The sequence below is a fragment of the Siphateles boraxobius genome, unplaced genomic scaffold (genome assembly GCF_051911475.1).
Source record: "Siphateles boraxobius isolate OS27281-9 unplaced genomic scaffold, OSU_SipBor_1 24, whole genome shotgun sequence".
Taxonomy (NCBI): domain Eukaryota; kingdom Metazoa; phylum Chordata; class Actinopteri; order Cypriniformes; family Leuciscidae; genus Siphateles; species Siphateles boraxobius.
The window spans coordinates 10,016,406-10,088,494 of record NW_027508855.1 but is presented as its reverse complement, the minus strand read 5'-3'; the positions used below and the strand labels follow the sequence as shown (position 1 = coordinate 10,088,494).

Below are 72,089 nucleotides of genomic sequence, written 5' to 3'. Positions count from 1 at the left end.
GATTGTACATCCACGATAGCTTTTACCTTTGATGGTGCTTTGTGAAGACCAGTGCTGTCGATCACGTGTCCTAGGTACTCGATGGTGGGCTGGAAGAAGTCATATTTGTCTTTCTTTACCCGAAGGCCATACTCTTTTAGCCTTTGTAGTGTTGCATTCAGGTTCCCGAGATGGTCCTCATCATCTTTTCCTGTAATTAACAGATAATCGAGATAACACTGTACTCCATTCAATCCACTCAGAATCTGGTCCATGGCCCACTTGAACAACGCTGGAGCCGAAGTTAGGCCAAAAGGAAGCCTCTGATACATGTACAGGCCCTTGTGTGTAACGATGGTCAGCAGCTCTTGGGAAACAGGATCTACCTGCATTTGGAGGTAAGCTTGACATAAGTCTATCTTGCTGAATTTCTGGCCGCCTGCTAATCCAGCAAACAGATCTTCAATTAGCGGCAAGGGGTATTGTTCAACGGTTAACACCGGGTTGACAGTAACCTTGAAATCGCCACAAATTCTGACTGATCCATCCTTTTTCAGAACAGGAACAATTGGCGTGGCCCACTCGCTTACACTCACTTTCTTCAGTACGCCGGTTTCCTTCACCCGATCTAGTTCAGTTTCTACCTTAGGCTTTATGGCGTAAGGAACTGGGCGAGCTTTTAAGCACTTAGGTTTACTATCAGACTTAATGGTCAGCTTTACAGTGATGTCTTTCATGTTTCCCAATTCATCTCCAAACACCTGTGCATGCTTCCTCAGAATGTGTTGTAGGCTGGTAGACTCTTTCGCCACAAAATGTACTTCCTGCCAATTTAGCTTTATTTTCTCTAGCCATGATCGACCGATCAAAGCTGTGAAACTACCGCCTTTCACAATGTACAGTAGTAAGTTTACCTTCTGTCTGTTTAGCTCTATAGTCACATCCATGAATCCCGAAAAGGGTACAAGCTCACCTGTGTATGTTTTCAAGGTCAGCTTCGCTTCCTTGAGACAGAGGTATGGCCACTTCTCTCGGTAAAGCCCCTTTCACACAGAGATTCCGGAAAATACACGGATAAATAAAGGTTTTCCGGAATCAGACAGTGTGTTTACACACAACCCGTAAAAATCCCATAAAGACACGTGACATTGATGTGACGTAATGTCTCAGGAGCGTCTAGTTTGCTTATGAGCTGCGATTTCTCTCGAGAAACCACGATTGTGCATTTTTTTCTCTGATTCGATCATAAACTAGCGCATTACGTACCGTTTCACTTGCCTGCTTTCATTTCACTTCAGCGTCATCATTACGACACGGCATTAATTACGGCTTTTGTTCACACAGCGCGCGTTCCGTGACTGATCCCGGCAATGTTACTTGGTCCCCAACCCAGCATCGATCCCGGCATCAAACCCGGGTCGTGTTTGCGTTCACACAGAAGGCGTTCTGTCAATTTCCCGGTAATTTCCCGGGATCAACGCGCTGTGTGAAAGGGGCTTAAGTTGACTCTGCCATGAGCGATACAGCAGCTCCTGTGTCGACTTGCATTGGAACAGCTTTTCCATCTAGTAGTGGTGTCACCCAGTAGCCATCAGAATTTGAAGACACAGACATTACATGTCAGTATTCAGTTTCCTCAGATTCATCCTCTTGATTTGCTTTCTCATTTTGCTTTTTGTTTTGCCACACACGTTCAAAATGCCCTTTTCCCCACGGTTTCTGCAATCTTTGTCTTTGTACCAGCATTCCTGTAGCAGATGACCACTCTTTCCACAGCGGTAACATGCTCTCTTACCATCCTGTTTCATTCTTTTACTGTACACATTGTGGACCTGACAGGATGTGCTTAACTCTTGTGCTTCTTTTGCAGCCATTTCCATGGATACACCGATTTCCATCACTCGCTCTAGCGTTAGATTTACTTTCAGAGTCGCTTTTGAATGGTCTCACTACGCAACCCGCACACAAATCTGTCTCTTATGGTGTCACTCAGTGTTGTGCCGAACTCACAGTGTTCCGACAGACGCTTCAGTATAGCAACAAATTGTGCGATCGATTCTCCTTCTAGTTGATTGCGTTTATGAAAGCGGAATCTTTCAGCAATGATGAGGGGTTTTGGAGCATTGTCACAATGTCCTTGAATGAGCTATCACCAGGCTTATTAGGCAGGACCAGGCTACGCAGTAGATTATATGTCTTACTGCCCATTACACTGAGAAAAGGTGGTACTAGTACCTCATCTTTTATCCCGTTAGCTTTGACAAAATTATCAAACTGCTCTGTATACAAGCTCCACTGCTGGACAGTTTCATCATATGGTCCGATTTGCCCCAATAGACCCGCCATTTTGGTCTGTTTGTCAGTGTACTTTACCACTCACTCTTCTTTTGTACACGTCTCTTTTCCCTGCCGTGTCATTTTGCGTCGCCATCGGGGTGTGCAGCTGCCATTTATTTTTCTGTTTGCACTATTTCCCCAGCGCAACGAGAACGGTGCTGATCCACTTGTCCGTGCGACACTTCTGTCGCGCCGCACTCCACTTTATTCCAATGGGTGACGTCAAGCGACTTTGTCGCGCCCGCAAAGCATTCTGGGAAGGCAGCCCTTCATTTTGAAAATTGTTGCGCGTCAAAATGCTGGCCGATGCCCATCTTTATGCAAATGAATTCCGTTGAATGCGAATCCGACTATCCAATAGAAGTAGAGCATATGGAGACGGGGGAAAGTCTCTCGCCGGTCCTCTGTTCTGATACGCAACATTTCCCGCTCGGTCAAAACCACGCCCATAGCGGTAAACAGAGGCCTGTTTTGCCTGTTACGGTGCTGATCCACTTGTCCGACACGTCGTGTGGTGTCGCGACGCCTCCACCCACATTTGTACGTTGATGGGCGTTCTTCTGTTTACCGCTATGAGCGTGGTTTTGCCCGAGCGGGAAATGTTGCCTATTAGAACAGAGGACCTGCGAGAGACTTCTCCCTGTCTCCATATGATGTACTTCTATTGGATAGTCGCGCCGCGTTCAACGGAATTAATTTGCATAAAGATGGGCATCGGCCAGCTTTTTGACGCGCGACAATATTCAAAATGAAGTGCCGCCTTCGCGGAATGCTTTGCGGGCGCGACCAAGTCGCGTGACGTCATACATTGGAATAAAGCGGAATAAAACAGAAGTGTCGCACGGACAAGTGGATCAGTAATGTTAGCTTCCACTGCTCGACGCCGTCATGGTTAACGAGCCGCCGTCAGCTGAATAGCACATACTTTTTACAAGTATCTCGGAAAGAGAGAGTGGCCAGTTTTGTTACATCGTGCAGTGCTGTTTATGCACGGCTTTTGAGTGATGACACTGACACGAGCATTTCACATAGCAGCCTTTACTGACTCGTTCACTGTCAGAATATACACTCAGTTGTTCAATATCCCCGATGTACAATATCACAGGGGACAAGTACGGAGTCACCGTAAGGACAAAACCTGAAACGTTAAGAATACAATACACAACAAGCAAATTATTTTAACAAGATAGCAAAACTTTTTGTGTAATTTCTTTATAAAGAAATGAGGCTAGTTAGTATTGTTTGAAAGTTTGACCAGATTTCAAAATACTTTTCCCATTAACTAAAATGCATTGTTGAGAAAGGGACTAAATATCTTTCTGAAAATCTACATTTTAGGCTTTTATTTAATCTGATTCCTATGGCAAAATGGGCAGCTTATATAGTCAGCAGCCACGGCTATTCCGGTGCGCTTCGGCCGGATAGGTTTGCTCGTCCTCGTTGCTTCGCCATAGGTTAGATTAGCCTTAGATAGCCTGCACTGTGCTTGGTGTGCAGCTCCATTGTGTTTTAAATAAAAGCTTTAATATTCTCGAGAAAGGAGTTTTCCAATAGTGTATAGCTATGCAATACTCCTTCCCTTATCTCTCAGAAACCAAGGTTACGTTAATAACCGAGTATGTTCCTCCAGCATGCGGCGATTTGTGGCCTTGTGTTCATTTTCTTGAAGCAGTTTGCTTTTTCTCAGTTTATGTATTGTATGTAATGTAATTTATTTTTGGGTTAAATTTGTTAAAAGTTTGTTGACTGAGTATTGTTTCATTTATTTTACTTTGTTTTGAAAATGGTTGATTTATTTGAGGCTGGTTGGTACCAGCTAACTAATTATGTACAGCTGGTTAGTATCAGCAAACCAGGGCTGCGTTCAGCCCCGACAAAATGTTGCACAACGTTTTTTAAACAGAAACGGCGATGCCTTGAAAACACTGTTCTGATGACGCAAGAGTTGCAACTATGGCAGCCGAGAAGGCCATTCTTTGTGTTCTTTGTGAAAAATTCTCTGAGCCTGATGAAGTCGGTACAAATATGTATTTAATACTACAAAATATGCCCGATGTTAAAGTTACTGCACTTGCCGCCCAGAAAACAAGAGAACATCCCAATCGAGTGAAGGGATTTGTGGAAACTGAAATGGAAGCACACATCTTACCTAATTCAGACTAAAACACATCTATTTAGCCTCAAATACTGACTTTATTTGTAGTTCAAACTGTTTTAATACCCTGTATTTTCTTTCTCATTTTTAGGAAAAGCACTTAATTACCATTGTTTATTTCTATACCAAATGTCATACACTTGCAATGAAGCTAAAAATATAAACAACTACATCATTATGTTGATATCCTATATTTTTACAATAAAACTTACGACAAACATGTCTTCTAATATCCTCAGTTGTTGCGTATACCGAGCTGCATCGAACACATTTGTAAATTACTTTCCTTGAACCAATTGTGCGAGTTCACTTTAATACCGCGTGCTTTATATACATGTTGCTGCTGATTGGACTGCAGTTCTGACACACCCACCAAACAAGAGAAAATGTATCTCAAACCCCGGTGCACGCTGTTTCCAGGCAGGAAACATGACGTTCAACCCGGAAACCGTAGCAAAACGTTGCGCACCGTTTTGAACTTGAACGTGTCCCTTGTATCAGCAAACACCTTGGTAACAAACCTCTGCCCGTCTGTGTAGGGCTGATATTTCCCGGTGTATTCTGGGTGGTGTAGTTCACTAGGATTCTTGTTTACTTTGTAACTATATTCCTACCTGATCACTCTTGCCACATAACAATAATAAGGGTAAATATATAGCAACATGTTAAAGAGTTTCCAAGAAAATCCTCTTACTAGATACATGCAAATACATTTTTGTAAAGCTTATAAGCAGGAAGTATTATCAAGACAGGAAGTATCCCATAATGCTTACCATAAAGAAATGAAATAAAGCTGGTGTCTTTCTGAATGTGTTGTGTATGTATTGAATTTCTTATTGGCCTATTATATCATCTAGAAATTTACCAGCACTTAAATTAAACAGAATGGTAAGAACAAGATTTTTATGTAGGCCTATATTTTAGCAAAAAATAGAGTGAGATGCGGATCATGACAAGATTTGTTGATTTTGCCCAAATGATGCTCAATGCATTCAATCATCAATAAATTTAAAACACCAAATTCTTGGTTTGGTTTTGGTTTCATTGTGTTTTGGTTCCTTTTTGACTGTGTTTCCTATAGCTGTCATTGTAAGCTGACCTAGTGTTTCTTGTGTGTGTCAGTTTGTTCCTAGTTAGGGCCTCTTTACATAACGCCCTTTTTAACTAAATGTTTTTTATTTGTTTTGGCCATTAATTTACACAACAACAGCGTTTTCAAAGTGCAAGCTTTTGATAACGATACAGTTGTTCTCTGTATAAAAAACAAAAACATGAATTTGTGAAGAGGGTGAAGTCTTGTGCATGCTTATTATGTTTGCGTTTATTCTGTGCGTTCATGTGAACTTCTAAGTCTTCTGGATAGTTATGACACATGCACAAATGATAAGATTAAAACAGTAAAGATTTAATAGTTTTCACAGAATTCTGCAAAATCATTAAGCAAAATGGCATTTTAATATACAAAACTTTTGTAGAACCTGTTTGCAGTCATTTATTTTTGACTTTCAGCTGCGTTACTTGTACATTTCTGAACTCCAATATGCAACAAACAAACAAATGTACAACTTGTTAATGTTCAGTCTTTTCTATCGGCCAGCATTTAACAGTCAGCCTTGGAAGAGAATAAAGAGAAATCTCTTTGTCCAATAATTGTTTTTTAAAATTTCAGACAGCAGTGGAAAGTCTGTTATCCACAGAATTGGTAATGGAAGTTCTTTGGAAAGCGCTTCGGGTCTCCTCATCAATGGCGCTCTCAATCTTTGACAGAAAGGAATAGCATTTCGTCTTAAAATCCTTGGCCATGAATGCATAGAGGAATGGGTTTATAAAGCTGTTTGCAGAGGCAAGAGTACCAGATAATTGATGGGCCGTGTGAAAAACGGCATCGTGTGGAACATCTTTAGATTTGCCAAACTCTATAATAGAAATAATGTGAAATGGCAACCAACAGAAAAAAAAAGTTGTAATCAGTAATGTCATGATCTTGAATGGCTTGGTGGATTTGGTCATTTGGTTTGCTCTAAGTTTACAGATCAGGATGGAGTAACAGGTGGAAATTGTCAGGAACGGAATTAAAAACCCAAAAGTAAAGCGCATGAGCACGATGGTTCTGTGGTGATGCTCATAGTTGCTATAACATGTGACTGTTGATGATTCATTTTTAATATCTCTGAATTTGGCAGATGGAATGCTAAGCAAAGCAGACACAAACCAAGCCGTCACAACAACTAAAGAAGCTTTCTTTGCAGTGCGTTGATTTTGGGCCCAGACAGGAAACTTGACTGTGATGCAGCGATCCACACTAATTAAGACCAGGATGAAAATGCTGCTGTACATATTGAGGGTCATAACAAAAGAGGTGAACTTGCACATGAAGAGCCCAAAAATCCAGCTGGCAGTAACTATATTGCTAATGAGGAAAGGGAGAGTAGCGCAGAAAATGAAGTCAGACAAAGCCAGGCTCAGGTACCAGGTGGTGTTCACAGACTTCTTCATCTTAAAACCAGCAATCCAGATCACAGCACCATTTCCAATGATGCCAAGCAGGAATATGATCACATTAAAAATAACTGGGATTACACATGCTGCTTCCCTGCATCCAGCATGTAAATCCACAGAAACTGTTTCTTCTTTTGAGTGATTCATCAACATTCCTATATGATCACTGTAGTCATATTCATCTGGTCCTGGAGTTGAACTCATTATGCCTTGTTAGAACTGAATAGGACATAGAATTATGTAATGAGAACAAAAGTGATGTAATTTAGCATATTTCTAAGAATGAATGTAGTGGCTGAGGAAAAACATCATGACACTAGTAGTCTACCACACAAGGGATACAGAAGTCTCAAAAACATTATGTTTTGCAATTAACTAGCTGCCTTTCCCATCATTTCATCAGGTTACTTGGGGGATATTACTGAAAATGAGATAAAATTCTAAATGATCATTGTAGTCATAGTAGTCACAATCTGGTTCTGGAGTTGAATGTATTATGCCTTGTTAGAACTGAACAGGAAGTTGAGTTCTGTAATGAAAACTATAGGCAATTTATTCAAACATATTGGAAGTTAAGTCATTTTGCATATTTCTAAAAATGAATGCAGTTGCTGAGCAAAAACATCATGACACTTGATTTGCAATTAACTGCCTTTCCCATAATTTCCATCAGGTTACTTGGGGGATATTGCAGAGACTGGGTTATTTTTGATCAATCCTTTTCTGACAGGCAAAACTGGCAAGGCAATAATAAGCACGTCTCCAGATACCATTACTTCCCTCTTTTTTCATGTAAACGTCTTGCATTTTTCTGTTTATCCTTCTGACTTTACCTCAGAAGGGTTATTTGTATGAAGGAAATTGCCTAATTTGTTACTTAAAAAGCTAGTTCAGTGTACCACACAGAACTACAATTTACACAAGAGGCACGCTATTCGCATTTGAATTTTAAATGCAACTGACTCACTTTGAAACTTCAACATGTAAAAAGTATGACTGACAAGTAACTTTGTTAAGCGAGGAGGATGTAATGTTTTTTGTATAATATCTGATATCTACAATCTACATTGTAAAGGTGTTTGCAATCCTGAATTTTTAAACTATCTTAGTTGATTATGTTGCAGCGTAGAATTATTCACATGCATCTTAATTCCTTTTACGGCTCTCTGTCTTCAGAATGGTACAGAAAACAAGTGTTCATCGCATGATCAAATACAGATAGTGAAGTTTATCTTATTTATCTTTGATGCACTGGCTCATATGACAAAGAACAACTTACCTCACAAAGAAAGCCTCACAATGCCGTTTGCAATGCTTTAGATATGTACTTCTGCTGCTGAGTTGTTTTCTCATCTGATAAGTGCAGACTGAGCTACTGGGCAAATATCTTAACACCTAGTTCCTCTGTAAGATGCAAAAACATTTCTGAGAACTGAGACTGTTGACGACCACACCATTACCCTATTCGAAGCGGCTGATAGGGACCTGATAGATAGGCTGGTTTGAGGTTAAAACCCGTGATTGATGATGGTTTAATTTACTTACTATAATTCACTGAAAATTAGGACTGTAAATCACTTAAAACATTAACTGCCATGCCTCAAATGAAGCTAATTCAAAGACATTACATTATTGTGGCAAACACGTAAATCATTTTATATATATATATATATATATATATATATATATATATATATATATATATATATATATATATATATATATACATATACACGTGTCAGAAGTCAGTATATTGTTTATTTCCATGTAATGTACAATAGGCATATGACTGGCCTAAAATCATGTTGGTCTGTCTTATGCTTCGTTCACTCAGGAAGGGTTATTACGTTCCGTCTATACACATGACTTTGGTCAGATATGTTTGGTTGTTGCAGCACATTTTAAGATGAAGTGTCAAGTTAAAAGCAGTTGGTAAAAACGCATCTTGAAATCCTTGTGTACTGTTTCGTTTCCCATGTTGATTTTTCACAGATGTTTTAGCTGTATTCAAAATTATGCATTGCATTATTGTTGGAATATTTTATCTCAATTAATTGTTCCTCGTGCCTCATTCTCAGTCTTGTTCCTTTTTCATGGATTGAAAATAATTACAGAGCTGGGAGAGTCAGGAACATGAAGCCAATTGGTGTTCACCGACCTTCTCTGCTTTTACTTGCAAACATCAGCATTTATACAGGGTTCAGAGGGGTGTAACAGCCAACCAATGAGAATATACATTGCATTCTTAGAATGTGAGACAAGACCATTTATGGCCACTTTCCGGCTGAAGGCAGCCCTTTCTTGGCTGCTTTCCAAGAAACACACTCACATACATAGAGTGTTCATTAAAACAGATGTGTGCAGAGAAGCAAGAACTTCTCTCCACTCCAACCCCTGTAGCCTCAAAGACCAAAATGGAAGAAAACAGGGTGAAACATAGAGAGAAAAGAAGGATGATTAGATTTATCTTGGATGATTTAGTTTTGTTTTAGGATTAAATCCTCTCTCAGGACCTGAAGTGTGACAATCACATTGACAAGTACAACTTGCTCACAGGCGCTGCTGATGCTGTTCTATTCCGCCGTCATTATGTCTGTCCGCTGCACTTCATGAGCTGTCTGGTTTAGCTCAGCTACAAAATTCGACATAAGAAGACTACAGAGGACGGTTCGGACTGCTGAGAGGATTATTGGTGCTCCCCTGCCCACCCTCCAAGAACTGCATACATGCAGAGTGAGGAAAAGGGTCCAAAAATCACCCTGGATCCCTCACATCCAAACACATTCTCTTTGAATCTTTGCCTTCTGGCCAGCGCTACAGAGCACCGAGCACCAGAACAACCAGGCAAGAGAAAAGTTTTTCCCCAGGGAAGAAAAGTTTCTTCTACCTCATGGACAGTTAAATGTTCTCCCCATGTGCAATAATAACTGTGTGCAATATCACTTATATCTATTTCTTATTCCAAGTATTTACCTCTTCTTATTCCATTCCCTGTTAATTCTATTCAATTTGTATATAGCACATACAAATCTTTATTTTTTATTTTACTATCTGTATATCTATATGTTGTTGTCTCTGTTTACTGGAAGCTTCTTCTGTCACCAAAACAAAGTCCTTTTGTGTGCAAACATACTTGGCAATAAAGCTCTTTCTGATTCTGATTAAAGGAAATATCCATAAACTTAACAGATAATGTCATGGCATAAAATTGCGATTTCTTTTTTTTTTTGTATAGTGCACAACTAAATACAGTATATCTAGGACCAGATTTACTAAACAGGGTAAATTAGCATGAGACTGGCAATTTTCGCAAATTACCTACCGCAAACCTTAGTAAATCATGTTGCATTATTCATTTAAAAAGCTCTTCTTCCATAAATTTTGCGTCTGAAAAGCAAACTCCAACAAATGCATATGCAATAAAGTCAGCAGCAAAAATAACTGTGTTCATGCCTTTTCATCGCTAAAGTAGTTAAGGGCTTGCGCTGGCACAAGCTGTTAGAAAATATGGCCCTTCGTTTTTTTTTTTTTTTTTTTTTTTTTTTACAATTAATCATACTAAATCAATGCATTAAATCAAATGTGTCAAGCTCGAAAACACCTGACTATACGTTTATGGTAATCCTAAAGACCTTGATTAGTTGGTTCAGGTGTGTTTAATTAAGGTTGGAACTAAACTCTGCAGGACAGTGGCTCTCCAGGAACTAAGTTTGAAACCCCTGCATTAAATCGACAGCTCTAATGCAAAATAAAGTACTTCCAGTTTATTCTTTAGATATGAGTAAATGCCCTGGCATCCACTGAGCTAGAGCGAGACAGGTAGCGACTGATCGTTCGGCCATCTTCTCCAATAGCATTCTCAATCTTTGATAAGATGGAGCTCCTGAACTTCTTCCTGAAGTCATTGCCCATGAAGACGTACAAAACAGGGTTTAGGAAGCTGTTAGCAGCAGCAACAGTGGTGCCAATGGTCAATCCTAGAGCAATGACCTCAGTGTTGAAGGTTTCGTTTTGTTCCATTAGCACAAATGTGTGGTACGGCAGCCAGCACAGGAAGAAGGTCAGAATGAGAGCCGTCATAATCTTAAATGGTTTGTTGGACTTTGCCATCTGGGTGGCTCTCAGTCTGAGGATGATGACAGTATAACAAAAGATAATGAGGATGAAAGGCATCACAAATCCAAAAACAAAGCGGCTTGTTGCAATGATTTTGTGGCTATACTGGCTGGACGTGTAGTTGTTCATGCATCGGTTTGTGCCTAGGTGATTCTGGACATCACGGAATACAATAGATGGGATACTTAAAGCTGCAGAGATAATCCATGCGAGTACAATTAACACAGATGCTTTTCTGATAGTGCGATGATTCTGTGCCCAAACAGGAAACATGACGGCGATGCAGCGATCCATGCTGATGATGACGAGGAGGAAGATGCTGCTGAACATGTTGAGGAACATGACAAAGGACGTGAACTTGCACATGAAGAGGCCAAATATCCAGTCCAAGGTGACACTGTAGGCAATGTTAAAAGGCAAACAGGCACAGAATATGAAGTCAGATAGAGCCAGGCTCAAGTACCAGGTAGTATTGACTGACTTCTTCATGCCAAACCCTGCAATCCAGATAACCACCGCATTTCCTCCAAGGCCCAGCAAACAGATGATCACATTGATCACCAGCAACACCAGGCAAAGAACTTGAGTGAAACATTTGGTGTGGACTGTCGTGTGGGAAGAAACTCCATCGTAAATTATATTACTGGAGTTATAATCTATGTAATTTTCATAATCAGTATAGTTAAATTGAAAATCTGTTGAATCCATTGTAATTTACGTTGATTCCCTGAAAGCAGACAACAAAAGATCTTTTGTTAGTTAAATTGTTCTTAAAGTATTAATATCTGTAATATCACAGTGACTGTTCCCATATTATTATTGATCAGCAATGCCATTTCAACCTAAAAGTTCAATGTAATGTAATGAAAATTGATTTTGTGAACATTTAAAAAATAATTATAAGTTAAATTAGCAACAAATGGTTTGAGAGAAAATTATAACTATATAAATAAAGTAAAATGTTAGTTAAAAAAAAAAGCTTGTCAGATGTAAATCAAAATAGATTCAATATTATATAATATATAAATATTATAAATACCTCTGTGGACATAAACGTTCAAATGTAACATTTCAATGTGGTTTGGAGTAAATGTTCACAAGTCTTATAAATAACCAGCATTTTCTCACCTTAGCCAAGAATCAGCGTCTCCAGCATTACCTCACCAGCACCCACTTGACATCTGACAACTGTGTCGCTTTTGCATTTATAAAGTACTCCTGTCCTATCCTTCTCTTGAGCAATATTGTGCATGGCTGCACATGCTGTACTTTCACAAAACACTTCCCAAACTGTTTTTGTTTTCCTCATCAACAAAATCCCCTACTTTAACTTTTTGATTTTGTTCTTCTAGTTTTGGAGAAACAGATTCATAAAAAAAAACAACTCAAAGCTTTGGCCATCAACAGTGATCAGAAGTAATTAAGTGATGAGTTCAGCCAGGGTAAGAGAAGGTCACAGTCAATAAAGACATAAATAATTGTTTATTTTTTAAAATAAACTTTTTTAAACTATAAATTTTAAATTTTTACTTTTGATCCGCTCCAGTTTGTATACCGCTGCAACCGCTCCACAGAGGACGCCGTCTCCTCCACACTCCACCTGAGCTTGGAACACCTGGAGAAGAACAATACCCAAGTCCGAATAGTCTGAATACTGTTTCTGGATTTCAGTTCAGCATTCAAAACAATTATCCCCCAGCACCTGGTGAGCAAACTGGCCCCCCTTGGACTTTAAATTAAAGATGGTACACAAGATATTTAATAAAAGAGCTCCTTCGTATCTTAATATGTGTATCTCTAGGGTAAGTGAGACACACTGTTATAATGAGTTTAATGGACATTACATTATGTCGCTTTAGAACAATTTATGGTCGAAGGTCTTTTGAATACTCAGGGGCCCAGGAATGGAATAAGCTGCCTCTAGATATAAAGAGTTTGTCAAATACGGTTGGTTTTAGCATGAAAGTCAGAAGTTGGTTATTGGATAAGTTGTATTAGTGACTTATTTGTATCAATGTTTGTTGGATGTCTAATTATGATGTATGATGTCTAATGATGTATAGTTTGGTAATGTGTATTTTTATTGTAGTGTTGTAAATATACCAGTATGCAGTGCCATGGTAATCTGTCTCTAGGAGTGAAGTTGTGCTTTACATCAAGGACCACAATGGAAATAAGTTTTTTTTAACTTTATTGTGTTATCCTTGACAAATTAGTGTATTTTTCACCACTAATTTGTCTAATAAATTAAATCAAATCAAATCAAATCAAACAACCCCCTGTGCAACTGGCTGCTGGATTTTCTCACAGACAGACCCCAGTCTGAGAGGGTTTGAAAAAACACCTCCAGCATCATCTCACTTAGCATCGCCTCCCCCCAGGGCTACGTACTGAGCCCACTGCTCTACACCCTGATGACCATGACTGCCGTGCCAGGTTCAGTACAAACCACATAATTAAGTATGCGGACGACACGACCGTGGTGGGTCTCATCAGGGACAATAATGAACTGGCCAACAGAGAGGAGGTAAAACACCTAGTGGACTGGTGTGACACAAACAATCTAATCCTGAATGTCAACAAAACAAGAGAGAGTGTCGTTGACTTCAGGAAAAATCACCCAAGTCACAACCCCTTTCTCATCAACAACGCCGCAGTGGAGCAGGTCAGCAGCATCAAATTCCTTGGGGTGCAGATCACAGACACTTTGACCTGGTCCCTCCACACCTCTGCTCTTGTAAATAGAGCACATCAGCGTCTACACTTTCTGCGTCGGATGAGAAGAGCAAATCTCCTTCCCCACATCCTCGCCACTTTCTACAGAGGGACAATAGAGAGCATACTGACCAGCTGCATCTCTGTCTGGTTTGGGGCCTGCAACGCCTCAGACTGGAAACGTGTAGAGAGAGTGGTAAGGACAGCACAGAAAATCATCAGGACAGCACTTCCTTCCATCCATGACACTGCTCGCAGACGCTGCCTGACCAGGGCTCAATCAATCTCAAATGACCCCTCCCACCTCAAACATGGACTGTTCACCCTGCTGCCCTCTGGCAAGAGGTTCAGCAGCTTGAAATGCAGAACATCCAGATTTCACAACAGCTTCATCCCCCACGTCATCAGTGATGGGAATAACGGCGTTATAAATAAACGGCATTACTAACGGCGTTATCTTTTTCAGTAACGAGTAATCAAATGAATTACTGTTTCCCCCCGTTACAACGCAGTTACCGTTACTGACAAAATAATGTGGCGTTACTATAATTGAACTGCAGTTTTCATCCGAGTAGTCTACCTCTCCGTCATAGGACCTGCAAAGTTTTTTCTCTGGTGTGTGTGTGTGTGTGTTTATGAGGCGCTGGAGTGGACAAAAGCGAAGCGAACGCCGCGACTCCCGCGAGTTTGGTCAACAATGCGCGAGGGAGACAGAGTGTGTCCGAGAGCGCGCTCAACAGTTGCGCAAGAGAGACCGAGGGTGTCCAAGCATTATATAGTTTGTTTATAAATAAATGACAAATTTCAGCATTAGAATAATCTCTAGCCTATTGGTATCATCTGCAACATTTCAATTAATTTACATGCTTATACAAATAAAATCTAAAAAATAACCTGCAGGGAATGTTCTGGGAAAGTTATAAAAATAAAACGTAGCCTATTCAGTTACTAACGTAACCTCGGTTCTCTCTAGAAGAGGGAACGAGTACTGCGTTATATCTTACGCTAGGGGAAAACCTCTTTTCCACGAGATATTGAAGCCAAAAATTATCCTTAATTTTGAATTAATGTAAAACGCGTTGCAGCAGCAAGGCAGACATAGGCGAGGCGACTTGCGTGCCTATTGGCTGCCCTGCAGCAACTGCAGCAGCCTATCGAGAGAGGCCCCATGTGACGTCAGATCCAATTAAATAATTAAAGGATCATTTAAAGTAATTTACATATAGAGATATTCCAGGTGTTTCACTTTTATTTTTCAAATCATTCTTCTTTTCTTTTGAGTATTGTTTAGGGGAGACCGGGGACAGTTGCAACAGGGGATGGCTGCAACATGTAATTTTTCTCCAACCAGAAACAAGCTAGAGTAATGACACTCACACTGCACATGCTCAATTGGATGCCCGCCCTTGCAGAGAAAAATCAAGGAGATTCCTGAGCTTTTCCAGGATTTATTGAAGAAAAACTGTATTTAGAGTATGAAAGTATTTATTTTCTTGAGCTTTGTTTTTGTTAAACTGTTGTCACTGTTTTTGTGATTCAGCTCAAACTTATATGGTTTAAATGAGTAATAGGTTAACTTTATGCTGGCATGGTTAGCATGTATCAAGGTGAATTGTTTAGCTAGCACATTAGGTTTTATTATGGCTGACAGGAACGGGTACAATTGCAACAACTGTTGCAACTGTCCCCTTACAATGCATAAATATAAAAACAGACCACATATCAGTATTTTTAACATTTTTTCACAAGTTTTTACTTAAATATAATATAGTTCATCAAGTTGGAGCAAGTATAAACTATAGCAAGTATAAAAGCAAGATTTTTTTTTTGTTTTTTTTAACCAGAGCTGGAAATATAAACAATTGTGCCTAGAGAACCCGGAAAAACAATTATTTAAATCCAAACAATGCACATTTCAATCAAAGCACATTTCAATCAAAACACATTAAGTGGCAAGACCACTTTACTTTGAGCTTTAAACTCAAACGTTGTCTGGCTTGCACATAGATTCATGATAACTGAATGGAATGCTGCAGTTAACTTGCTTAATTTAACATGTTTAACCTCTGAACAAAACAGATGCCCTGTATCTGACTAATCAGACTCATCTCCAGAGTCACAATTCTGGCACACATAATTGCCTGGCTGGAGGTGCAAGCATCATGGGCCCAATTGTTGTATTTTACACATTTTGCCCAGGTCTCCTTTGGATGACTGTTTGAAAATGGCTCTACACAGACGAGGCAGAAGCACTCTTCATCATCTGATGATGACTCTTGTATGATTTTTCTTCTTTTAGCTGCCTTGTTCTTTGTAGGTCCAGATTTTGGCCATTGCTTCCCTTTCTTTTGGAACAGCTTTTTGCTAGATTTAGCCTTATTCTTTTCTATTTCTATTTGCTGCTTCACTGGCGTGTCAGTAAGAACTTCTGATTTGCATCGTTTTCTTCCTTTGCTGGCTGGTTTTCTGGGGCCAGCTTTTGGATATGGCTGGATGTCTTCTGGAGTAGGTAGCCCGCTGTCAGCAATAGCATTGCTGGGTAAGGGTGAGCTGGTGATAGCAGAAGCATAACTGGGCCAGCTAGGCAGGCAAGGGTTGGTGCTGGGGCCTGGCAGACCAGAGTTTGTGCTGGGGCCTGGCAGAGCAGAGTTGGTGCTGGGGCCTGGCAGAGCAGAGTTGGTGCTGGGGCCTGGCAGAGCAGAGGTGGTGCTGAGGCCTGGCAGAACAGAGTTAGTGCTGGGGCCTGGCAGAGCAGAGTTGGTGCTGGAGCCTGGCAGAGCAGAGTTGGTGCTGGGGCCTGGCAGAGCAGAGTTGGTGCTGGGGCCTGGCAGAGCAGAGTTGGTGCTGGAGCCTGGCAGAGCAGAGTTAGTGCTGGGGCCTGGCAGAGCAGAGTTAGTGATGGGGCCTGGCAGAGCAGAGTTGGTGCTGGGGCCTGGCAGAGCAGAGTTAGTGATGGGGCCTGGCAGAGCGGAGTTGGTGCTGGGGCCTGGCAGAGCGGAGTTAGTGCTGGGGCCTAGCAGAGTTAGTGCTGGGGCCTGGCAGAGCAGAGTTGGTGCTGGGGACTGGCAGACCACAGTTAGTGCTGCGGCCTGGCAGAGCAGAGTTGGTGCTGGGGCCTGGCAGAGCAGAGTTAGTGCTGGGGCCTGGCAGAGCAGAGTTAGGGCTGGGGCCTGGCAGAGCAGAGTTAGTGCTGGGGCCTGGCATGGCAGGGTTCTGAATAGGGCGATCTGTGACGTAGGATGATGCCAACTCGTTTTCCAAAAATACATCTCTGTTGTAAGGTTGAACCCCAGCCACCCTAAAGCCAGCCTGAATGTTCAAGGGGGTTGCAGCTACGGGATAGGCAATTGCCACAATCCCAGGAATGTCATAAATTGACATTGTCATCCCGGGGTTGTTCCTCATCCAGGCATCACATGCGCTGTTGATGTGCCTCTTTAGTGGCACGTAGACAGCCCTGTCTAATGGTTGGAGCCGATGTGAGCAGTGGGGTGGGAATGACGGCATGATTATGCCATTTTGTTTGGCATAATTGAGTCCATCAATGGACAGATGAGACTCGTGGTTCTCCAAAAGAAGTAAACAGGACCTCTCCTTTGAGCACTTTCTATGTTCACTGAAATGTTTCAGGAAGTCAACAAAATGTGTGTCTTTCATCCATCCAGAGGAATTTGCCCCTCCTTTGCTGCCAGGTGGCCCGTTGATCAGGAAATGATTGCGGAAGTTGACACGGGGGAAAATAAAGTATGGAGGTATACTATTCCCTGTGGCTGAGACGGCACAGGCCAGTGTGACAAAGGTTCCCCTTTCAGCAGAGGTCAGTGACCCTACTTGTTTGAATCCACGTCTGGCCAACACTTTGTCTGGTTTATGTACAATGGTGACCCCAGTTTCATCAACATTCCAAATGTCTCCTGGCCCACAAAGGCGCAAACTTCAGCTGGTGTGCCACAGCAAACTGGTAGGCAAGCTTTCTGACCTCACTTGGCGACAGACCAAAATAAATGTCAGCTGACCTAGTAATGTACTCAACAAGCTGCTTTTCCAAAACAGGTGAAAACATATTCCGTGGCTTTGTATAACCAACCGTTGTTGTTGTTGTTGGCTGTCTGACTTTCAATTTCTTCTCTGGTAATCTTTTGACAATACCGAGTCAGAGTACAGTAATTTATGTCAAAATCCTTCCCTGTGTTCTGCAACTTTACCTGCCTGACTGCCTTTAACATTATGTCAGGTGGTGTACTGCCATGCTCTGTCTTTCGTTGATAATTTCGAACATCTTCCTTCCTCTCTTCCTTCCTTCCTTAATTCCTGCCTTTCTTCCTTCCTTCAAAAACCTTATTGCAATTACAAATAAATTAGCCTACAATTTCTGAGGATGTTCTAAGTGTTTTTTTGTACAGGGGCAAGTTGTCACACGTGATGACTTCCCCCAATGTCAGTGAGACAATGTTGAGCTAATCTCAAGATTAGCTCAACATAGCACTTTAGCTAAAGTATCAAAAGACTCGTTATGGTCTCCTCTATTTTGTGCAAAATAATTATTTTTAACATTCATACCAAACAAAGTTGTATTGCATAAAATGTAAAGTGCACATTTTTTACTTTTTAAGCAGAAAAATAAGAAAATTGTGCTAACTAAATTGAGTGATCTTGTCTCCGTTCCAGTCCAAAATTGACATGCCCTTCACTCGCTATCTTCCCTCCGTCTCGTTCACTCGGATGTGCGTCATTGCTTACGTTGCACGAGTGCCCACTTCTGGCGAAAACTGCAATGGGCTGAACTGGAACGTCCTAAGTCCTTGATCACTTGGAATCAGCTATGGAGTTGATTTATTATTTACAATTTTTTTCCCTTTAAGAATTTGTTTAATGCAGCATCCAAATGTATATAGGTTTGTTTGGGTTGTTTTATATAAAAAAATCTAATTGATATATCATAGAGTTGTTTGTGGTGATGGTGATTAGACGAGATCTGCAGTGATGTCACAATCGTGTTGCATTGTGGTATATGGAGCTGCCTGAAGTGTACATATGAAGTAGACTCGCTCCCTCGGTCAAAATCGAGGGAACGAGGGTCTGTCCATATAAACGTCCCTCGTCCACTTTACGAAGTGGAACGCACTTCAAAATGGCGGCAGGGATTCCCCCAAGGGGAAGTCCTTAGGGAAGTCTAAAAGTGGACTGGAATGCAGCACAAGACCACATGTGAACAGGAAGTTGACTATAGAAGAAGAAATCACACAAAGTGGCTGTTTGATTTTTGAGATAGAGCCTCTAGTGTTGGAGTTATGAACAGTGTGACAACTTACCCCGCTCTCCCCTACAACACCTCCAGATTTCTACTATCACTTACCTTGTTTTTTATTTATTTATGTAAACTTGCACTTTTCTGTTTATCCTTGTGACTTTAAATTACCTCAGAAGGGTTATTTGTATGAAGGAAATTGCCTAATTTCTTACATAAAAGAGCTAGTTCAGTGTTTATACCACACAGAACTACAATTTACACACAAGGCGTGCTATCGTCTTGTGGTACCATCTCAAAGAGGCACAAAATCTCTTTCTCAGACCTTTATCATGACTATCCTCCGTTGGTGAAATGATCTGCCTAACTCAACCAGAGCTACTGAGTCAGTATAGCCACTTTCAAGAAATTGCTGAAGACGTATCTTTTTCAGCAGCACTTGATCCAGTAAAGATCAGGCCTATACGCGTAGGCCCCGCAAATTTCTCAAGGCCCCGCCTCCCCCTCATTTCACAGTGTGAATTAATGTTTACAACATCAATGACAAAATGTAGCGAAACTAGTCTTCTGGTCACGAAAAGAGGAGGAAAAAAAACCTGTGAATTGCGGGAAAAACAATAAGGTACACTTGTGTTCTCTCCTCTCCAAGTTTGATGTCAGCCATAGGCGTCGATTGCGGTGGGGACGGTGGCGCGTCCCCACCAGATTTCGTCATGAGTCATTTTGTACCCACCACTTTTTGAAACATTGAGGCGCCACGGATGTACCTAATACAAATAAATAAAACATATCCAGTTAACTAGCAGATAATTAATATAATTCGCTATTAAATAAGAGATCTAGCGCTAAAATGTGTTGTTTGAACTCAAGCTGAGCGCTCGTTGCCGCGGCAATCAGTGTCATGGATACAGTGTTCTCTTGTGGTTAGCGCATTCTTCACTCAGACGCGCTTCAATCTATCGCTGTTGACTCTCTATTCATTCCGGTGAAATCACAAAATAAAATGCACACAAACGTGTCCCTGTTTGATATAGACTGTAACCACTAATGAACATATTCAGTTTTGATGAGAGAAAAAAAAACTGTAGGCCTACCTGCCAAAATATTTTTTTACTGTTTATTCTTGTGATTTATATATGTAATATTCCCAGTGCCGTGGTGGGAGCGGCGGCGCTGGTTATTCCAATTGTTTAGAGTTATGATGACAAATGTAGCAGTTACGCATAATCAAATAAAAAACAAATGGTAGAATAAGCAGTGCTTTTACTGTCTATGCCTACTAGCATTTTTCTGTTACTAGTATTTGTTTACTGTATGTTGCGCATGCGCACTTCGATCCTGTATTCTTCAACATGTACGGCAAAAAGCACAAATCTGCTGTGCCTTTGGACGTAAATATGTTATGCCAGTAATCATCTCCGTTAGGTACCAGACACGGACCAATTAAAATCGAGATATTACTGGACATTTGCAATATTAAGCGCAGCTAACGTCGACGTCGGCTACACCACAGCTAGCCTACATGCCTAATCCTCCCCGCCAAATTCAAAGTCAAAATGACAGCACCGGCCGTGATTACGGAGTTAAGAAAATTTTCCAAGCTCCATTTTAATTCAAAATCTGAGTTAATAGCAAGAGGGAGGTCTACGCCAGCCTTAGATGGACTGCGGCAAAAGGGCCAAAAAATTGTCCGATCGATTCAAACAGACTGGTATTCTCAAGGTCGGACATCCGGGACTTTTACTCCTATAATGCACTGCGCGCGCATAGCAACGCGGCGAAGGGTAAAACAAACAAGCGCCCGCCATTAAGCAACATGAAAGCGGAAGATAAACAAGCGCCGAGAATCATGCCTAAAAACTATATATTTATGCAGTTAGCCTTTATTGGCTTTTTTGAAAAAACGGTGTCCCTCACTGACATTGTGTTACAAAGTGGCTGTTATGAGCTCAGTCTGTTAGTGGCACAGCTTGTACAGTGCTTTTGAATGAACAGTTTTTTTTTTTAATGAATAAAAAATCGATTACATAGTTAATGTAATCGATGCTTGATGGGTATTTAAACATGACTGCACGTGTAGGACACATGGTATGTACACATGGTGTTCATACGAGGTGATTTGATGAGGTAATTGTATATGTCTGGATACTCGAGCCTGGACCATGCTTTTGGGTTGTTCTCACAGGACTCAGCTGGATGCCGATAGGGACAAGATTGTAATGCTAAACCTACAAGCGACAGCTTTCTGTGGTACCTGGTCAATGCAGGCGCTAGGAGACTGTCTATATATATTGATAAGACATTCTGTAATAGAAGAAGAAGATCTGTATTCATATAGCTGCTAGCGCCTTTATCAGACATGTAGCGGTAACGTTAGCTAGTCACAAAGCGCTTTACATGAGTGTTTTATTACATTCACTTCTCACCACCGACATACATTCACATACCATGCATCATTAATACAAAGTAGTCTCTTAATACCCATAACTGACATAATCCACAGCAAAACTTCTGTGAATAGATACCTTTTTGATTTGCCTCGGGCTGTGTCTTCGGTTTGTTTTACCCTTCATACACGGCGGCAGCTTGTTGCTATGCAGGTCACATGATTTGTGACGTAACGATGACCAAGAAAGAAAAGATGTGATCGACGTCACGAGGAAAGAGCGGCGGATGGATTTTATGTACAAATAATCTACCGATTGGTTAGTCAAAAACTATTTTGGGCTTAATATTGAATTGAAAAATGTGGTTGAATTAATGCTAGCCATTTGCCTTCATATTCAATTGATCAGTGTGCGATTTTACTTTTGCCTACTGACAAACATAATTGGCCGCTGTGCAACAATTAAGGATTAAGAATGGTTGCATTCTGATGCTGGAGTGGACATAACTACCGATGTGTGCCTGTGCCGTGCTTGTGTGTGTGTGCGTGTGTGGGAGAGAGAGAGAGAGAGAGAGAGAGAGAGAGAGAGAGAGAGAGAGAGAGAGAGAGAGAGCTCGATATAAATTCTGATTTGTACATTTCTTGGTATGCCGCGCTTGTGCGTAACGTTTACTGTTAATTACGTATTAGCCTAAACAATAAATCAGGTAATCTGGCTTTCAACTCAGTGCCTAACGTTAGCCTCTTTTAGACATCACCGCACGTCAAGTTTGTACCCAGCACTTCTGAAAATGCACTTCCGAATGCGTCTCTGTCCCCCCCACATTTCAAACCAAACTGACGCCAGTGATGTCAGCGAAGTAAAGTTAAGTTTATGTGCATTTCTATTGTGTTTTTTCGGTCTTGCTAACCTAGCAGGGCAGGCAGTGCATCTCTTGCATCACTTCGTGCCTGACAAAAGTGAGAGTATAATACAATTAGTTATCACGTTTGTTTTTGATAAACGACAAAGTGCAACGGTGTTTGTTTACTGCAGCTCGGAAAAAGATAACCGCGTCGCGTGTGATATCATGCATTCATATGCGCGTGCACGAAATGAAACGCGCCTTTTTCAAGCAGAAATGTGGAATTTAAAACGTTGATTAGCTAGCTGGACATAGCCTACTGGTCAATAGCCTATGGATGCACATTCCTCAGTAAATAATAACCATAAATCAAGAATTGCTTCAGCATGCATAATTAAAAAAACTTTAACATGCTATGGCAAGCCATTTTAGCTTTTATTCATTCACAGTTTATGCATTTTTGATATCAAGAATTCAATTTTTTTACTATTTGCAATGTAAGTTAGTTACATTTTTATCTACCAATGTCTATTTTGATATCAGGAATTACATGTTCACTTGTACAAAAGTTAATTCTTGATATCAATGATGTCATCACTCACAGGGATTATTGATATCTGCATCACTAGTTCACTAGTTAAATATTACAAGAGCCGAGCCATAGTATAAATAGTATTTTATATTTGAAAATGAATAAAAGGAAATTGGGAGCCAGTTTGAATGGGTCTGATGTAGCTTATATAATAAATGAGTTATCTATAATTTGCAGGTGCTATGCTTAAGTTTGTCAGTAGAGGAGATGCTGGATCATCAGCCAGTACAAGCACAGACTCAGTTGATACACATCCATCCTCAGCCAGTACTAGCACAGACCCAATACAGTCAGCTTCATCAAATACAGCACAGCCGTCTTCAGCAAGTACTAACACAGACCCTGGTGAAGTACAGGCAGTCTCAGCCAGTAGCACAAACCCAGTAGGCCTACAGCCGTCTTGAGCAAGTACTAACACAGTGACAGACCCAGGTGAAGTACAGGCAGCCTCAGTCAGTACTAGCACTACCAGAGGTGTACAGCCAGCAGCAGATACAAGCAGCTCAGACCCAAATAGAACAGTTGCCGCTCCACCAAATGACTCGGCAGATTGGCCCCCAGTCTTAACAGACTTTATGTTAAGACTTTAGGACTGAGTTGCGCAGAGGTCCATTCAAACCAGGACTAGATTTTTCTTTCCCTAAAGACAAGTCTAGAAGAGCTTTCCATTCAGGCTTGTTACAGAGACAACTGTCAAATGGGGAAAAGATTCACAGGAGCTGGCTTACACACCCAATCAAAAACAATGTTTATTGTTTTTGCTGTAAGCTATTCTCTACAAAATACAACAAAATTAGAATTTAGCAGAATTTTGCTTAGGGCCCCAGGGAGGTCAGGATCGGCACTGCTAACACTTTCTCTTCTCTTCTATTCTACCATTTAAAAAAAAACAACAAAAAAAAAAACCTGCATTTAAGTAAACTGAGAGGGGTCATAGTACTTACGTATTGTTGTCCTACTGTTAGTTTAACTGCTTCTATTGTTCTCATTTGTAAGTCGCTTTGGATAAAAGCATCTGCTAAATGAATAAATGTAAAAAATGTAAATGTATTCACATTTGAATTTTAAATGCAACTGACTCACTTTGAAACTTCAACATGTAAAAAGTATGACTGACAAGTAACTTTGTTAAGTGAGTAGGATGTAAAGTTTTTTTTTTGTATCATATCTGATATCTACAATCTGTAAAGGTGTTTGCAATCCAGAATTTTGAAAGAATCTTATTTGATTAGGCTATGTTGCAGCGTAGAATTATTCACATGCATCTAAATTCCTATTATGGCTCTCTGTCTTCAGAATGGTACAGAAAACAAGTGTTCATCGCATGATCAAATACAGATAGTGAAGTTTATCTTATTTATCTTTGATGCACTGGCTCATATGACGAAGAATAACTTACCTCACAAAGAAAGCCTCACAATGCCGTTTGCAATGCTTTAGATATGTACTTCTGCTGCTGAGTTGTTTTCTCATCTGATAAGTGCAGACTGAGCTACAGGCCAAATATCTTAACACCTAGTTCCTCTGTAAGATGCAAAAACATTTCTGGGAACTGAGACTGTTGACGACCACCTGTACCCTATTCAAAGGGGCTGATGGGAACCTGATAGATAGGCTGGTTTGAGGTTAAAACACGTGAAAATGACATCATTTCATAGATCAGGCCAACACAAGACAAACCCTGCCGCCTTAACATTGCGGGTGTGGGAGGATGCTGAATTGGGGTATGTTGTGAAGCTCACACGCAGCACAAAAATTGCAGTCAAACAAGGTTGTTTATTAGTCACAGAAAAGTTCAGTTAAGTCATTATACAAGTGGTTATAAAGATCAAATAATACTTTCTTACATCAGGAACCATTTGCATTGTGCATGATGATGGTTTGATTTAATCTATAATTCCCTGAAAATTAGGACTGTAAATCACATGTAAATTAACTGCAAAGCCTTAAAGGAGGCTAGGAAGCATTATTGTGGCAAACACGTAAAAAAAATTATAGATATAAGTGGCGTCAGAAGTCAGTATATTGTTTATTTCCATGTAATGTACAATAGGCATATGACTGGCCTAAAATCATGTTGGTCTGTCTTATGCTTCGTTCACTCAGGAAGGGTTATTACATTCCGTCTATACACATGACTTTGGTCAGATATTTTTGGTTGTTGCAGCACATTTTAAGATGAAGTGTCAAGTTAAAAGCAGTTGGTAAAAACGCATCTTGAAATCCTTGTGTACTGTTTTGTTTCCCATGTTGATTTTTCACAGATGTTTTAGCTGTATTCAAAATTATGCATTGCATTGTTAGAATATTTTATCTCTATTATTTGTTCCTCGTGCCTCATTCTCAGTCTTGTTTTCATGTCCATTTATGAGCACTTTCTGGCTGAAGGCAGCCATTTCTAGGCTGCTTTCCTAGAAACACACTCACATTTGTAGCGTCTGGACCAATCAGACAAACACACTAATTATTCATTATATTTAATGAATAGCCTAATCCAGCAAACTCGCCCTCCCAACAAAGGTCTATGAAACTTCCCCCAAAACTAACATCACAATGAGGCTAACACCACTGGTACCCCTTTTCCACCAAAAAAGAACTGGTTCGGAACTGGTGCTGGTTCAAAGTTAGTTCGGAGTTGGTTCAACTTGCGAACCTTCTCAGAACCGGTTTGTTTTCCCACTGACTAGAGCGCCCAGCGAACGACGTCGTTACGTCACTGTGTACGTCGCCATACAGAAACGCTAGCAAGTACATTATTTTGGGATTATCTCTAACTTGTGTACCATGAAGGCTTTAAAAACAATTGAAATAAGTAAGTCTTTTAATCTTTTCCTTTGATATGTAATCATTTCTGATTAGTTATGTACCTCTGTCTTGTGTCTTTTTTTCTTTCCGTTTATTTGTTCTATATTTTGACTGTTTTCTTCTTTGCTTACATAATGTTTTAAATAAAAAAATAAAATTTAAAAAAAGCTAGAAACGCTTGCGCCAACTTCAAGCATAATAATTACAATGGTGGACTACATCGTGTTTCTGCAAATGTTTCTCCTGGCTTTGCGGTCATAAAATATGTTTAGGACACATCTAAACCGGCCTCCAGCCCCGCCGTAAGCATGACACGGTGGTAAAAGAACGGTTCTCTGGTTATAGTCCAGCAAAGAGTTGGTGCCGCTTTGGAACCAGTTTTCCTGGCCGAGAACCGGTTCTTTGGCTGTCGAAACACAAAGAACCGGTTCGCGAGTAGGCACCGGCTCCGAACCGGCTCTCAAAATGCTTTGGTGGAAAAGGGGTATGGTAGAACTCGGTGTCCTAGTACAGGGCACATTAAGACTGATAAGAATTTACGACCCCAAAAGGAAATACCTGAGAGGAGAAATAAACCCAGTTAATCCTATATATTCTATATTACCACTTGAGAAATGTTTAAACGTATCTAATTTTAACATCTCATGATTTTCATTTTATGTGGTTTGGTCTATGTACTCTTGTAAACTCTTTTGGGTTAATGTTTCAGACTTGCAAACTATGGTTAACCAAAATCATATGTGTGGGATGTTTAGTCTCGATAAACTCAAATCTTCGTGCCCCATTTGTTAATTTACATTACATTTTGATAACTTTGTGACGCATGGGTATTATAAGAATCTTGAAGATTCTTTTTCTTAAACACCCAATGAAATTACAGATTAAAATGCCCTGCTAGAACACAAAGGGTCGTAAAATCTCCCTCCAAAGGGACAACTTCTTATTGGCTCACACACCTCGAGAGTGTGTGACATCTTCACCCTTTTTAAAATCACTGATCACAAGATTACGTCTCTTAGTCCCTTTCTGTAATCCTGATGTGACGATGATGCTGAACTAGAAGTTTTCTAAGGACCCCCAAGCTTGTGCCAGGCTGCGGCCTTGTCTTTCCATTCACCAAAGATCCTCTGAGTCCCACTGGTTCTCTCTCATCAAGACAACATCAGCAAAGATCAACAAGAGCCTCAACAAATTGCATCAGGACAGTTTAATTCAAATGGGCAAGACATGCAAGTATCAAAATTAGTCTCATTATTTGATACATTAAGTATTCTTACCCCTTTTAAAAGAAGGGCGTGTTAGAACTAAACTGATGGTTTGCTCAATGCTGTTGATCTGTTGAATTTCAAACAATGCTATAACTTCTTGCTTTCCTGTATTCTGCTTCAGCTCTTTTCCCCTTGGTAAACTGTATGTATGTTTGTGTATGTTAGAGTTGGTCTAGTTAATAAAGTCTTGTTCATGTCACACGTAAAGTTGTCCGTGTCTCAAGCTCATATCTGGAGTCACTAATCATATCGATTTTGACTACTTGCTCTTAATAGTACTTAGTAAGAAAGACATTTCCCATGCCCCGGAAATGTACATTTCAATTAATTAATTAATAACCAATATTGAAGGTTTACAGGATGAACTGAGTAATTGGTTGTAATGTTAATGTAGCTACATCAAGTTAATCCGATTAACTGACCCAAATATTCATAATCAATTATAACAAGTTATGATTGGTTATTAATATTTCATAGAGTTAATTTGCTACACATACCTAGAGTGTTCATTAAAACAGATGTGGGCAGAGAAGCAAGAACTTCTCTCCACTCCAACCCCTGTAGCATCAAAGACTGAAAAGGAAGAGAACCGGGTGAAACAGAGAGAGAAAATAAGGGTGATTAGATTTATCTTGCAATTATGTTTTGTTTTTAGGGTTAAATCCTCTCTCAGGACCTGAAGTGTGACAATCACATCAACTCCATAGTGAAAAAAAAGCCCAGTAGAGGTTGTACATCCTTTGCCCGCTCAAGAAGTTCCACTTGCTCACAGGCCATGCTGATGCAGTTCTACTCAGCCGTCATTGTGTCTGTCCTTTGCACTTTATTAACTGTCTGGTTTAGCTCAGCTACAAAATCCAACATAAGAAGGCTACAGAGGACGGTTCGGAGTGAGGAAAAGGGTCCAAAAATCACCCTGGATCCCTCACATCCAAACACATTCTCTTTGAATCTTTGCCTTCTGGCCAGCGCTACAGAGCGCCGAGCACCAGAACAACCAGGCAAGAGAAAAGTTTTTTCCCCAGGGAAGAAAAGTTTCTTCTCATGGACAGTTAAATGTTCTCCCCATGTGCAATAATAACTGTGTCCAATATCACATATATCTATTTCCAATTCCAAGTATTTACCTCTTCTTATTCCATTCCCTGTTAATTCTATTCAATTTGTATATAGCACATACAAATCTTTATTTTTTATTTAACTATCTGTATATCTATATGTTGTTGTCTCTGTTTACTGGAAGCTTCTTCTTTCAGCAAAACAAAGTCCTTGTGTGTGCAAACATACTTGGCAATAAAGCTCTTTCTGATTCTGATTAAATGAAATATCCATAAACTTAACGGATAATGTCATGGCATAAAATTGCGATTTCTTTTTTTGTACAGTGCACAACTAAATACAGTATATATAGGACCAGATTTACTAAACAGGGTAAATTAGCATGAGACTGGCAATTTTCACAAATTGACTAAAGCAAACCTTAGTAAATCATATTGCATTATTCATTTAAAAAACTCTCCTTCCATAAATTTTGCGTCTAGCAAAATATGCAATAAGGTCAGCAGCAAAAATAACCGTGTTCATGCCTTTTCATCTCTAAAATAGTTAAGGCCTTGCGCTGGCACAAGCTGTTAGAAAATATGGCCCTTCGTTTTTGTTTTTTTTGTTTGTTTTTGTTTTAATCATACTAAATTAATCATACTAAATCAATGCATTAAATCAAATGTGTCAAGCTCCAAACCACCTGGCTAAACGTTTATAGTAATCCTAAAGACCTTGATTAGTTGGTTCAGGTGTGTTTAATTAAGGTTGGAACTAAACTCTGCAGGACAGTGGCACTCCTTTGAAACCCCTGTATTAAATCGACAGCCCTAATGCAAAATAAAGTTCTTCCAGTTTATTCTTTAGATATGAGTAGATGCCCTGGCATCCACTGAGCTAGAGCGAGACAGGTAGCGACTGATCGTTCGGCCATCTTCTCCAATAGCATTCTCAATCTTTGATAAGATGGAGCTCCTGAACTTCTTCCTGAAGTCATTGCCCATGAAGACGTACAAAACAGGGTTTAGGAAGCTGTTAGCAGCAGCAACAGTGGTGCCAATGGTCAGTCCTAGAGCAATGACCTCAGTGTTGAAGGTTTCGTTTTGTTCGATTAGCACAAATGTGTGGTACGGCAGCCAGCACAGGAAGAAGGTCAGAATGAGAGCCGTCATAATCTTAAATGGTTTGTTGGACTTTGCCATCTGGGTGGCTCTCAGTCTGAGGATGATGACAGTATAACAAAAGATAATGAGGATGAATGGCATCACAAATCCAAAAACAAAGCGGCTTGTTGCAATGATTTTGTGGCTATACTGGCTGGACGTGTAGTTGTTCATGCATCGGTTTGTGCCTAGGTGATTCTGGACATCACGGAATACAATAGATGGGATACTTAAAGCTGCAGAGATAATCCATGCGAGTACAATTAACACAGATGCTTTTCTGATAGTGCGATGATTCTGTGCCCAAACAGGAAACATGACGGCGATGCAGCGATCCATGCTGATGATGACGAGGAGGAAGATGCTGCTGAACATGTTGAGGAACATGACAAAGGACGTGAACTTGCACATGAAGAGGCCAAATATCCAGTCCAAGGTGACACTGTAGGCAATGTTAAAAGGCAAACAGGCACAGAATATGAAGTCAGATAGAGCCAGGCTCAAGTACCAGGTAGTATTGACTGACTTCTTCATGCCAAACCCTGCAATCCAGATAACCACCGCATTTCCTCCAAGGCCCAGCAAACAGATGATCACATTGATCACCAGCAACACCAGGCAAAGAACTTGAGTGAAACATTTGGTGTGGACTGTCGTGTGGGAAGAAACTCCATCGTAAGTTATATTACTGGAGTTATAATCTATGTAATTTTCATAATCAGTTGAATCATAGTTAAATTGAAAATCTGTTGAATCCATTGTAATTTACGTTGATTCCCTGAAAGCAGACAACAAAAGATCTTTTGTTAGTTAAATTGTTCTTCAAGTATTAATATCTGTAATATCACAGTCACTGTTCCCATATTATTATTGATCAGCAATGTCATTTCAACCTAGAGTTCAATGTAATTTAATGAAAATGGATTTTGTGAACTTTTAAAAAATAAATATGTTAGATTAGCAACAAATGATTTGAGAGAAAATTATAACTATATAAATAAAGTAAAATATTAGTTAAAAAAGAAAAAAAAGCTTGTCAGATGTAAATCAAAATAGATTCAATATTATATAATATATAAATATTATAAATACCTCTGTGGACATAAACGTTCAAATGTAACATTTCAATGTGGTTTGGAGTAAATGTTCACAAGTCATATATATAACCAGCATTTGCTCACCTTAGCCAAGAATCAGCGTCTCCAGCATTACCTCACCAGCACCCACTTGACATCTGACAACTGTGTCGCTTTTGCATTTATAAAGTACTGCTGTCCTATCCTTCTCTTGAGCAATATTGTGCATGACTGCACATGCTGTACTTCCACAAAACACTTCCCAAACTGTTTTTGTTTTCCTCATCAACAAGATCCCCTACTTTCACTTCTTGATTTTGTTCTTCTGGTTTTAGAGAAACAGATTCATAATAAAAAAACTCAAAGCTTTGGTCGTCTACAGTGATCTGACGTAATTTAGTGATGAGATCAGCCTGGGTAAGAGAATGTCACAGCCCATAAAGACATAAATAATCATTTAATTTAAATAGCCTCATGCCTCCATTGTCATCATATAAGTTTTCTTTTATCTCAATAAAATAATGAAAGGATAATTTAAAGTAATTAACATAGAAAAATTTTAGGTTTCACTTTTATTTTTCAAATCATCCTTTTTTCTTTTGAGTATTGTTTAAAAGGCAATTATTTTAAAGGGTTTTCTTGAATTCAATATCCATTATAAAATGTAAAGCTTAATTGTTTTTATAAAAACTTAACCCTTTGATGCACAGGCTTTGCAAACCCCTTCTAATGCACAACATGGGTCTAAAAAGACCCGCATTCATTTAGTTATTTCATGCATGGCTTGGCATTTTTTTGTTTCATCTTTTGAAATCACTTTATTTCAGCATTTAATATTCCATGATCTATGAATTTATGATTTATGAATATTCAAAATATCTTGTTTTCAATTATCACAAATTCATGTTAAAAAATGACCCATCTATGCAAGCGTGATAAAACAAAAGAATAAAGAAAACCTTCAGTTAAAATAACCAATTTCACAGTTATTTAGATCAACACATTTACTGTAACCTCTGAAAATATGTTTATTGGCCACTTTGTCACACATATCATATATAACAGATAACACTGGAATTGAACTGTAGTGTAGTGCAACTGTAGTGAATTGTGGTGAATGTGATTGAATGAAAAAAAAACAACTAACAAAATAAAATTTCACTGTTACAGCGCCATCTCAGTGCTTGCATGCCTCACAAATGACAACTACAAGTTTGTGCGCCTTGCACATGGCCCTCCTGCTGATGTCCTCCTGTGGCCGGGTGGTGGCTGTGTTTTTTTATTTATTATTTTACTTTTAAAGTGTTAAATTTATATAGCACTTTTGTCTGAGCTCAATGGCTATACATGGAAGGAGGAATCTCAACCACCACCAATGTACAGTATCCACCTGGATGATGCAACGGCAGCCATAGTGCAGAAGAACGCCCTCCACACTGGCTTATTGGTGGAGAGGAGACAGTGATGAAACCAATCAGTATATAAGGGGATGATTAGGAGGCCATGATGATGGACAGAGGCCAATGGGCAAATTTGGCCAGGATGCCAGGGTTAAACCCCTACTTTTTTATGAACGTCATTCTGGGGGTTTTTGGAGGTGCCCTCCAAGCGCCTCTTCATATGGGGCATGACAAGCTCCTCGACCATGCAGCTCCTTGATAAATAGCCGTCGTGCATTGGTCACACCACCCATGTAATCAGGGTGTTGTGCAGTGAAGTTGGTGTAGGCATTGAGGGTGGCAACATCCAGCACATTGTAGTTTTGGATAATTTCTGGTTTCTTCACACTGGTTTCATCCACTTTTTTTCATCATGCATGGTGCTCAGGAGGACAACTGCCTTTCCCTTCTTTGACGCATAGCTTGCCATGGTCATGTTACCATTGAATCCAAATTCTAAACTATGCTTCTCCCTCAATTTGGATGGCTCCATCATGACAGGCAGTAAGTCTGGCTTGTTCTGGGGAAGAGTCAACTGACAGACGTAAAGGGTGACCGATAGCTTTGATTTATGACAACAAATAAAAATGACAGAATATGGAGATACAAGGTTTCCGCCCGACAGCGGCAATATATACTTGTATATATAATAAAGGGATAGTTCACCCAAAAATGAAAATTCTGTCAGTAATTACTCACCCTCATGTTGTTCCAACCGGAACACAAATCAAGATATTTTTGATTCAATCTGAGAGCTGGATCACTCCTCCATAAACTTCTAAGGGATTGAAACTTGCCAGCCCCGAAAAGTTATTAAAGACATTGTTAAAATAGTTCAAGTAGGCCTACTAAATTACATTTTAATTTTATTGAAACAGAAAATAGCCGGCTACATTTCACAATATCAGTGTATCATATAAAAAAAATCTGACTTGGTGAGCTTAAGAGACCTTTAAAACAAGAAAAAAGAATACACACACACCCTGTATTATAAACACAGCAAAACAGATTATGGTGCGTGTTTTTATGACAATGTTTATATTATGTTAGGCTACTAGCAAAACAACATAAAAACACTTACCTTGTAGTTTTCGTGTTACATTCCACATATCCTGCGATCCGTAGTGTCCATTAAAAGTTGAAAAAGCACAGGATAGGTAACAGAAGTGAATATTGTGATTTGGTTTGCCGTTTCGGTCTTACTTCAACTGTAGTAGATAAAAAAGGGACTGGAGAAGTCACCGTCTATAATTCAGTGTCCAATATTTTAAAACCCGATGCAGCACGAGCAAATTTCTTACCGCACAATCCAGCACAAACGAACAAGACTATTTTGGGTGAATTTGGAGCATGTGGGGGGGCTGAGTGACCTCAGAATGACCAAAAAATATTATTTTATTATCTAAACAACTGAAGCAGCTCAAACGAAACTTTTTACAGCACAAACGGAGCACAAACGATTGAGCCTATTTTGGATGAATTTGAAGCATGTGGGGGGGCTGAGTGACGTCATCGACTTAACATTTAATGCTTAATATTTTAAAACCCGGCGCAGCACAAAATTTACTTTACAGCAAAAAACAGCACAAGCGAAGCACAAACGATTGCGTCTACTTTGGGTGAATTTGGAGCATGTGGGGGGCTGGTCACATCATCGTCTATAATTCAATGTCTGATATTTTAAAAACCGACGCAGCACAAACGAGACTTTTACCGGCACAAACCAGCACAAACGAAGCACAAACGAACTACACTATTTTGGATGAAATTGGATCATGTGGGGAGGCTAAGTGACCTCAGAATGACCTAGATATATTCTTTTAATATCAAAAAAACCGAAGCAGCACAAACGAAACTTTTTACAGCACAAACCAGCACAAACGGAGCACAAACAATTGAGCCTATTTTGACGACGTTTTGCGTTGGGTGGGGGGCCAACTTCACGCAGGTTCATTACCATCATTTAATATGTAGAAGGAAAAATGTTGATTAATACTTTGATTATAAATCTGCTACTTTTACTTTCCTTTTTATGTTTATTTATTAAAGTTTGTGAAATGCTCACTGGTTGCTGCCTCCGTCCCACAAATAACCGCATTACACAGACCAGTCAGCATCTATTTGCACCTTGTATTTGCAGAGTTTAGTTCCAACCCTGCTCCAGCACACATACCTGTATTTTTCAAATAATATGAAAGGACTTGATTAGCTTGATCGCGTGAGTTTAACTATTGCAGATAAACTGCAGGGCTGTGCCCCTCCAGGAACTAAGTTTTGCACCCCTGGTCTATATATATATATATATATATGTGTGTGCTGTGGAATCTTTCATTCCACAGCATCTAAACTCCGGTTACACTCATGATGTGGAAGAATTGATGAGACTCAGGGTATATTGAAACAATTTATGCAGCACCAAAACTATTACTAACTGTAAACAAAATCAATATGTGCGACGTTGACATAATGACACGTTTAAACCCAGAACACAAAAAGCTCAAAATTAACTATTTTTCTCTTTTCACTAATAAAATGAATTTATGCTAACATACAGTAGTTTCCTCTGTTAAAATCTCTGAAATTATAGTTTAGCAATTCATGACCTTTAAGAGTAGTTTGTTCATGAATCAGACTACACAGGTCATATTGTATGTTTGTTTTGGGGTTAAGAATGGGAGGATTGCCAAAAAGCGCTGCTGGAAACACTGCTGTTCCTGTCTGCTTCAAGTAAACTCAGCAGGAAAGTGGATCTCGAGGGCCAGACTTTCCTATCCCTGATCTGATCTGATGGGTTTCTCTTCACACGCGAGTGACCACATGCTGAACAGCTACTTCATAGAATATTGTGTCTGTAATCTTGAAACATTCATGTTATATGATATAATGATATAGAGGAGGCCTATATATATCAGGCCTCCTCATATATATAGGTGAGTAAGCTATATATATATATATATATATTTAGCTTACTCACCTATGTTCCTCCACAGCTTTCTGCATCCCTCCGTCACCCCGACTCCTCACTCTTATCTGGTTTCCTATCCCAGCCAGAGAGAATGGGGAGGTACTCTGGGTTCGGGCCAAAATACAGAGCTCGGCGTCAGAGCTATATAAATACAGAGCTCCTCGGACAGCATGTCAAATACACGTCCTCTATACGCTGTCCGTTTACTTGGTGTAAACTTGTGAAATTCAATTTTATTTTATATACCATTCCAAAGCAGAGAAATTGTGTTTTAATGCTTTCTGTAAACCAGGCAAATGCAACCCCACTTAAAAAATCAGAAGCAGGAAGAAACCTTGGGTGGAACCAAGATCCTTTCCTCCTCAGGCTGCTTTATAAATAAACGTGACCGCCAGGGACGTGCGGTCAGGGTAGGCAGGGTAGGCAGTGCCTCACCAAAGGAAATGTTGACATTACATTTATTAAAGCTGCAGTAGGGTGTTTTGAGAAAATGTTGACTTAGACTGAAAACTTGAACAAGCACAACTTACAGGTCCCACCCCCTTGCTCTCTGCTGCGCTACAGCCCTCCCTCCACAGCTCCTCCCCCACAGCCCAGCCTGCCATGAACGCGCTGGCTAGTAAGCAGGGCCACCGATGACGGCCGATTATAAACATTTATGGAACATTCAGTAATAGGGACGAAACATCAACAATATGCTTTACATTGACTATGGCCTGCCCATACTTTGACTACAAACTTGGTCCTCAAATCATTATTTATTTTGCAATACATGTAACTTTATAACGTTGCACACTAACTATAAGTTAAAAATAGCTAGTAAGATAACGTTAAAGGATTAGTTCACTTTTAAAAAAAACTTTTGCTGATAATTTACTCACCCCCATGTCATCCAAGATGTCCATGTCTTTCTTTCTTCAGTCGAAAAGAAATTACGGTTTTTGATGAAAACATTCCAGCCTTTTTCTCCATATAATGGACTTCAATAGGACACAAACGTTTCAAGGACCATATGACAGTTTCAGTGCAGCTTCAAAGGGCTTTAAACGATAACAGACGATGAATAAGGGTCTTATCTAGCGAAACGATCGGTCATTTCAAAAATAAATACAAAACTTTAAGTTTTATAAGCACAAATGCTCGCCTTGCTCTGTTCTGTGATGCACGTTCGTGATCCTGTTCGAACTCGTTCATCAAAATGAACAAATCTTTTTTCGAGTCATTTCGTTCGTTGAATGAACGAAATGACTCGAAAAAAGATTCGTTCATTTGGATGACCGAGTTCGAACAGGAGAGTCACGAACGACGGTACGCGCTCGCGCTGTGCAAGGGAGGGGTGATCAGCGCGTACACGAGCATTATTGACACTGCTAAGACATCCCTCCTGGCTCTGATTGGTTGTTTCTGACCGGGAGCGGTGTATTTCTGCAAATGGCAATAGGAACACAGGGAGGAGTCAGAGGAGCTTGATTTTTTCACAGATTATCCGTCTTAAATTCTACTGTCAGGACATAATGACAGTTTTAACAAATATTTGTTTACAAAAGTTACATACTGGAGCTTTAATTCCAAGAGCTTTATTAATTCACCACATTATTAATTGCATTTATTTTATTCCAAACATACATTTTTGTAAGAAACATTTTCAGGAATACACATATAATATACTATTTTTGCCATTGTTTGCTCCTAAAAATCATTGTTTCATGCTGAAAATTCAAGGCCATGGCCATTGAGGCAGAGGTTAGCAGTGCTTCTTTGGTCCATAGAACGTAGTTTACGTCAGTTTTCATGCTGTCTTGAATTATCAACATTGAGGCAGAGTCCGGGAGCTTGCTTCTATTCATGTCACGTGATCCACTCACTCCGCGCTTCAAGCTACTTAGCAAGCATCTAGCGGCGCCTAGCGTTGGAAGCGTCCTATGAAGAAAAAGAGCTGTGGTCGTTAACGGGAAACCGTTGTAGACGAAGTCCATGCGTCTATCCCTCTGGACAAAGATGTCAATTACTTTGTTGTAAAAGTCCTCTTTGTTGGGTGTATTTCTCAATTTCATAATTGAGTATGTGTATTTCTCAATTTCATAATCTCTCCTTTTCAATGGAAATAAGAGCCAAGGAGGAAAGTCTGTTCTGCTCCATTCACGTCAGAGGCGCCCGCGCCATTGGATGTGCAGTTGCCGCAGCACAGCCTATGAGCGAGCCATACGCTCACTGTGCTAACGTTAGCTGTGCAGCTGCAATTGCGTTTTACATATAGGCTTCAGTAAATCGAGGAAAAGGAGTTTCGTCTACAAATAAAAGTAAGCACCCCCTTTAAAACGTAAATTATTTATTTATCTATTATTTTTAAAACTCTTATATTGGCTTATGTGTCTTGTCTGATGGTGGGCTATATAACGTTAGGCCTGCTGTGCGCTGACACCAAAATGATCTCTCCTCCATACCCTGGTGTGCCGTCACCTCTGCCACATTTGTACTGTAGGTCTATCTGTGCGATTATGGTGCATTTCGTAAGGGTTAAAATGCTGTTTTGTAGTTCTCTTTTTTTAATCCTGGTGCGCCGTCGCCAGACGCTCATTGCTTGTCGGTGTGTATGCCTAGCGCAGTTTGTAGGAGCGAATAAGCTGTTTTTGTACTTTAAAGCTGTACTGCTGACACAATGTTTTCTGACTGTAGCCTATTCAAATCCTGGTGCGCCGTCACCAGAGTGACCAGACCAATAGTGTGTGTGTGTGTGTGTGGCTGTCTGTACGCATTTTGAAGGAGTGACTAGGCTGCTTGTCGGTTCGCTGACAACGCACCGCCTCCCTCCCTCTCTCCCTAAAATCCACTTGATCCGTCTGCGGCGCGGAACGTCAGCGTCGCGGATGCCGGAGCTAACCGCGGCCATTATAGTCAATGCTCTTAAGTCCACCAGCTGCGGACGCAGCGCGTCTCAAAAGCGTCCCAGAAGCGTCTCTCTGCTCCACTCTGCAGAGAATAGAGAGCCTAAGTCCCTCCCCTTCCGGTGGACCACCATTGCATCTTATTTCGGAAAAATATTGTATGGTAGTCAATGGCGAGAGACAACAAATATTTGGATACCGTTTGAATTGTGCCCTGAATTACACATGATGTTTGTCAATTTAAAAGATACATTTTAAAGTCAAGCAAGTCGCAGTTTGATGTAAAACTGTTGAGGTATAAGACTGTGAAAATACGTAATTACAAAGACTACAAACCCAAAAGGCGCGCATGTGACGTCTAACCTTTTATCTCAATGAATGAAGCTAACTTTACTGAAGCTAACGTCTGTCATTTTTTTCTATAGTTTAAAGTTATAATCGTAACGTTATGCCGTCATGCCTGTGTGTTTTGTACCAGACTGCACACACACGAGCTTGGTGACGTACATAGTGCGAGACCAGAGATGTAGTTCATTGAGTGATTTTCACATAAAACTAAATGTTACTCTTCTGTTTTATGACAAAAAAACTTTGACTTTCTTGACTTTCATAATTATCTTTTAAATTGACAAACATCATATGTGTAATTCAGGGCACAGTTCAGACGGAATAAAAAGATAAGTTGTCTCTCCCCATTGACTACCATACAATTTTTTTCCGAAATAACGTCCCATGAGCCGGAAGCAGAGGGGAGCGACTTAGGCTTTCTATAGGTAGCAGGTCTATTTTCGCCGCTTGCCGTGTCAAGCAGCACAGGGTACATCGTACCGGGCAGGAAGTCAGACACAGAACCGCATAGAGGATCCGGTCGATTTTCAAAATAAAACACCCTGTGGAGACCAACGCTCCGCTGCTGAAACGCGTCTGAGACGCTTCCAGTGGACTTTGACGTTGAGCTAGGGACGCATTAAAAACGTGGCGCTGACATTCCGCGCCGTAGACGGATCCAGTGGATTTTAGGGGTGACTGTGTCCCGCACAAAACATTTGTTTGTTGTATAAGTCATAAGATAGATGTGTCCATTAATTTGATTATTAGATTTGGTTGTGCATTAGTCCCACATATGACTGACTTTGCTGTATGCAGGCAGCGATGTGATGATGCCTGATATGAACTTGGGTTGCTATATTAACTGAATGAATTATGAACATGCCACATTGATAGGTCACAGCCTACCCATGACAAGATTTCACTGCACGTTACCGCCCATTTTTCCCCTGTGACGTATATCTGAGCATGTCAAACAATAAATAAATTGGGATAGATGTTGTATTGATGTTTCATTTAACCCTAAAACAGGCGAGAGCGAAAAATTATCAGCAAAAAAAAAAAGAATTTCATGTCACTTGAATTCATCTGGACTTAAATAAAACAAATCCAAATAATTTTTTGATATATTTGATATAGTTTGCATTTTATCGGTTGTATGTCCCAGGATACGTTACCCAATTAGCATGTTTTAAAATGTTGTTAGCGAGAATTAACATCTTGCTAGCATGATTTAGCATGTTAATAGCATTTTATCACGCTGCTAGCATTAATTAGCATGTTGTATGTTTAACACATTTCTAGAGTGAATTAGCATGTTGCTATCATAAATTAACATATTTCTAGCATGTTTTAATATGAATTAGCATGTTACTAGCATGTTTTAACATGAATTAGCATGTTACTAGCATTAATTAGCACTTTGCTAACATGACTTAACATGTCACTAACATGTTTTAGCATGAATTAGCATGTTGCTAGCATGATTTAACATGTTTGCTAACATGATATAACCATTTGCTAGCATGAATTAACGTGTTAAAACATATTAATAACATGATTTAACATGTTGCTAGCATGTTTAACATTTTGTTAGCATTAATTAAAGTCGCTAGCATTATTTAATGTTTTGGAACATTGCTAAAATGAATTAACATGTTGCTAGCATGTTTAACGTGTTGTTAGTATAAATTAGCATATTGCTAGCATTATATAGCATGTTGTTAGCATGAATTAACATGCTGCTACACACCCATCACATACAGCACTATTGCATGACGCGTCACCATGGAAATTATTTTGTCTAGCCAACATAAATATCCTGGCTCTTCCAAGATTTATAATGGGAGGGAATGGTATCATAGATTTTGTAGCCCAAAAAGAGCATCCATCCATCATAAAAGTAATCCATACGGCTCCAAGAAAAATATCCATATTTATAACTGTATAATCTATAATCACTGGCTTCCAGGAACGGCTGTACGCAAGTCTAGTTCCGGCAGAGGAGTGACCTCTGACCCGACGAATGATATACTGACGAATGCAGAAGCACAGAGGATAGAGCAAAACAAAACTCGGTCACAAATTAAATAGTCCAAAACGAGAGTTTTTGAAGAGAATTGTAGGAGGATTTCGATATAAGAGAGGAGGAGCTTGAGTTTGTTGCCCAGCACTATTTATTTGTTTGAACTGTGAGAAGTGACTACTCTCATGGTCTCACCTAAGTTTATGCTGCTCCTACATTCTACATCATACGCCGGGTCAGAGGTCACTCTTCTGCCGGAACCAGACTTGCCTACGGCCGTTACCAAAAGCCGGTATTTGTAAAATTATAAATATGGATATTTTTACAAAAACGCATCGTTTTGCTTCAGAAGGCCTTTATTAACCCCCTGGAACAGAATGGATTACTTTTATGACACTTTGCACAAACCACAAGCTAATAATAGCAGTGAAAAAGTTTTGACAGGAAATGTTGTGTTCACTGCAGAACACATAAAGCACATGGTGAAACGCACTTTTTGCTATTACTTTACTCATATGCAATTATTCAGCATATGCAATTTTATTTAATGCCAGCTATAATGTAGATGTTACATATATAAGTAATAAATATATATTTTAAAGAATCTAGCACTGTGAAGTGCTCTGGTGATTGAAAGATGAATTGTCACCATCTATTGAATGCTTTGAAACACTTTTTCAATGCATGTTTAGAGCTACTGCATTTGCTCTGTCTGTATCTTGCATCATGGACCTCATTCATGTAATGCGTACAGAATGAAATCCTCTGTAAATCATATTTAAATCTACTCTTACATAAAATCAGTCTGCACATGTTTCATAAATAAGGCCCAATGCATACAGACATATTCTCATGATTACTTTGAATCACCGTATATTCTCTCTTTCTAATTTAAAAAAAAAAAAAAAAAAAAAAACATTTAATAACATATTAATTTGTATTATATTCATTACACCATAAACAGGTTTATACATGGTTTTTATAAACCATGATTTAAAGATTATTATTCACGTCGACACTAATGATGTTCGACTTCGCCAGTCGGAGATCACCAAAATTAACATTAAAGAGGTGTTTGAACTCGCAAGTACGATGTCAGGCACTGTAATTTGCTCTGGCCCCATTCCTGTCCGAAGGAGTGATGAGATAGTTAGTAGATTGTGTTCACTCAATGGCTGGCTGTCTAAGTGGTGTCCGCAAAATAATATAGAATTCGTAGACAATTGGAAAAGTTTTTGGGGCAAACCTGGCCTGTTGAAAAGAGATGGTATTCATCCCTCCTGGGATGGTGCTGCTCTTCTCTCTAGTAATTTGGCTCATAGTCTTAGAGATAAAACATGACAATCTGGGGCTCAGGTCAGGAAGCAGACAGACTGGCTAAACCGACCGTCTGCTAGCGGCCTCGCGTCACCAAGGTCAGATAAATCCCATCTCATAGAGGCTCTTTCATCTAGATATCATCATATAGAGACTGTGTCTGTTCCCCCGAATTTGGAAATACAAAAAACTTCCAAACCTATCTAAGGTTAAAAATTTAATTGATGTTCAACAAATAAAAAACAGATATAATACAGATTAGCAAACGATAAAGTTTGGGGTTGCTGAATATTCAATCCCTTACTTCAAAAGCACTTATTGTTAATGATATGATTTCAGATTATAACCTAGATCTGCTGTGTTTGACAGAAACCTGGCTAAAACCAAACGATTACATTACTTTAAATGAGTCCACCCCGCAAGATTACTGTTATAAACATGAACCTCGTCCGAAAGGCAAAGGGGGAGGTGTTGCGGTCATTTATAGTAATATGTTTAAAACCACTGAGAAATATAGTTTTAAATATACTTCTTTTGAAGTGTTGGTGCTTAATGTAAAAATATATAGTGTAAACGATAAATCACGTTTGAGAATTCTGCTGGCTTCTGTATACAGGCCACCAGGGCACCATAAGGACTTAATTTGCTGACTTTCTATCAGAATTAGTATTGGCTGCAGATAAAGTACTAATTGTTGGTGATTTTAATATACATGTAGATAATGAAAAACATGCATTGGGATTGGCATTTAAAGACATGGTAAACTCAATTGGAGTTAGACAACACGTGTCAGGACCTACTCATTGTCGTAATCATACTCTAGATCTAATATTATCACATGGAATCAATGTTGATGCTGTTGAAATACTGCACTAGAGCGACGACATCTCAGATCATTATCTAGTCTCATGTAAATTACATTTAGCCGAGGCTGCAAAGCCGACTCCGTGTTAAAAATATGTTAGACCTATCACTTCTGCCACGAAAAATTGCTTTATCAATAATCTTCCAGATCAGTTTCATCATCTCAGCATCCCAGATAGCTTAAAAGAACTCGATATTGCAACAGAAACTTTTAACTCTCTCTTTTCCAGCACTTTAGATGCAGTTGCTCCGCTGCGCTTTAAGAAGATTAATTTGATTAATCTTGAAAAATTTGATTCATTTGTTGCAATAGGAGAAGAAGAATTTTGCAAAATCGTTAACTCATCTAAATCGACAACTTGTATGTTAGACCCTATACCGACTAAACTATTGAAAGAGATGCTTCCAGAGGTCATAGATCCTCTTCTCAATATCATTAATTCGTCTTTGTCTCTAGGATACGTACCAAAACCCTTTAAGCTGGCTATGATTAAACCGCTTGTTAAAAAACGCAACTTGATCCTACAGAATTAGTCAATTACAGGCCGATCTCGAATTTGCCTTTTCTGTCAAAGATATTAGAATAGGCAGTATCCTCACAACTGTATTCCTTTCTTGAAGGAAATGCTATCTACGAGGATTTTCAGTCCGGATTTAGACCGTACCATAGTACTGAGACTGCTTTCATTAAAGTCACAAATGATTTGCTCTTATCATCCGATCGTGGTTGTATCTCTCATTTAGTGTTACTTGATCTTAGTGCTGCATTTGACACCATTGACCACAACATTCTCTTAAATAGACTAGAAAACTATGTTGGCATTAGTGGAATTGCACTAGAATGGTTTAAATCATACTTATCTGACCGTTATCCGTTTGTAGCAGTAAATGAAGAGATGTCTTATCGGTCAAAAGTTCAGTATGGCGTACCACAAGGCTCAGTACTAGGACCGCTGCTGTTCACTCTGTACATGCTACCGTTAGGAGATATCCTTAGGAAACATGAAATTAGTTTCCACTGTTATGCTGATGATACTCAGCTCTATATTTCCTCAAAACCTAACGAAACTTACCAATTCTCAAAATTAACGGAATGGATAGCTGATATAAAAAATTGGATGACTAGTAATTTCGTTTTACTAAATTCTGAAAAAACAGAGATTCTAATTATTGAACAAAAAAGTTCCACACGCAATAACCTAGAAAACTGTTTAACACTTGATGGCTGCTCTGTCAAGTCTTCGTCATCAGTTAGGAACCTGGGTGTGCTCTTTGATACCAATCTCTCATTTGAAAGTCACGTGTCTAGTATCTGTAAAAGCGCATTTTTCCATCTTAAAAATATATCTAAATTACGGCATATGCTCTCACTGATAAATGCGGAACAATTAGTTCATGCGTTCATGATCTCAAGGCTAGATTATTGTAATGCTCTACTGGGTGGTTGCCCTGCACGCTTAATAAACAAACTACAGCTGGTCCAAAACGCAGCCGCTAGAGTTCTTACCAGAAGCAGGAAGTATGAACATATTAGCCCGGTTCTGTCAACACTGCATTGGCTCCCTATTAAACATTGTATACATTTTAAAATATTGCTGATTACTTACAAAGCACTAAATGGTTTAGCTCCGCAGTACTTTAGCGAGCTCTTAACCCATTATAGTCCTTCACGTCTATTGCGATCTCAAAATTCTGGCCAGTTGATAATACCTAGAATATCAAAATCAACTGCTGGCGGTAGATCCTTTTCCTATTTAGCACCAAAACTTTGGAACTATCTTCCTAACATTGTCAGGGAAGCAGACAGTCTGTCAGTTCAAATCTAGACTAAAAACACATCTCTTTGGCTTAGCATACACATAACACATTATAGATTGCTATAATTCAATGTTAGGCTGCATAGTTTAGATCAGCCGGAACCGGGAACACTTCCCATTAATCCTGATGTTGCCTTTTTTTTCGCCTTCATTCGCCATTGGCTTTTGGCTTGCTTAGTTGGGGACATTTAACATTTAATTTTGAATTTAACAATACTATTACAACTTTACTTTCCTGTTATCTCTGTAAAGCTGCTTTGAAACAATTTGTATTGTAAAACGCTATATAAATAAAGGTGAATTGACTTGACTTGACTTGACATGGTTACATTTTTACTATTTAAGATACAATAATGTATTATGACAAAACAGCAACAATATTATAATACAGCACCAACATAAAAAAAGCTAACACTTTACAATAACAGTACATGAATAATCATGTACTAATACCTAAATTAATAATTACTTTACTATGAACTAATGATGAGTTAAGACACGTACTAATGAAGAACTAACCTTAACTATTACATGAGTCATATGAATTACTGCATGAATATACCATCTTAACTACAGATTAGAACATGCTTGTTAATTAATGTATTAATTAACACTTTGGGGTAAACTAAATCAGACATGCTCTAGATTAGAAGAAAGATGTATTAAAAGGGCACAATGTAAAATTGTTCATAAATTTGCCACCAGCAACTGTCACAAACATCATTGAATGACACTAGATGTCTTGCAATATTTACATTCAACCTTACTCATTGAACACACAATGATGCATTCATCATTAAAAACTATTTAATCTCATTCCGTTTTAAGTTATTCCACTGCTGCCATCAAGACTGAAATACCTACACTAACATATCTATAGTGACGCATATGGCTCCATTGTCTGTTTCTGACGCGTGCTTATGTCTTGACTCAAATAAACAAATGTCCATGCCTTCAGAATCGATTTCATATAAGCCAAGTCCTTTTATTGTCCATTTGGCATTGCAAATAACAAAATAAACAAAATAAAGGATTAAATCAAACTTCTGATTCAAACATACTGTTAAGCAGGAGCATAATCCATATGGCACAGCATGACATGACACGACATGGCTCGACACAGCACGACACAGCACGACACAGCACGGTCAAAAAGTTTGTTGACCTTCCATAAGCGCACCTGTTACTCATTACCACCGCGCTTAAATGCACTCAAAATACTAGTGCGCCCTCTAGTGTCACAAAAAAAATACATTTCAGCATAATGGCTCCAACATACCGGCCCCTGAACTGTTAATGACACAAGGCATAAACAATTCAAAATCATATATTTACATAAGGAGCCATCAAACAAACCATTATTATACATAAGTAAACCATGCATTCGAATAACCTTTTATCACATTTCTAATAAAAGACAAAGTTTTGTTACTGGTCTTATTACTGTGTTTGTTTTGGTTTGAACTCGCACAGATCTTACTAAACCTCTTTTATCTGGGAATGTTTCTAGTACTCTTCCAAGAGTCCAAGAATTGCGTGGAGCTGTAGAATCTGCAATGAGTACAATATCACCCGTTTTAAGATTACGTCTCTCTTTTGTCCATTTTTGCCTTTCCTGTAGCAACGGCAAGTACTCCTTTATCCATCTTTTCCAAAAGAGATCTGAAAGGTATTGTACTTGTTTCCATCTTCTTTTTACATACTGATCTGACTTCTCAAAAAGACCAGGAGGATAGGTTGGGTTTCTCTTCATAGTAAGCAGATGATTGGGGGTAAGTGCTTCAAGATCATTTGGATCTTCGGATACTTTAGTGATGGGTCGATTATTGAGAATTGCCTCCGCTTCACACAGAACAGTGTGTAATCCTTCATCATCCAGCGTTTGTTGATTCAAAACGGAGGACAACACCTTTCTTATCATTCTGATGATGCGTTCCCATGCACCACCATGATGTGAAGCTGTGGGTGCATTAAAACTCCATTTAATTCCTTTGTGCGCTAAAACCTTTGTGATTTTATTTTGATTAAACTCTGCCAGTGCTCTTTTCAATTCCTTTTCTGAGCTAGTAAAATTTGTTCCATTGTCGGACCTCATTTGACATACTTGACCTCTTCTGCATATGAATCGTCGTAATGCATTTATGCAAGAATCAGTGTCCAATGAGTATGCCACCTCCAAGTGGACTGCTCTACTGGCCATACATGTAAAAATTACGCCATAGCGTTTCACAGAAGTTCGACCTCTATTCACATCATTAGGACCGAAGTAATCCACACCTACATTAGAAAATGGAGGTAGATCTGCAGTTATTCTTTCTTCAGGTAAGTCTGACATCTTTTGCTCACCTAATTTTCCTAGGTTTCGTTTGCAGAAAGTACAGCTTGAAAGAATTTTTCTGGCTGTTGCATTGGCTTGAGTAATCCAGTACTTTTCTCTTAATATAGACAGCATATGATTTCTTCCACTATGGCCACTCTGCACATGAATATGCCTAAGAATCAGCTTGGAAATATGCTGGTCTTTAGATAAAATAACTGGATGTTTCTTTTCTTCAGGCATAGCAGCTTTGCATAACCTGCCACCGATTCTCAACAATCCATCTTCTAAAATGGGGCTTAACTTGTGAATAGAACTGTCTTTTCTGATTTCAGATCGTCCAGATTTCAGTGATGAAATTTCTACACTGAATCTTTCCCACTGACAGAACTGGATAATAGCTTTTTCCGACTCCGCAAGGTCGTCTGGAGATAAGGATATGCCTCCATAAGAAGCTTTGGTTTGTTGCAACCTCTTTTCCAACACATTGGAATCATTTAAAGTTGTCAATTGTTTTCTTTGCCAACTTACTTCAAGTAGAACTTTCTTTATTTTCAGCATCCATGCAACTGCAGTCTTGAGTCTTTTCCAATCAGAAAAGTAATTGATCAGCCTATGGGTTGCATTATTGGCTTCTTCAATATTTACAACATTTGTTGAAAGCTCTTTCTTTAGTTCTGGATCATCATCCACAATGCTTGACTCAATGTTGTCATTTGACCACTTCGAAACTGGTTCTCTCAGAAACTCTGGTCCATTTAACCATCTTTTATTGGTTGTTAGTTGTTGTACAGTCATTCCCCTGGATGCATCATCTGCAGGGTTTAGTGAAGTATGAATATACCTCCACTGTGTCACATTTGAAGCTTCTCTGATGGCAGAAATCCTATTTGCCACGAAGGTGCGGAATCTCTTGTTTTCATTCTTTATATACTTCAGGACAGATGTACTATCAGTCCAAAAACAAGAAGTTTCCAGTTGAAGCTGAAGTTGTTCTCGGAGCATTTTGTCAATGCGAACTGCTAAGACTGCAGCGGTAAGCTCCAAACGCGGAATGGTAACTGGTTTTAGAGGTGCCACCCTGGCTTTGCCAAGTAAAAAGGAAACATGAACAACATTGTCACAATTCTGTAGCCTCAAATAGGTCACAGATCCATATCCACTTCCACTGGCATCCGAAAAATGGTGTAGTTGGGCACTAACCGTCTGTCCAAAATCACACGGTTTCAAACATCTGTCAACATTAAAGGTACTTAACTGATCCAAGTCAGAAATCCATTTAATCCACCTTTGTTCAAGAACTTTAGGAATCTCATCATCCCAGTTACACTTTGTTCTGCACAACTCCTGGAGGATGAGTTTGACTGGAAGTGTCAGTGGTGCGAGATATCCTAAAGGATCATACACTGAACTAATTACTGACAATATTCCACGTCGAGTTGGCATCCTTTCTTTGCAAACGGTTCTGAAATTGAAGGTGTCAGTCTGTATGCACCATTGCAGTCCTAAGGCCCTTTCCACTGGTAGTTGGTCTCGATCCAAGTTGAGCTCATTTAGATTCTTGGATCTATCCTTTTCTGCAATGGACTGTAAGACTTTACGGCTGTTGCTGACCCATTGCGTCAGATGAAAGCCTCCCTTTTGACATAGCGTGGTCAGGTCTTTAACCATCTGGATTGCTTCATATTCTGTAGACAAGCTTTTTAAGCAATCATCCATATAGAAGTTATTATACACAGTGCCAATTACTTCTTCATTAAAACAGTGTTGACTGTATTTTGCAGTTCTCCTCAAAGCGAAACACGCACAACTCGGGGATGAAACTGCTCCAAAAATATGAACAGTCATTCGAAAGACAGCAACATCTTGTGTAACATCTCCACCTGGCCACCACAAGAAGCGAAGAAAGTCTTTGCCTTCTTCTGCCACTTTGACCTGGTAAAACATTGCTCTGATGTCAGTCATGAAAGCAACAAGTTCTTGTCTGAACCTCAGAAGAACTCCAATTAAAGAGCTTGTGAGGTTTGGGCCTTGTAGTAGTTGATCGTTTAAAGACGTGCCCTGGTATTTTGCTCCACAGTCAAATACCACACGTAACTTGCCTTTACGAGGGTGGTACACACCATGATGTGGAATGTACCAAACTTTACCGTCAGATCTATCCAATTGATGCTCTGGCACTTTCTCAGCATAACCTTGGATAACCATATCGTTGACAAAGTTTGTATATTCTTGCTGAAACTTAACATTCCTTTCAAATTTTCTTTTTATTCCCACAAGACGCTGTTTGGCAATGTTAAGATTGTTAGACATAACAATATCTTTGTTTTTGAAAGGCAGTTTCAAACTATAATGTCCATTCTTGAAGCTCACAGAATTCTCCATGATTTTCATGAATTGTGCCTCCTCTCTGGACATTTCTTCCTTGTCCTCTGACATTCTTTCATTAAAATCATGCTGGTATTGCTTTTCCAATAGCAACTCCAAGGATTCCACAGAGATCCTATTTACTCTAGCAGTGTGTAGTTCATCTTGATCACTGCCTAGAGAACCATTGACAACCCACCCCAATAGGGTTCGAATGGCATAGGGACCATCTCCTTGACTATTTACCACTTCCCAAGGTTCAAGTAATTTGGAGGCGTTGGTACCTATCAACAACTCCACCTCAGCCTGAATGTGCGGAATGTGAATATCATTAAGATATGGCCATTTAGTTAGGTCTTCCTGATTGACCATGTTGGCTTGATTTACAGGCATTTGTTTCTGTGTGTACACTTCCGGTAATTCATAAAAATGATTACCATCAAGACTTGAAATTTCTAAGTTGCTTACCACATAGCTTGAGACTGTTGTTTTGGGACTCATGGTAAGCAAACAAATATTTGTCTTTCGTCCGTTCAGGTGCAACTTCCTCATTAAGCTTTCTGAACAAAAGGTAGAGGTACTGCCGGTGTCCAGAAATGCATATGTTTGAATAACTTTGTTGCCCCTTGCAGACTTTACTTGGACTGGAAGAATAGGCAAGATACCACTGCTACTCCCGGCCCCAATATGACCACACGTTTGGGCAAATACAAGGGTATTGTTGATAGTTGGTTCTACATTCTGTTCATGATTTGTGTTGACAGCTTTATCAACTTTAAACTCCTTAAAATGAATGTGAAGAACACTGGGATGTTTCTGGTTGCATACCTTGCACATTAAGCGTCTTTTACATTCTTTGCTCATGTGCCCAACATGTAAGCAACCAAAACAGACAGCTTTTTCCTTTATAAAGTTTACCTTTTCCCTATGCATCTTCTTCTCAAATTCTTTGCATTGCTCCAAAGAATGACATTGTGAACAGAACAAACAAGTGGAGTTACTCTTGAATTCCCTGCTAGGATGTTTAGCATTTACCCTTTGGATTTCACCAACAATGGGTTTATTAACATTGGTAACATTGGTAGCAAAACTATCTCCCTTTAACTTTGGCCTTGATTGGAATGGTGACTTCCATTTGTAGACATCCTTCGGTTTACCAGTTGTTCTCATCTCTACATGTTGAATAGATCCAAATATTGGATCAGAAATGATTTTAACCTGGTACTCAATGAAATTGACAACATCACTAAATTGGGCTCTTCTTTTCTGTCTTTCCATAATATCACATGCAGCTGTTCTCCATTTTTCTCTGAGTTTAAATGGAAGCTTTGAAATTACTGCTCTCATGTTTGTTGGCATGTCCAGTTCTTGCATATACTGAAGATCTGCCATAGCATTGCAACATCCACGTAAAAAGAGTGCATAATCTTGAAGAGCTGTTGTATCTTCATACCTGATCATAGGCCATCCTAGCACCTTCTCCATATATGCAGCAGAAACAAAATAATCCTCTCCAAACTGCCGTTTAAGCATAGCTTTAGCTGTATCATAACCTCTTTCTTGTGCCATATTCATACAGCTTCGAACAATTTCTCTTGGGCACTAAAAGTGCACTTGTGTATCTTTCAAGGAAATACAAGCAATCACCTTTGTTATTCGTTTTGTCCTCCACACAGTGTTTAAAAGCTTTAGTGAACAAACTAAATTGCAATGGATCCCCTTCAAACACTGGAATATCACGTGGTGGTAAATGTTGAGACTTTTGCTGGTTTATTAACAACTCTGTTATTTCTTGATGTTTTTGAAGCATAGTTTGCGTGAAATCAAACCTTCCATCATCTACTGAAGTGGCAATTCTGGGTCTTGAAGATGCAGGTTGCTGTAAATGAGATGATGTTGGTGGTTGTGAGGTAGCACCTGAGTTGCTTTGCAATATAGCTCTTGATTGTCTCTCAACTTCTGGATGTAGAGATGCAGTTGCTTGCTTTGCCTGCTTGCTGACATAGGATTCCATTCCATCTGATATAATGCTGTTTGCTCGTTGTTCATACGTCCTGAGCACAGATATCTTTGCATTGGATGCGGCGATTTTTGCATCAATATCTATTCGTTCCTTACGCTTCTGTAACATTTCCAACTGTTGCTCAATATCATGCTTAGTTTTTAAAGACTCTGCTTGAGCAACAAGAGCGGCTTTTTCTGCTTCAAGTTGAATGCATACCAGTTGCACAGAGGCATTAGATTGGCTGGAGCGGGAACTGTGGCGGTTGCTCTTGTGAGAAGTGCGACCGCTAACCCGCGTTTCAACATTCGAAATGCTATCATTAGGTTCAATTTCGCTTGCAGCACAATCACATTCCTCCTGTAGCGTTTCCAACAATTTATATACCACAGTGCTGAATTCCACAACCCCTATCATTTTTGCTTTGAACCATGTTTCATGCCGATCTTTCTCTGCATCAGGCAATAAAACAATCAAAGACTCGTGCGCTTCCTTTGCTTCTTTGCATTGTGTTTCAAACTTTTCAAACATACACTTGATCTCATTTCCATACTCTTTATTACCCATTAACTCTAGTATTGTCTTTTTCAATTGGGATGCTTTGTCAAACTTTGACTTTCTTTGTTTTTGTAAAATATCGAGTTTTGCCATTAAACCCTTTGCAGTAAGTTTAACCTCTCGTTTTCGTACAGACAATTCAACATTTTCAACCTCTGCTATCTGAATCGAAGCCCCATCTTGCTCGATTTCAGAAGCAGGCAACTTATTTTCATCATCCGCCATTATTAAACCTTTACCAACTGCATAATTTACATCATAAACATCCGTTCAAAGACTGAAAACATGGGAAAACACAAGCATTTCATAATGATGAAACAGTTCAGGTCCTTTTCAAACATGTCCTTTTTTACCACCAATGCATTGGATTTGTCTTTGTTTGTTTGTGTGCACACTGTTTTATATATGGCCATTTGACTCAAGTTCAAGTGAAAGCGCTTTCATACCTCAGTTCAAAGGCGTTGAAGACTTTGTTGATCGTGTGCTCTGTTCTCCTCGTGCGGGTCTGTAGTCCTTCGAAATCCGCGGCGATCAAACCCACGCAACAATCCACAAAATAATCCAACAAACTGTCACGAATGAGCCTTATCCAACTTCAGATCCGCGGACTTTTCCTGTAGTCGCTCAAACTCGATCTGCTCCAGTCGATGTCGATAAATCCTCATTCCGATTCCTTTGGTCAAACTTTTTGACTTACTATAGTGACGCATATGGCTCCATTGTCTGTTTCTGACGCGTGCTTATGTCTTGACTCAAATAAACAAATGTCCATGCCTTCAGAATCGATTTCATATAAGCCAAGTCCTTTTATTGTCCATTTGGCATTGCAAATAACAAAATAAACAAAATAAAGGATTAAATCAAACTTCTGATTCAAACATACTGTTAAGCAGGAGCATAATCCATATGGCACAGCATGACATGACACGACATGGCTCGACACAGCACGACACAGCACGGTCAAAAAGTTTGTTGACCTTCCATAAGCGCACCTGTTACTCATTACCACCGCGCTTAAATGCACTCAAAATACTAGTGCGCCCTCTAGTGTCACAAAAAAAATACATTTCAGCATAATGGCTCCAACAATATCCATTAAACAGATGCAATTTTCAAAATTAAAATCAGTGTTAGCACAGATTATGGTTATTTCTGTGGTTAATTTGTGGATTGGTTTACTGTCTTTATATCATAATGCAGTCGGATGTTAGTCTTGTTTTCTTGCTCTTCTTTGGGGCCACTATTGCCCCTTCAAAATGTGTCCACTTTCCTCCTACCGTTCAGTTCCTTCTCCATCCAAATTCAGGCATAGCACTTCTGCTCTTCCACTTCTTTACAAACCACTTAAAAAACACCAAATGATATCTGATTTAGAAGAGCTGAATTTGAACAGAACATGTGTAATTGATAACTTTTTTAAAGATGTACTCTTGGAGGGGCAAGACAAGAAATGACATAATGATATATTAACAAGTCATGAATTCATGTTTCTTTATAAGTAATTAATGATGAGTTAGTAACAATGTGAAAAAAATCATCATGTGAAACAAAAAATCTCACTCCAAGCAAAACTCAAAAGTTGGCCACTCTGCAACATTTATGAGATTAAAATGCCAGCATTACCATAGGAGCACAACAAATTTGCCGAGCGAGCACCGAGTGCGCCACTAATGAGTATCCCACCAGAAACAAACCCTATACTGTAGTTCCAGGAAGAAAACTAGCTATTACAAAACATAGGCCTAAATAAACTATAACAATCAGAAAACAGTTTAGATCAAGTTAAATTTATTAGTGTTAGTTATTAGTCTATTTCCACGTTTGATTAGACGGATCTGTGTAATTAATGGCTAAAAAATCATGTGCCATTCCAATTATTTGTCTCAAAGCTGCAGATAGCAGATTATCATATTACAGTTTAAATTCTGGCAGAATTAAATTATATGTTTAATTCAAATTTAGATTACTTCTTATTTATTCTTACGGAGACTGATTGATTTAGTTTACCCCTAATATTACTTAATTAACAAGCATGTACTAACGTGTAGTTAAGATGGTATATTCATGCAGTAATTCATATGACTCATGTCGTAATTAAGGTTAGTTATTCATTAGTACATGTCTTATCTCATCATTAGTTCATAGTAAAGTAATTATTAATTCAGGTATTAATACATGATTATTCATGTACTGTTATTGTAAAGTGTTACCAAAAAAACTCCAAAGAAAAACAATGGCAAAAAGGTTGCTATATAAACTTGATCCATATATACAATAGGAAATACATATTTGATTAATAGTGTTTCATAGGAATTCTTATTGAATGAATTAGACCAATAAGATAATGGTTATGTAAGTGTATACATATGATGTTGTTAATAACAAAGAATGAAATTGCACCATACAGGGGGCCATAGAGAATCTTGGTTTTGACATTCCAGAGTTTAATTTTCTACTGCTTAAGGATGCCTAAGGGCACCATATCCCTCTCATCATTGTGGTCATGCCCCAACCACCTCATTTTAATGCGTCCCAGGAACAGATAGATGAGTGGGCTGGTAAAGAGGTGGGTTGTGGCCAGTATGGTAGCAGCTGGAAGTCCATATTTTGGCACATTTTCACCCAGGCTGCCGCTTACAGTGGCCTGAAGCATAGTTAAGATGATTTGAGGGCCCCAGCACACAAAGTAGGCAATCTTTATAGCACAGATGATTTGTGCCTGCTTCTTGCAAGATTTACATTTTTTGTGAGATGATGTCACACAGCAGCTGAGAAACATTACCAAAGCTGGCACCACTAGCCCGAGGAGGAATCGCATGACAACGACAGCCTTCAGCCTTGTAGTGCCGTCTTGAGTTGTTCTGGATTTGTCCAAGTCATAGTCATCAATGCACTGAAGATATCGGACCTCTCTGGAAAACAGCGAAGGACATGCCAAGACTGCTGCAATAGTCCAAGAGAATGAAATCAGAATGATGTTACAAGTCTTCATCTTTTTTGTGCACATGCTTTTTAAAAGAGTTGATTTAATGCTCCAGAGACTCAGCATGGTTGCTGTGAAGAACATACTGCCGTAGATGATAAAGGATGACAACTTGCAGCTTGCATTTCCGTAATTCCATTTAAAGTTATTGTAAGCATACAGGAGCTGAAACACAACAGATGTACATGAGACTAAATGTGTTACAGCCAATGCCATAATCCAAATAGCAACCTCCTGAAAACTCTTGTATTTCCGGCAGCTGATGACAATGACATTGAAGTTGAGGGTGACACCAAGAATGAGAACAATGCAATATGAAATCAAGTAGGTCATCCTGATATAATTTTTGTACTCATTAATGCTTTTTTCTTCTTTTTTAAGTCCACGAATGATATCATCATAGTCTATATTGGTCGAGTTACTTTGAAGTCCATGAATTATATCATCATCTATCTTGGTCGAGTTACTGTGATCTGCAGACATCTTGTAAATTCTAAAACAAAATTAAATGGATTATTTCAGTGTAAATATGCTGCCCTGGAAGGGACAGGTTTCTGTTCGTGTTTTGTTGTGTTCTTAAAAGAATAGTGCAGAAAAAAAAAGCTCCACAGAAGTGGTGACTATGAACTAACAGAAGTTTTATTTTTGAGTGAACTGTTCCTTTAAGGAGGAGTAAAACATGTTGCTCTGTTCAAATGAGCACCAATGAAAGCATGGAATGCTCTTCTGTTCATACTATCTTATATTATAGAAATATCTTATGTTATAGCAATTACACTGAAATCCTTATACTTTGATCAGTGATGAACACATTTAAATGCCTTATATTATAATCAGGGAAAAAACATTAGATACTTCTTAGTAAGTCAACAGAAAAACTGTAAAACCGTAGTAAATCAAATATCACACACAAAAAAATGCAAATTGTAATATTGTGTAATGAAAACATTTACGAAGCATCTCCATAACAAACATAAAAAACATTACCACAATTAGAGTACAAAAACAGCAATATCTGCAAAACAACACTGCATGCATGTTAAAAAAATATTATTGTGTTATATATCACACCACTTTTGATATATATATATATATATATATATATATACTGTATGTATATATATATATATATATATATATATATATATATTTTTTTTTTTATGCTTTGCTTTCTGCATACCTTCTGAAAAATATTCTTACCTTTGGCAGCAACAGTGCAGAATGAAGAAAATCAGAAGACTGTGTCCATCTGAGAGAACTCTGAAAATGCAAGTAACAAAAAAAGTGCACAGAATATTTAAGTTTCTTTTTGACGGCTGCAGCACACGCTTGTTTTCGTCAGCTGCAATTTGAGCTGCAGGACTTCTTTGGTTCTTGGAAAAAGTCCAGAAATTGGATTAATGTGGAAAAAGAAGTGTTATTCTTCTAAATTTAACCATATTTAAAATGTCATTCCATTTATGCTAAAAGTTGGCATCTGAGTTTGTGGTTCTAAGTTTAAAAGAGAGACTTGCACTTTCATAACAAGCTGCCACATGTTGTTTACAGCAACAGCACCACCAGATTAAGGTACATATAGAACAAAATATTTTGTTAAACCTTTAGTAGCTTCACTCGGTTACATTTTCAAGAGCACTTTACCAGAGGCTGAAGTCTTAAAACTTAAGCTCAAAGATAATGAATTAAAAGCAACCTACCTTTATGTTTTGCTCTGTCCCCTTCCAGTTCGTGTGAGAACTGAGCTGACTGTATTGCCTGGGGGACGAATAGATGTCTAGTTACAAAAACTAAATAGTTTAGTATTCGTGCCAACAGCATAAGAATGAGGGATGTACCAAGATAACACTGAGTTAACTGGTGTGCACTTAATGATTAAGCGTTTGTTTTGTACAAATGACTTCCTCACCTTTTCTATACTGAACTATTAGAACTATTCTATACTGGTGGTCCTATGCATGGGAAATGGCTTTCTTGGTTCTCTTACGAGAGGTTCTCTCTCAAAGTCATCTTTGCTCGAGATATTGAAGCCAAAAATTATCTTAATTTTGTATTTATTGTCAACGCAGGGCTGCAGCCAGCAGACCTAGAGCAGGCCATCTTGCGTGCTCAATGGCTGCCCTGCGGCAACTGCTTCAGCCTACCACTGAGCCTCGCGCGTGACGTCACGTCCAAAGTTACGCGTCATAGCCCGTCAGAAAGGGGGTGGCTTAGCGTATAAAAGCCAGGCTCGTAGGGTGCGTCACTGATTTCATCATCTTCAGCAAAGCTCTCCGCATTGCTGGACTCTGAGAGAAGCCTTCCGCCGTTGAATCCAGCGACTAGCAAGCAGAGGAAAGTGCCTGAAGAGGCTGGCCATCTTCGCCACCTTCAGCCATCCGTGCCTGCTACACCATCCGGCGTGTATCCTTTTATAACTGCTAAAACTGTGTGTGTTCGCCGCTGCGACACTCTCTCTCACTAAAAGAGCGCGAGCGTTTGTTTCCAAATGCCTTGCCTTTCTTGCGGCTCGTGTAGAGCACCGCTCAGCGCAGGAGACCGCCATGGATACGGGCGCCCTGGATACGGAAGCACTTCGTACAAGTGCATTGTGAAGCACTTCCGCTGTCGACCCTGCAGGCTCGACTCGAAGCCTTCACACAGAACGCTGTCACTCCACCCTCTGGACCGCGCAGGAAGAAGCGCCGTGCTCAGAGGATGCCGGAGCCTGTGGCCGCGGTGAAGTGCTCGCCGGAACGTCTCCCGCCGGCCTCACTCTCTCCTTCTCCGCCCCTCCCGGACGCGCAGCCGTCGGCCTTGGCCCGCGCTGCCGCCGCCTCAGGGGACGAAGCTGAAGGAGGCCACTCACTGGACGGCTGTTCCATCCTGGCTTCGGACAGCGAGGAGTTGCTCAGTTCACATCACTCCGCCTCCTCATCCGTCCAGGAATCCAGAAGGACTCGGGCAGGCGTGGACGTCGAGTTAATGCGCCTCCTCTCTAAGGCCATCGACCAACTCGGCCTCGATTGGTCACCGCCGAAAGAACCCGCACCCAACAGACTCGACGGCTGTTTCCTGCACAGCCGCCGCCCTCAGCCCGTTTCCAGATCTGCACCTTTTCTGCAGGAGCTGCATGCTGAGCTGTCAAAATCGTGGAACGCAACATTCTCCGCGAGGCTCCACTCTGATGTCTCCTCGACGCTCTCCCGAGTGGATGGCGCCGCCGAGAAGGGATACACCTCTATCCCCACAGTGGAAGCGGTGGTCGCAGCGCACCTTTGCCCGTCCTCTGCTAGATGGCGCTCAAAGTCTGCCCTCCCGTCCAAAGCCTGCAGAACCAACTCAGCCCTTGTTGGCCACACCTTGGCCGCCGCCTCGACAGGACGGCCGCCCTAGATCTCGCTCCTCCGGTCGCAGGCCGCCTCTCCCCCGGGGACCCCGGCCCAGGGTTGTGCTGAAGCCCGAGCAGGGAAGGTCCTCCCAGCAATGCCAGTGAGGAAAAGACGCGCTGGTCTCACTGCGGCCAGACCACCGTCAAAGCATCTCGTCCTGTCAGTCCCGTCAGTGAAGGCTACTGCAGGCATACATATAGCAGCCAACGAGTCGGTAACACAGCCCGCTTGCCTGCACACAAACACCATTTTTACTGGTTCGCTTCTCTCGATCTGAAAGATGCATACTTTCAGATCCCGATAGCCTCGCGTCACAGGCCACTCTTGAGATTCGCCTTCGAACGATCGGGCATATCAATACACCGCCCTCCCGTTCGGCCTATCCTTAGCGCCCGTACATTTACGATGTCACCCCCTTGAGAGTGAAAGGGCTGCGAATTCTGCACTATTTGAACGATTGGCTGATTTTAGCCCAGTCAGAGATGGAACTGTTATCTCACAGAGCTGCGCTTCTCAGCCATCTGGAAAGCTTGGGTCTCACGGTCAACTGGACCAAGAGCTCTTACTGCCCAGTCAGTCAGTTTCCTTCCTAGGAATAGGAAGTGTTCGACAGCTAGCCGCATCTTTCCAGAAAGGCAGCATTATACCTCTGAAGACATTCCAGAGGATGCTAGGCTGTATAGCATCAGCTGCGGCTGTGCTTCAGCTGGGCCTGCTGCGCATGCGCCCGCTACAACGCTGGCTGAACTCCCAAGTGCCTCACTGGGCTTGGTTTTCAGGCCACAGACAAATCAGAGTGACTCAGAGCTGCGTTTCGGCTCTGCAGCCCTGGTTAGCGGCCGACTGGTACCAGCGGGGAGTGACAATGGGGGCTGTTTTACACCGATTGGTCATCTCGACGGATGCCTCCAACCTAGGTTGGGGCGCTGTGTTCGAGGGCAGACCGGCCTTTGGCCTGTGGTCAGACCAAGAGAAACGCTTCCACATAAACTGTCTGGAAATGATAGTGGTCGAGAACGCGCTCAAACGCTTCCTCCCGTTCATACAGGACCACCAAGTACTGGTCCGGTCGGACAACATGTCGGTGGTGTCCGACATAAACCGTCAGGATGGCGTCAGTTCCAAGAACCTCTACCATCTGACGGAACGCCTTCTTATGTGGTCCCAGGGCCGCCTGCGCTCGCTGAAAGCCGCACACGTGTCAGGCCACTTGAACAACGGTCCAGACATACTGTACAGGAACCACATTCCCTCGGGGGAATGGTCCTTGCACCCCCAAACAATCCAGTTACTGTGGCGCCTCTTCGGCAAAGCGAAAGTCGACCTGTTTGCGTCGAAAGACAACGCTCATTGCCCGCTGTTCTTTTCAAAGAACGAGGATGCGCTGGGCCAAATCTGGCCCAGCCTCCCACTTTATGCTTTCCCTCCGGTCTCTCTGTTACCACAGGTAATCAAGAGAATCAGGGAAACGCGCCACTCTGTGCTCCTTATAGCCCCGCGCTGGGAGAATCAAACTTGGTTCCCGGGGCTAATGCGGCTGTCCCACACAGCCCCTTGGCCGATTCCGGTGAGGAGAGACCTCCTCTCTCAAGCCCGCGGCTCAATCTGGCATCCCCATCCAGAGCGCTGGTCTCTACATGCATGGTTGATCAACAGATACCCGTTGTACTGCCAGAGGGAGTGATGAACACGATTACTCAATCCAGAGCCCCCTCTACGAGGTGGCTTTACGCGTCTAAATGGTCGGTGTTCTCCAAATGGTGCGCTGATAGAGATCTAAACCCACGAATGTGTGGGGTCCCGGGGTTGCTTAGCTTCCTTCAGGAGCTGTTGGATAAGGGCAGGTCCCCATCCACGCTTAAAGTCTATGTGGCGGCCGTTGCAGCGTTCGCTGGGTCGACGCGTGGCCAGTCAATAGGAAGGAACGAGCTCATCATTCGCTTCCTTAGAGGAGCTAGACGAATGAATCCCCCGCGACCCCCCTCGGTTCCCATCTGGGATCTTTCACTGGTCCTAGAGGCCCTGAAAGCTTTCCCCTTTGAACCATTAGACTCCGTGGACGTAAAGTACCTCTCGCTCAAAACCGTTTTTCTCACAGCTCTGTCATCAGTTAAACGTGTGGGGGATCTACACGCGCTATCTGTTAGTGCTGCGTGTCTTGAGTTCGGGCCAAATGACTCCAAAGTCATCCTCAAGCCAAGACATGGTTATGTCCCTAAAATATTGGGCACCCCCTTCAGAGCGCAGGTCATTGCATCCGACAGTGAGGGTGATGTGAATCTTCTCTGCCCCGTCAGGGCGCTCAGGATTTACATTACGCGCTCCGCCTCTTTCAGGCGCTCGGAACAGCTCTTTGTCTCGTTTGGTGGGCGCACCAAGGGTCTCGCCTCCGCGAAACAGAGCCTGTCCAGATGGATAGTGGAAGCCATCACATCTGCTTATAAGTCTAAGGGTCTGCAATGCCCCTTGGGCATCAGGGCATATCCCACCAGAGGCGTGGCCTCATCGTGGGTTTGGTCCAGAGGAATTTCCATTCATGATATTTGTGCAGGCAGGCTGGGCCTCTCCGTCCACATTTGTTAGGTTTTATAACCTGGAAGTTCCCGCCTTGCAGGCTAGACTTCTGTCAGTGTGAGCGGTGTGTTGTCCTGCCCAGATTATCATGCGCGGACCTCTCTCACGCGGCGTTAGCTCTCCTGGTTGAGCTGCACTATATGGTGGATAGTTATGGACCGGCGCTCTGTATACCCTATGTATACCCTATATGGATACGCCGTTCTGTATACCCTATATGTGCTTATAACATGCGCTGGCCTGCATTGCTGGCCACCTGTTTTTCACTTATCTATTTTCCCCGGGAATCCCTGGGACTCATGAAGTGGAGGCTGGGCGCGCACGGCGTTGACAATGGGTTCCCGTAGCATAAGCTAGCTTACGCAATACGAGACAACCTCTCGTAAGAGAACGATACTCGGTTACTAACGTAACCTCGGTTCTCTCTAGAAGAGGGAACGAGTATTGCGTAACCTGACCGTGCAGGCGCCACAAGCGTTTTTCGCTCCAGCTGATGAAACCAGTGACGCACCCTATGAGCCTGGCTTTTATACGCTAAGCCACCCCCAATCTGGCGGGCTATGACGCGTAAGGGCGTCTCTTCTAGAGAGAACCGAGGTTACGTTAATAACCGAGTATCGTTTCATAAATAGTTAACTCTTTCCCTGCCATTGTTTTTAAAAAGGTTGCCATCCACCACAAGCATTTTTGTTCATTTTCACAAAATGGCCCCCTAGATTATTTTTTGTGTGAATATCAGAACATGCAATATAGGCCCATAAAAAGAAAGAACAGAGCCTTTTAAATTAAACAAAACCTGTTTTATTCTAGCTTCATGCATTTTTTTAAACAAACAGCTGAGAAAATTGCGTTAAAAAGGACTACAATGTGCATAAGCATTCTTCTTTTTTCTTTTATCGCTTGTTTCTGGGTTTTTTTTTTGTTTTTTTGTTTTTTGCCTGTGTTTTGTTCCGGATATTTTGTACTCTTTCGTAAGTTGCGTAATAGCATCTCAATAACATCTCCTCGCTCCATGATGATGCTCATTATTTCATGTAAGAGCTGATAGAGTCTCATTTGGTAGCTCTATGCAGCTCCTATTCCAATCCAACAAATACCTGGGGTGTCATGATCCTGGTTCTCCAGCTCTCCTCTGCTCACCCTTCACCAGTCCACGAGACCTGCTGCGTGCGCTCCTCTGTTCCTTCAAGAATATTTTGAGACTATTTCTGTTGATTGGCCGTTGCGGCTCTGCCTTGTTTCCATTAAAGACTGTTAACCTGCTTTTCGTCTCCTGAAGTTTCCTCACGCAGCAGTCATCGTGACAGAATAATCGGGCCACCATGAATCCAGCTGATGAGCAGCCCATTCAGAACGTGCTTGAGATCCAGGGAGCCATGCTGGGGAGACACGAAGAGGAACTCGCCGCCGCTCGTCAGGCTGTTGAGACGCTGGCTTCCCAGATGTCTGACTTGTCTGGGCAGTTTCATCTTCTTCGAACGGACCCGGTGCGGTCCTCTGATTCCTCCGCTTCCGAGCCACATGTGAATAATCCCCCCTGCTATGCGGGTGAGCCTACCGAGTGCATGTCTTTTCTAACCCAATGTAAAGTTGTGTTTTCGCTTCAGCCACACCCTTCAGTGCGGGGATCGGAGGCCTCTCGTCAGTTGTCCTCTCTGCGCCAGGGAAGACGCTCTGTTGCCGACTTCTCGGGGGAATTCTTCACGCTCTCTACCTCTTGTGGCTGGAACGAGCCTGTGTTGGTAGCGTGCTTTGTCAAAGGATTAAACGCCGAGATCAGGGATGAGGTTCTGGCTCGTGAAATACCATCTTCCTTCAACCCCCTCATTGATTTGGCTCTACGTGTGGAGGAACGTTTTGAGTTGCGTCGACGAGCACGTCCAGCGGCCCCGCCTTCTCTCTCTCCATCTATCTGCTCCTCTTCTACTGCACCTGCGTAGGACCAGGAACCCATGCAGCTGGGTGGAATCCGGATCTCTGCTTGAGAACGCCAGCGTCGAATTATAAACCGTCTGTGTCTTTATTACGGCGCTAACAACCATTTCGCCACTTCCTGTCCTTTAAAAGACAAAGCTCCCCAGTAAAGCGAGGGTTACTGGTGAGCGCATCTTCTATAAGCCCTCCGCCGCCTTCACGGACTATTTTTTCTGTTCATCTCCGCCGGTCCGACTCTTCTATTGACTGTCAGGCTCTTATTGACTCTGGTTCCGAGGGAAATTTTGTGGATGAGGCCTGGGCTCTTAAGCATGGCGTTCCCCTTATTGATCTTCAGGATCCCACCACTATTTTCACCTTGGATAGACGGGTTCTCGCCAGGGTGGACCACTCTACTGCCGCCTTGAGTCTCACTTACCCCTTTTCCACCAAAAAAGAACGGGTTCGGAACTGGTGCTGGTTCAAAGTTGGTTCGGAGTTGGTTCAACTTGCGAACCTCCTCAGAACCTGTTTGTTTTTCCACTTCTAGAGCGCCCAGCGAACGACGTCGTTACGTCACTGTGTACGTCGCTTTACGTCTCAGCTAGAAACGCTTGCAAGTACAACATTACTTTGGGATTATCTCTAACTCGTGGACCAAGAAGGCTTTAAAAACAATTGAAATATGTAAGTCTTTTAATCTTTTCCTTTGATATGTAATCTTTTCTGATTAGTTATGTACACTGTCTTGTCTTTTTTTCTCTCCGTTTATTTGTTCTATTTTGTGACTGTTTTCTTCTTTGCTTACATAATGTTTTCAATAAAATTTTTTTAAAAAAAGCTAGAAACGCTTGCGCCAACTTCAAGCATAACAATTACAATGGCGGACTACATCGTGTTTCTGCAAATGTTTCTCCTGGCTTTGCGGTCAGAAAAGATGTTTAGGACACATCTAAACCCGCCCCCAGCCCCCGACGTAAGCATGACGTGGTAAAAGAACGGTTCTCTGGTTCTAGTCCAGCAAAGAGTTGGTGCCGCTTTGGAACCAGTTTTCCTGGCCGAGAACCGGTTCTTTGGCTGTCGAAACACAAAGAACTGGTTCGCGCGCAGGCACCGGCTCCGAACCGGCTCTCAAAACGCTTTGGTGGAAAAGGGGTAACTGTGTCCGGTAACTACCGCGAGACCATTTCTTTTCTGGTGTTTCATTCCCCTAATATACCTGTGGTGCTAGGTAATCTGTGGCTGGTAGAACATAACCCTCAGATTAACTGGTCCAAGAACACTATCTTGTCATGGAATCTATCGTGTCATGCTAAGTGTTTGGTGTCTGCTGTGTTTCCTGTGTCTTCTGTCTCTGTTTTTCAGGAAGAGCCAGGTGATTTGTCAGGAGTTCCCGATGAGTATCACGATTTGCGAGCGGTTTTTAGTCGAACCCGGGCAGTATCCCTCCCTCCTCATCGCCCGTATGAGTGCAGCATTGAGCTTCTTCCTGGAACCACTCCTCCTCGTGGAAGGCTTTATACTCTCTCCGTCCCGGAGCGTCAGGCGTTAGAGAAGTATCTCTCTGAATCCTTAGACGCTGGTACCATAGTTCCCTCTTCCTCTCCAGCCGGTGCAGGTTTCTTTTTTGTGAAGAAAAAGGACGGCTCGTTACGTCCCTGCATCGATTACAGAGGTTTGAATGACATCACTGTCAAGAACCGCTACCCCTTGCCACTTATGTCATCAGCTTTTGAAATCTTGCAGGGAGCTAACTTCTTCACAAAACTGGATCTTCGCAACGCGTATCACTTAGTCCGCGTTAAGGAGGGTGATGAATGGAAGACCGCTTTTAATACTCCTCTGGGCCACTTTGAATACCGGGTTTTACCGTTCGGCCTGGTCAATGCTCCCTCCGTATTTCAAGCTTTGGTCAATGACGTTCTACGAGACATGCTAAAGTTTTTGTCTTCGTCTACCTTGATGACATTTTGATTTTCTCTCCGTCTTTACAGGTTCATTTGCAGCATGTCCTCCAGTCCTCCAACGACTTTTAGAGAACAAATTGTTCGTCAAAGCCGAGAAATGCACGTTTCATGGTCAGTCTGTTACATTTCTCGGCTCCGTCATCTCGGCACAGGGCATCAGTATGGACCCGGCTAAAGTTTGTGCGGTCACCGATTGGCCCACACCCAACTCTCGTATTGCGCTCCAACGTTTTTTAGGGTTCGCTAACTTCTACCGTAAGTTTATAAAGAACTTTAGCCAGGTGGCCGCCCCACTGACCACTTTAACTTCTGTCAATTCTCGTTTTGTCTGGAGTAACGCGGCTCAGACCGCCTTTGATCATCTTAAGACAAGCCTTTCATTGTCGAGGTTGATGCCTCAGAGGTAGGAGTAGGAGCCATCCTCTCGCAGCAGTCTTCTGCCGACGAGAGGATCCATCCTTGCGCTTTCTTTTCGCATCGTCTCTCTCCGTCTGAACGAAACTATGACGTGGGTAATCACGAACTTCCTGCCGTCCGTTTAGCCCTGGGAGAATGGCGTCACTGGCTAGATGGGTCTTCCTTTCCATTCGTGGTCTGGACAGACCACCGAAATCTTGAGTACATCCGTTCCGCTAAGAGACTCAACGCTCGTCAGGCTCGTTGGTCTCTATTCTTTGCTCGTTTCGATTTCTCCCTCTCCTATCGTCCTGGTTCAAAGAATTTAAAGCCTGACGCGCTGTCTCGTCAATTCTCCTCCCCCGAGACGTCACCCATCGAGTCTATCCTTCCTCAGGAACGAGTGGTAGGGGCTGTTACTTGGGGAATAGAACGAACCGTCAAGCGTGCGCTTTCCCACGCCATAACTCCCCGTGGCTGCCCTAAGGGTTCATTATTTGTTCCCCCCTCCGCTCGTCGTGCCGTCCTTCAGTGGGGCCACTCCTCCAAGCTTTTCGCCCATCCTGGGGTTAGGGGTACTATTGCGTCTGTGTCTCAGAAATGTTGGTGGCCCACTCGGGAACGTGATATCCGTCGTTTCATCGCGGCATGTCCTGTCTGTGCTCAGACCAAGGTTAGTAATAGACCTCCCGCTGGTCTCCTTAGACCGTTGCCCGTTCCGTCACATCCGTGGGCTCAGATTGGTCTTGATTTTATTACAGGACTTCCTCCTTCGGGTAGAAAGACTGTAATTCTTACTGTCGTCGATCGATTTTCGAAAGCGGCTCGCTTTGTCCCTCTTCCAAAGCTTCCCTCCGCCAAGGAGACCGCCCAAATTGTCATCGATCACATTTTTAAGATCCACGGTCTCCCCAAGAATATCGTATCCGATAGAGGTCCACAGTTCGCTTCCCTGTTTTGGAAAGAGTTCTGTCGCCTCATCGGAGCCACGGTCAGCCTTTCCTCGGGTTTTCACCCCCAGACCAATGGACAAGCTGAACGCGCTAATCAGATCATTGGCCGTATTCTGCGAAGCCTCGCGTACCGCAACCCTGCCTCCTGGTCTGGGCAACTTCCATTGGCAGAGTACGCGTTCAATTCCGCTCCCTCGTCCGGCACCGGCATATCTCCTTTTCAGAGCTGTTTAGGGTACCAACCCTCTTTCTTTCCTTCGAGTCCTGAGTCTAACGTTCCATTTGTTAATGCGTTTATCCTACGCTGCAAACGAACCTGGAGGACTGTGAGATCCGCTCTTTTAAAGTCTCGCTCCATCACCCGTCAGTCCGCTAACAGACGCCGTATCAAGAGTCCCCGTTATGCCATTGGTCAAAGAGTGTGGCTTTCCCCTGCCAATCTTCCTCTCCAGTATCCAACTCGTAAACTGGCCCCCAAATTTATTGGGCCCTATTACATAATTCAGGTCCTTAGCCCTGTCTCTGTGAGGCTCAGATTGCCATCCAATCTCCGCCGTGTTCACCCCGTGTTTCATGTCTCTTCTCTCAAGCCTGTTGTTCGCCCACTCCCCCGCCCAGTTAACCCTCCGGTTCGTGTCGAGGGTTCCCCTGTCTACCGGGTCCGTAAGATCCTTGATGTCCGTCCTCGTGGTCGTGGCCATCAGTTTTTGGTCGACTGGGAGGGTTATGGTATTGAGGAGAGAAGCTGGATTCCCACCCGGGATGTCCTGGGCCACTCGCTCATCGACGATTTCTTTCGCTCCCGTCAGTCTTCCTCTTTGAGTGCGCCAGGGGGTGCACTTTGAGGGGGGGGGGGGGGGGGGCGGTTGGGGGGTACTGTCATGATCCTGGTTCTCTTCTCATGTTTATTGGTCTCTGTCTCCCTCTTCTGGTCATTCTCTGTATCTGTTCCCTCTTGTTCGCTCTCACTCTTCATTTACCTCTTATCTCCCCCAGCTGAATCTCATCCTCTCATTATTACACCTGTTCTCTATCCTCTATCATTAGCTACTCTCTATTTCTAGTCTCTCGTGTTTCACTCTAGTTTGTCTGATTATTGTTGATTGTCACGTTCATTACCGCTGTTGAACTGTTGTTATCTGTTTTGTCCCGTCTAGCCCTGAAGAGGTGTGAGGGATCTGCCCTTCTCCAGCTCTACTCTGCTCACCCTTCACCAGTCCACGAGACCTGCTACGTGCGCTCCTCTGCTCCTTCAAGAATATTTTGAGACTATTTCTGTTGATCGCACGTTGAGGTCAAGTCAAGTCATCCTCATTTATATAGCGCTTTTAACAATGTAGATTGTTTCAAAGCAGCTTTACAGAGATAAACATATAATTTAAGGTAACAGAGATTGGTTTGGTTTTTGTAGTGGTTGAGGCTTGGTTGAGGCTCTGCCTTGTTTCCATTAAAGACTGTTAACCTGCTTTTCGTCTCCTGAAGTTTCCTCCCGCAGCAGTCTTCGTGACATGGGGAATCCTGTTGGGAATTTTAGTAGTAAATTATTTTTTGAAACAAGTTCTACTTATGCTTCAGTTTTTCGTGTCTATAGGAGTATAATAACTCTGCACTGTCAGGAATCAATCAGACTCATTTCCATCCACCACTCAGAGATCACTCTCCCCGGAATATTAACCACACACACCTGTGCACCATCAATTACCTCATCACCCAGCTCAATAAAACACTCACGGATACTTCAGTCTTGGTCAAGCCTCCAACAGGAATCGACCATAACCCATTGCCTCCCGAAGTCTTTGAATCATCCTGAAACCACCAAGTAAAGTATACTCACCTATGAAATACTAACCTCTGTGTCCTTGTCCTGCTGTTCCCAGAAGTCCTGCCTGATTCTATGTTTCCCGTGATCTGGTGTTCATCTGGGTGTCTGGTATTCTCGCTGAAGTCTACTTATCCGTGGTTGCATCTGAAAGAGAAAAAGACAAGTATCAATGAACTGTGATTGCTTGAATTCAACTAACCTAAGAAGGATCTGCTCACCTGGAATCTGCCCTGCAAGGCGATCATCATCGAATCTTCACCTGAACTTTGCTTACTCACCTTTGCACTATATTCACTGTAAATAAACTCACGTTTGAAATTCACTTACCTCTGTCTCTGTGCCTGTATCCTGACATGCACAAGGAGTGCGGTGTTAAACTAATTCAAGAGGCTTCTTGGCCTAGTAGGCCTCTGCTGGAGGAGGGCCTGGACATCGGCATTTTGTGACAACACTCAACTACAACAATCACCTTTTGTACATCTTGGTAAGATCATGCCTCCTAAGCAAACTAAAGCAGCAGTGTGTGAGGAAGAGTCTGTTGTTACCATGAGTGTACTCTCCCAAATGCTGGAGCAGCAGAGAGAGTTTTATAAGGACATGCTAACTCAGCAACAAGATAACTTTAAATGTTTCATACAAGTGATTATGTAGGGAACAAATAAGAGAGTGGATGATGTTATACGCGATGTACAAGAGTTGAAGACAAGTCTGGAATTTACACAACAAATGATGGATGAGATGAAATCAGGATATAAAGAAACTGAAGCCAAAATAAAATCTTCGGAAAACGACATAATGAATTTAAAACGAGACATTGAGGAAATGTTCACTAAGCTTGAGTACATTGAAAATCAACATAAAAGCAAAAATCTAGTCATTGATGGTATTATAGACGATAAGGAAGAGAGTTGGAGTGGTTTGGAGCAGAAGGTACAACACATATTCTCCAATAATCTTGGACTGGATGGGAAGGTTGAACTTGAGCGTGTCCAGAGGATGGGTCAGTACCAGGAGGGTGGAAGGCCCAGTGAATCTGGTGCATCTTAAAGAGAAACAACGCATTTTTTCCTCTGCTAAAAAGCTCAAGGGGACTAATATTTATATAAATGAAGAATTCTCTGGGGCTGTCCTTCAAAGAAGAAAGGAACTGTGGCCTAAGCTTAAAGCTGCTAGAGCCCAAGGCAAAAAGCCAATATTGAGGTATGAAAAATTGGAAATTTTGCCGAGAGAGGATAGGATTCAGGACTGAGATACATTTCAGGGTAAAAGTATTATGTTTCTGATGTGATTGCATCACATTAATGTGTACGACTAAAACTAGTAAAGGTTTGGTTTTGGCACATTTAAATATTTGTAGTATAAAGAATAAAATTCAAGATATTATCAATTTAGTGAACAAGTATTCAATTAATATACTAGCTCTATCTGAGACACATCTCGAAAGTTCTATTCAAAACTCTGAATTACCAGTTAAAGGTTTTAATGTTTTTAGAAAGGACAGAAACAAATTTGGTGGTGGTGTGGCCATCTTTGTGTAAAGCAACATTCCGTGTAAGTTAAAACACAATTTAATATGTGATGACATTGAAGCTATATGGGTAGAAGTCCATGTACCTTATATGAAACCAGTGCTTGTGGGATGCTGTTATAGACCGCCTGATGCTCACGTGGACTATCTGACATGCTTAGGTGAAATGCTTGATAATGTCTCTGATGTCAATTGTGAACTATATTTATTTGGAGATATGAATATTGATTGGAATGATGACAGATGCACAAAGAAAAAGAAATGACTTTCCTATATAAGTGTCTGCAATTTACATCAAATTGTTAATGTGCCAACAAGAATCTTTAGCAATAAGGTGGGCATTACAACAGCAACATGTATTGACCACATTTACACTAATGTACCAGAATTGTGTACTAATGTTGTGTCAATACCAGTAGGGTTTAGTGACCATAATCTCATTGCTGTAAATAAGAAAGCTAAAGTCCCTAAAGCTACTTTTGGTACTATAAAATGTCTTATAAAGTATCCGCTATTGAAAAGATTGTGGGAGAAGTAAAAAATATTGATTGGAAAGATGTGTACTGTGGCCACTACCCAGGAGATTCTTTCGATGCTTTCATGAGTATGCTTTTGAGCATTGTAGATAAATATGCACCGATGAAAATAAAATCAAATGCTGCAAGGTGGATCGATTCAACACTGAAAAATATGATGCAACTGATCCTGACCCTGTGCAATCCATGCTATTGTTTACATCCGCGTATCTCCAATATGGCCGCGCATACGGGTAACTGACCAAATCGTGACGTAGGTGCAAGCCCTCTATAGCGCGCTGAATAATACGATCGTGTTATGATTCATTAAATAAATAGAACCGAATGTCAGGGCTTTACTGAATCATATGTAAACGTAGTATGACTATTTAAACCTGTAAATTCATCTGAAACTCACGCACATTTTCATTTTGTGTTAAAATTGTAATCTTAGTTCAAATGGAACTGTAGTGAGGGGGGCGTGGTTTTGCGGTGTCTGCAGCGGGAGAGTGAGGGAGGAGCCGAGCGGTAAGTAAGTGGATCAAGTGCAAAATAACGAACACCTGTGTCTGATTGCAGTAATTGGTGTGGGGAGACTGCATAAAAGCCAGCTGCTGCATGAGAGGAGAGAGAGAAAAGGACCGGGGACTCGTATTTACACTCGCGACCTCCTGGCTGACAAATGGACTGAGTTTGTGCTACGGAGAGAGTTTTTATGAATGAAATGAGTTTACACATCGGGAAGAGTGTGATAAAAGTGGACTGAGAGCTGAACCAGCAGGAAAGAGTGTCTTTGAACTGTGCTGTAGTATTTCTACGGTGAAGGCGCATGTGGCGCACCTTTTCTTTATTTTGTTTTCATTTTAATAAAGTATACGAGTCCCCGTTACGCCGACCCTTGTCTTCTTTCATCCCTACACTGAACCTTCGTTACAGGAACATTATGTATTATTATGGACAATTCATCATTTAAATAAGCATGTATCTATTGTCTAATGCCCAGGTGGCATACACAATATCAAAATATAGAACTCTAAACGCAGGCTGTGTAGTTGAGATGGAGATAAGATTTGGGAAAAGAAAAGAAATCCTGTTCTCGATCGATGCTAAATAGTATAATATTTGTATATGATATTGTGATTTTTATCTAATAAAAGGATGAGATCACCTTTCAGTTTATCGGCTCCATATGGAGAGGGATTAGGCTTGATCGAGTCTGTCCCAAAAATACTTCTCAATAGGCCCTCGTGGACTCGCGCCAAGGGCCTTATAGGTCTGTACTACATGACGACACTAAAGTGTGGATTCTGAGGAAGTCCACAAGTCCGGAGGGTGCCATTTGGGACAGGGCCCTTGGCGGCTTCACTTTTCACCAATGGAAAAGAGTGAAGGGGCGTTGTCCATCTTTTTTTTACAGTCTATGATGTAGTGTAATGATTTGATAGAGGTATTACGAAACTTTGCTCCTAATAAAGCCAACACTAGAAGAGGGTGCGGTAAGCCTATTTAATAAAGACTTTTCAGTTTCTTTAATTCTTGAAAACATTTCTCAATATTATCTTCAAGGCAACATGTTGTATTAATCACCGTTTCGTTTGAGTCATGCTTGAACAAATTCAGTCTCAAGTGTCAGAAGAAAAGTCTGATGATAACCCATCAAAGTTTAATAGGCCTATTTGTCAGCAGGAATGAATGGTTCAAGAGTAGGCTTGGGTATCGAGTATCGAGAATCGATTGGAACCAGGACTTGCTTTGCGATTTTCCCGGTATCGTTCAAAAGTTTAAATTTCGATTCCTAGTTTCGATTCTCTGTCCGCCGACCGGAAGAAGAAACCGCTGAACACCAACAAAGAAGCGTCCACTGGAAGTGTTGGCATAACCGAGCGAAGCAACTCGAGAGTCGTCCTAATGCTGCTAATAGCGCGTCAAATTCGATCCCACCGCGCATTTATACGCTTGAACACTTTGAATCCATTTGCGCGTCAAGAGCAAAATTGATGCACGTAAAAAAGGAGTAGGCCTATTCGCGTCTATATAGACATTATAAACTGAAAAGCGGGCCTGTCCCCATTCGCGCAGCAGGAATTCTTTACGAGCGTAACGCATCTTTGCATTGAAATCACCAGAGATGGGGGACTCGAGTCACATGACTTGACTCGAGTCTGACTCGAGTCGCAAATTTAAGGACAGGACTTGAGACTTGCTTGACTAAATTAAGAAAATGACTTGACTTTGACTTGAGATCCAATGACTCGAGACTTGACTTGACTTGAACTGTATGACTCGAAAATTACTTCATATACATTTTTATATAAATCATCGCAAGACATATTGATGAACAAAATGAAAGCAACGGAACCATTGACGCCAGTCATCAGATTCTGCGCGATTGCGTGACGCACAGAGCACAGAAAAAACATACACCTCAGTGAGCGCGCTAAATACAAAAACATCTCCCAGCATCGTTTCTTTTTGGATACAAACACTAGAAATTGACCATATTCATACAAGAAGATTTGCTGTACACATAATAACTGGCAAGGGATATCGTACACGACCATCACAAACTCGAACTTCATTCACCATGTCTAAAATAAGCTATGGCTTGTTTAACCTGTTTGTTATAGTGAATTTGACAAACGTTACATCTAGAGAGAATAGTGGTTAAAACAGCATGCCTCTTTATACAATGTTATGTTTTCAAATATAGCTTAAGGCTGTCAATAGATTCAAATGATAATTAATGGTGGCATATGTTTTGTATAACGTGCATAAATTCACGCAGACATTTGCCACAGTTTCTTTCAAATCACGCTTTTAAAGCCAAATATGTCGCTCTTTCCAATGACGAAAAACAGCATAGAAAACTGTTAATGATGTTTTGCCGTATTTTATGTTTCTCTTGAAGCAGGGTCAGATGCTATCAGGGGGTTGGGTGGCAATGTGAGCAGAATTAATAT

At 41.1% G+C, this 72,089-nt stretch overlaps 4 protein-coding genes and 1 long non-coding RNA gene across 7 annotated transcripts; all 5 read right to left on the bottom strand.

Moving 5' to 3' along the window:
• Positions 1–5,855: 5,855 nt before the first annotated feature.
• Positions 5,856–8,485, bottom strand: LOC143748998 (chemerin-like receptor 1). 2 transcript variants are annotated; one of them, XM_077241338.1, is made up of 2 exons: positions 8,250–8,377; positions 5,856–7,189 (listed from the first exon to the last, which is right to left on the bottom strand). In XM_077241338.1, exon 2 carries the CDS (start codon positions 7,172–7,174, stop codon positions 6,137–6,139), a length of 1,038 nt encoding a protein of 345 aa, XP_077097453.1. In that variant the 5' UTR covers positions 7,175–7,189; positions 8,250–8,377; the 3' UTR covers positions 5,856–6,136. The 2 variants fall into 2 exon arrangements, 1 of the variants encoding a protein (XP_077097453.1); XR_013206861.1 differs by lacking the exon at positions 5,856–7,189 and adding an exon at positions 7,229–7,499 and having other exon boundaries at positions 8,250–8,485.
• A 2,126-nt stretch (positions 8,486–10,611) lies between these two features.
• LOC143748997 (chemerin-like receptor 1) lies at positions 10,612–12,298 on the bottom strand. Its single transcript, XM_077241337.1, has 2 exons — positions 12,215–12,298; positions 10,612–11,813 (listed from the first exon to the last, which is right to left on the bottom strand). Exon 2 carries the CDS (start codon positions 11,792–11,794, stop codon positions 10,742–10,744), a length of 1,053 nt encoding a protein of 350 aa, XP_077097452.1. The 5' UTR covers positions 11,795–11,813; positions 12,215–12,298; the 3' UTR covers positions 10,612–10,741.
• A 300-nt stretch (positions 12,299–12,598) lies between these two features.
• On the bottom strand, positions 12,599–12,817 carry LOC143748996 (uncharacterized). Its single transcript, XR_013206860.1, has 2 exons — positions 12,742–12,817; positions 12,599–12,691 (listed from the first exon to the last, which is right to left on the bottom strand). It is a non-coding gene; the product is annotated as an uncharacterized LOC143748996 (long non-coding RNA).
• A 14,052-nt stretch (positions 12,818–26,869) lies between these two features.
• On the bottom strand, positions 26,870–30,536 carry LOC143748995 (chemerin-like receptor 1). Its single transcript, XM_077241336.1, has 2 exons — positions 30,331–30,536; positions 26,870–29,927 (listed from the first exon to the last, which is right to left on the bottom strand). Exon 2 carries the CDS (start codon positions 29,906–29,908, stop codon positions 28,850–28,852), a length of 1,059 nt encoding a protein of 352 aa, XP_077097451.1. The 5' UTR covers positions 29,909–29,927; positions 30,331–30,536; the 3' UTR covers positions 26,870–28,849.
• A 20,554-nt stretch (positions 30,537–51,090) lies between these two features.
• LOC143748993 (chemerin-like receptor 1) lies at positions 51,091–55,930 on the bottom strand. Of its 2 annotated transcripts, XM_077241335.1 has the most exons (4): positions 55,790–55,930; positions 55,293–55,352; positions 54,561–54,585; positions 51,091–54,515 (listed from the first exon to the last, which is right to left on the bottom strand). In XM_077241335.1, exons 3-4 carry the CDS (start codon positions 54,573–54,575, stop codon positions 53,562–53,564), a joined length of 969 nt encoding a protein of 322 aa, XP_077097450.1. In that variant the 5' UTR covers positions 54,576–54,585; positions 55,293–55,352; positions 55,790–55,930; the 3' UTR covers positions 51,091–53,561. The 2 variants fall into 2 exon arrangements, with proteins under 2 accessions (XP_077097450.1, XP_077097449.1); XM_077241334.1 differs by having other exon boundaries at positions 51,091–54,585.
• Between the last annotated feature and the right edge of the window lie 16,159 nt (positions 55,931–72,089).

Bases quoted from the DNA above. Each gene is read 5' to 3' on its own strand.
- LOC143748998 (XM_077241338.1), bottom strand. From the start codon at position 7,174: ATGAGTTCAACTCCAGGACCAGATGAATATGACTACAGTGATCATATA.
- LOC143748997 (XM_077241337.1), bottom strand. From the start codon at position 11,794: ATGGATTCAACAGATTTTCAATTTAACTATACTGATTATGAAAATTAC.
- LOC143748995 (XM_077241336.1), bottom strand. From the start codon at position 29,908: ATGGATTCAACAGATTTTCAATTTAACTATGATTCAACTGATTATGAA.
- LOC143748993 (XM_077241334.1), bottom strand. From the start codon at position 54,575: ATGTCTGCAGATCACAGTAACTCGACCAAGATAGATGATGATATAATT.